The 72,089-nt window shown below is 35.8% G+C and overlaps 3 protein-coding genes across 6 annotated transcripts; 2 read left to right on the plus strand and 1 right to left on the minus strand.

Moving 5' to 3' along the window:
- Positions 1-14,533: 14,533 nt before the first annotated feature.
- On the plus strand, positions 14,534-15,932 carry LOC122014063 (protein indeterminate-domain 7-like). Its single transcript, XM_042570253.1, has 3 exons — positions 14,534-14,735; positions 14,804-15,203; positions 15,278-15,932. The coding sequence occupies exons 1-3, from the start codon at positions 14,579-14,581 to the stop codon at positions 15,930-15,932; spliced, it is 1,212 nt and encodes a 403-aa protein (XP_042426187.1). The 5' UTR covers positions 14,534-14,578.
- A 1,620-nt stretch (positions 15,933-17,552) lies between these two features.
- LOC122015740 (sucrose nonfermenting 4-like protein) lies at positions 17,553-36,885 on the plus strand. 4 transcript variants are annotated; one of them, XR_006120951.1, is made up of 14 exons: positions 17,553-17,771; positions 17,855-18,354; positions 18,839-18,926; positions 19,280-19,465; positions 26,122-26,229; positions 26,317-26,376; positions 26,850-26,939; positions 29,127-29,258; positions 30,274-30,418; positions 30,510-30,683; positions 32,426-32,489; positions 32,630-32,699; positions 36,278-36,406; positions 36,483-36,885. XR_006120951.1 is itself a non-coding variant. In XM_042572757.1 (14 exons), exons 2-14 carry the CDS (start codon positions 18,230-18,232, stop codon positions 36,578-36,580), a joined length of 1,458 nt encoding a protein of 485 aa, XP_042428691.1. In that variant the 5' UTR covers positions 17,553-17,771; positions 17,855-18,229; the 3' UTR covers positions 36,581-36,885. The 4 variants fall into 4 exon arrangements, 3 of the variants coding, with proteins under 3 accessions (XP_042428691.1, XP_042428693.1, XP_042428694.1); XM_042572757.1 differs by having other exon boundaries at positions 36,289-36,406; XM_042572759.1 differs by having other exon boundaries at positions 17,855-18,278; positions 36,289-36,406.
- Positions 36,886-39,082: 2,197 nt separating this feature from the next.
- On the minus strand, positions 39,083-43,995 carry LOC122015742 (zinc finger CCCH domain-containing protein 6-like). The gene is made up of 7 exons (XM_042572762.1): positions 43,716-43,995; positions 43,395-43,540; positions 43,080-43,151; positions 42,814-42,930; positions 42,408-42,695; positions 42,010-42,312; positions 39,083-40,014 (listed from the first exon to the last, which is right to left on the minus strand). The coding sequence occupies exons 1-7, from the start codon at positions 43,780-43,782 to the stop codon at positions 39,637-39,639; spliced, it is 1,371 nt and encodes a 456-aa protein (XP_042428696.1). The 5' UTR covers positions 43,783-43,995; the 3' UTR covers positions 39,083-39,636.
- Positions 43,996-72,089: the final 28,094 nt, after the last annotated feature.

Here is a 72,089-nt window from a genome sequence, read left to right on the forward strand (position 1 = left end):
AAAGGTAGAGTCAACATCAAGTATTACATTGTGCCTGGCTACAAGAAGACCGGGGCCGCAAAATCCAATAAAGACAGGTCAAACATCAAGTAGCATTTTGTAACTTATTCCTCTTAGGTTATATGCTTGGTTAATATATATGCTTAGAACTTGTAAAGACAGGTCAAACATTAATATGCTTGGTTAATATATCCATCTACAGCACTCCCGCTTTTTCCTCTAAATATGATTTTCATTTAGCACAGAACTAATGCTAATTTTTTTATTTTGATGCAGTGTTTAAAGAGCTTGAGTAGAAGTTGGCCCTAAAGAAAACTTGTCAGTTACGATATAAACACACTTACGGTATGAATTACATGTATATATAACATTGACATATTATTTAGTACGAGATTTACATGTATGAAAGTTTTCATACAAAATTTCTTGATTGCCTACAACCCCAGGTGTGCTGATGACAAGTTGAAGAAGATGGCTCTAAGAGTGATAGCTGAAAGCCTTTCAGAAGAAGAGATTGCTGGACTTAAAGAAGCAATTCCATGCGATGGACACCAACAACAGCGGTTAGTCAATGATGAGGTTTTGTAAAACTTGTGTGTAAAGACCACCCTTCTACACTACTACTACTCTCTAAGGATGACCGTTACTTAACTACTAACTCTACTTAACCGGTGTGATTAAAATCACATGGAAACCCTACCGAAAAATTCCGACAGAGTCTCCCCTGTACCGGTGACCATAATCATTAATACATGACATAATATACACACACGGCTGGAACACATATCAATCAACCACGCAGGTTAAATAAGTGTCAAACACACAATTATCTACTTACTAAACCGAACTCATCCTACATGCAATCTAGAATAAATCTCAAATGACATGAACTTAAAATACAACTCAAATGTTTACAATAACTAAAATGCGGAAACTAAAATTAAAACTTCTTTCCTAGTCCCAAGGCTTCCATAGTCCTGGCATCACACATCCATCCGCACCTCCTTGTCGCCTTCCTTTCATATCTTTTCCTTTCCTGTATCTGCAGAGGAAGTGTAGTCTATAAGCAAAATTTGCTTAGTATTATCTAACTCACAAAATCTCGATATGCATGTATATAAGTAAACATGCCAAAACTGAATACTCAAAAGGAAATCTACTCATGCTCATCTACTAGTGAAAGAAACATACTGAAAGGCTAAACATGTAAAGTAAATCTATACAATCATGCTAGCATAAAGGACTAAACTTATTGAATTCTAAACACCTTCTGAATCTTATTTCACTTGCTTAAAGACTTATTCTTTAATACTTTATACTTATGTAAAACTTGCTTTACTTGTTCAAAAACTTATACTTATAATACTTCAAAATAATAATCAACTTCTTCTTGGGCCCAGGCGTAATACCATCTTATGCGCGTTCCCTAATAGGTTGGGGTAGCGAGCCACCAATCCTAAAAGAGCAGACCTCGGTCTACCAGGGCCAAGACCTCGGAATTGGACACTTGGATTTGTTTAACGACAAGCTCTTGGATGTCGGGTACTAGCCTCTTCTTAAAAGTAAAATACTTATAATCTTAATTACTTCTTCTTTAAATGCCTTGGCATTTTAATAGGCACCTTGTGTGCTAAAAAAATCCCTAAAGTCTCGACTTTGGGATCTACTTAAGGCCTCGGCCTTTTCTTTCTTTTCTTTAGCTTTCTTATACTTGTTCAAGTAAAATACTTGTTCTTATTAATACTTCTAATAAAAGATTGCTTCTTACAAAACTGAAATGTAAATACTTAAACAACCTAGAATTGAATGCTTAAACAAACAAAACTGAATCTGTTTAAGGTCACAAGCAACCTAAAAACATAGAACTATCTCATACTAAAAAGAACTAAAACAATAATCCATAAAGCAAATCAAACCAAAAACTGAATTTGCTGGAATATCCATAAACTGATCATGCCCATTAAAGTGACAAGGAAGAACTTAAATCTGTGTTATTAATCAATCCCACATGCATTCAAAACTATAATAAAAGAAAGCTGCCGAAACTTAAAGAAACCACAGCATAACCAATCCTAACACGTCTAAATTTGATGTACTAATCATAAAGGTGAATGAATTCAAATTACATTCTCAAGCTATACCAATCATCTTCTTTCTTCCTTAAATACTTATTTCATTCCATCCTACTTGTGTGTCCTTTACATTACGAAATAGGCCACCTGGAATGTTATCTATACTTAACCCATAGTTCTACATATTATTGGAAGAATTAAAGCATCAAGGAAGTGAAGAACATGCAGTATGGTATATTATATTGGTGTTCCTCTTTCATGTTGCTCCTCTAATTGACAATGCTTAACTAAGTTTCTTTGGATATAAATCTGATACTACATGACAATCTAAAACTGCTTATACAAAAAAAAACTGATCATGAAAGGTCTAAGGCACAAAGGGTAGAGCTCCTCATCCTACAGGAAACCAATGGCACAGAACAATTGAAAACATAAAGCATACTGCAGCAGCAACGCAAAGAGGATATAAAAATTGGTCTCTTTCTATTATAGCTACTCATAATCACCTAAAGGTTAGGATCATGCACAATTTATAAAGGCCAAAACATAATATCACTAGCATGGAAACCAAGCCAAACTTACAAGCTTTAGAAATCCTGGTCTAAACCGCAAAAGAACTAATTCTTAGGCATGCTTCCGCAGAAATAAAAAGAAACAGCAATTAAGCAAATCTGTGCAGCACAATCCGAAAACAGAGAAAGCAAAGGAACTCATGCAAAGCTTCGGAAACAAGGAGGGAATCAAAGATTAAACCTCGGAGCTATCCTACTGCAGGTGAGTAGCAACTTACCTTGGGTTTCTTGGACTTACAACCGAGAAGGAGGCTTCTAGGGCTTTTGGCGAGCTCGAAATCCCGACAACTCCTCTGTCCACGCGCTCTCCTCGCCGAGGGGAGCTCGAAGATTTGAATGAGCCTTTGGCCGGCCACCGGAGATGCCCTAAAGCTCGGCTGCGTTTTCGCCGAGAAAAGTCGCGCCGTCGAACTCGAGAGAAGGGGAGAGGGATCGAGAGAGTAAATTTCCTCTCTTAACTTAACCTCTTTTATAACCTAATACTTCTGTTACAGCTTAAGAATATTTCGCTTCCTTTTTATTACGAAATTCCCGTTGGATCACCTGGTCAGCAGCGTTTGATTAAATCAAACCGTTGCTGGTTCGATTCCCCCGCAGCGCCCTTTCTCGTTTTAATTAATTTTGATTTCCGAACTACGGCTTAAGTATAATTCGACCCTTATTTGATTAAATAACAACTGCTAGCCCAGTTGGTCCGTTGGGCTTTGCTCGAAGCCGCAGGTCTGGGCTTCGATTCCCGTCCGCGCCCTTTTTTCTCCAATTTATTTTAAACGTTCCATCTACTGCATATATACATTTCGCTCCATATAAGGTTAACAAAAATCGTATGGCTCAGCTGGTTAGGCTGGTCTTGCTCGAAGTCCCAGATTGCAGGTTCAAAACCTGGCTTCAACATATTCCTTTTCTCTCTTTTTTTTAAACTTCTTCTTCTTGGTAAAAGTACCAAACGAACTCCAAAAATTGCATAAAAATACTCTAAAAATTCCTAAAAATCTCTAGAATTTTTCTATGACATTTCTAGATTTTAATAAGGTCTTTTGGGACTCCAAATCATGAAATTTGGGGTGTTACAATTCTCCCTACCTTATAAAAAGTTCGTCCTCGAACTTAGACTAATTCTGGATATTTCTTTCTTATACTATCCTTTACTAGTGGTACCTTTTTGTGTCTTAATCTTTTAACTTCTCGGTCCTCTAGTATTCATCTCGCATCGTACCCATTAGTGGTCTTTGGAAGACTTGATATCTTCTCTATCCTTTCTAAACATACTTATATATATGAATATAAGAGAACAAAATTTCTATCTTACTGAAGCACATATAAGCAATTATTCCATACTACAAATAATAAAGAAAGTATAAAAGGAAACTTAAATACTTTCTTACTTGAAGACGGCAAGGCTGGTGCTGATGTGTGATGCTGGAGAATGGGAACTGCTCTGATACCAACTGTAAAGACCACCCTTCTACACTACTACTACTCTCTAAGGATGACCGTTACTTAACTACTAACTCTACTTAACCGGTGTGATTAAAATCACATGGAAACCCTACCGAAAAATTCCGACAGAGTCTCCCCTGTACCGGTGACCATAATCATTAATACATGACATAATATACACAGCCACAAGCGGCTGGAACACATATCAATCAACCACGCAGTTAAATAAGTGTCAAACACACAATTATCTACTTACTAAACTGAACTCATCCTACATGCAATCTAAACAGAATAAATCTCAAATGACATGAACTTAAAATACAACTCAAATGTTTACAATAACTAAAATGCGGAAACTAAAATTAAAACTTCTTTCCTAGTCCCAAGGCTTCCATAGTCCTGGCATCACACATCCATCCGCACCTCCTTGTCGCCTTCCTTTCTATATCTTTTCCTTTCCTGTATCTGCAGTAAGAGGAAGTGTAGTCTATAAGCAAAATTTGCTTAGTAAGCGCTATCTAACTCACAAAAATCTCGATATGCATGTATATATAAGTAAAACATAGCAAAGAACAGGAAATCTACTCATGCTCATCTACTAGTGAAAGAAACATACTGAAAGGCTAAACATGTAAAGTAAATCTATACAATCATGCTAGCATAAAGGACTAAACTTATTGAATTCTAAACACCTTCTGAATCTTATTTCACTTGCTTAAAGACTTATTCTTTAATACTTTATACTTATGTAAAACTTGCTTTACTTGTTCAAAAACTTATACTTATAATACTTCAAAATAATAATCAACTTCTTCTTGGGCCCAGGCGTAGTACCATCTTATGCGCGTTCCCTAATAGGTTGGGGTAGCGAGCCACCAATCCTAAAAGAGCAGACCTCGGTCTACCAGGGCCAAGACCTCGGAATTGGACACTTGGATTTGTTTAACGACAAGCTCTTGGATGTCGGGTACTAGCCTCTTCTTAAAAGTAAAATACTTATAATCTTAATTACTTCTTCTTTAAATGCCTTGGCATTTTAATAGGCACCTTGTGTGCTAAAAATCCCTAAAGTCTCGACTTTGGGATCTACTTAAGGCCTCGGCCTTTTCTTTCTTTTCTTTAGCTTTCTTATACTTGTTCAAGTAAAATACTTGTTCTTATTAATACTTCTAATAAAAGATTGCTTCTTACAAAACTGAAATGTAAATACTTAAACAACCTAGAATTGAATGCTTAAACAAACAAAACTGAATCTGTTTAAGGTCACAAGCAACCTAAAAACATAGAACTATCTCATACTAAAAAGAACTAAAACAATAATCCATAAAGCAAATCAAACCAAAAACTGAATTTGCTGGAATATCCATAAACTGATCATGCCCATTAAAGTGACAAGGAAGAACTTAAATCTGTGTTATTAATCAATCCCACATGCATTCAAAACTATAATAAAAGAAAGCTGCCGAAACTTAAAGAAACCACAGCATAACCAATCCTAACACGTCTAAATTTGGTGTACTAATCATAAAGGTGAATGAATTCAAATTACATTCTCAAGCTATACCAATCATCTTCTTTCTTCCTTAAATACTTATTTCATTCCATCCTACTTGTGTGTCCTTTACATTACGAAATAGGCCACCTGGAATGTTATCTATACTTAACCCATAGTTCTACATATTATTGGAAGAATTAAAGCATCAAGGAAGTGAAGAACATGCAGTATAGTATATTATATTGGTGTTCCCCTTTCATGTTGCTCCTCTAATTGACAATGCTTAACTAAGTTTCTTTGGATATAAATCTGATACTACATGACAATCTAAAACTGCTTATACAAAAAAATTGATCATGAAAGGTCTAAGGCACGAAGGGTAGAGCTCCTCATCCTACAGGAAACCAATGGCACAGAACAATTGAAAACATAAAGCAAACTGCAGCAGCAACGCAAAGAGGATATAAACATTGGTCTCTTTCTATTATAGCTACTCATAATCACCTAAAGGTTAGGATCATGCACAATTTATAAAGGCCAAAACATAATATCACTAGCATGGAAACCAAGCCAAACTTACAAGCTTTAGAAATCCTGGTCTAAACCGCAAAAGAACTAATTCTTAGGCATGCTTCCGCAGAAATAAAAAGAAACAGCAATTAAGCAAATCTGTGCAGCACAATCCGAAAACAGAGAAAGCAAAGGAACTCATGCAAAGCTTCGGAAACAAGGAGGGAATCAAAGATTAAACCTCGGAGCTATCCTACTGCAGGTGAGTAGCAACTTACCTTAGGCTTTTCTTGGACTTACAGCCGGCGAGAACAATTCTAGGGCTTCGGAGAACTCGAGCTTTCGGTCCCTCCTTGTGCTCACGGCTCCTCCTCGACGAGAGGAACGCAAGGAGATGAAGAAGCCTTTGAATGAGCCTTTGGCCGGCCACCGGAGATGCCCTAAAGCTCGGCTGCGTTTTCGCCGAGAAAAGTCGCGCCGTCGAACTCGAGAGAAGGGGAGAGGGATCGAGAGAGTAAATTTCCTCTCTTAACTTAACCTCTTTTATAACCTAATACTTCTGTTACAGCTTAAGAATATTTCGCTTCCTTTTTATTACGAAATTCCCGTTGGATCACCTGGTCAGCAGCGTTTGATTAAATCAAACCGTTGCTGGTTCGATTCCCCCGCAGCGCCCTTTCTCGTTTTAATTAATTTTGATTTCCGAACTACGGCTTAAGTATAATTCGACCCTTATTTGATTAAATAACAACTGCTAGCCCAGTTGGTCCGTTGGGCTTTGCTCGAAGCCGCAGGTCTAGGCTTCGATTCCCGTCCGCGCCCTTTTTTCTCCAATTTATTTTAAACGTTCCATCTACTGCATATATACATTTCGCTCCATATAAGGTTAACAAAAATCGTATGGCTCAACTGGTTAGGCTGGTCTTGCTCGAAGTCCCAGATTGCAGGTTCAAAACCTGGCTTCAACATATTCCTTTTCTCTCTTTTTTTTAAACTTCTTCTTCTTGGTAAAAGTACCAAACGAACTCCAAAAATTGCATAAAAATACTCTAAAAATTCCTAAAAATCTCTAGAATTTTTCTATGACATTTCTAGATTTTAATAAGGTCTTTTGGGACTCCAAATCATGAAATTTGGGGTGTTACATTGTGTGTTTGAAAAATTATTGTCATGAAGTTAAGGATAACTTGTATGATACAAATTTAATTTGTGGATCAATATGTATACATTTTGTTTGTATAATATAAAGTTTTATTTATTTGTTAAATAGTCTTATTATAAAAATGATTGTGGTTGTGGATATTCAATTATATGTAAATTTTGAGTATTTTTTAGAATTTTTGCTATTTAATTAAGAAAAACACTATTTTTTATAAATTTAAAAAGACAACGTTTTTAAGTAATAAAAGACAACGCTTAAAAAACAAGGTCTTTGAGACCAACCACAACGCTTTTAAAGCGTTGTCTTTGATATGTGCATTTTTACAACAGCATCTTTAACAACGCTTTTTAAGAACGAATAGACAACGCTTAAAAAGCGTTGTCTTTGTGACCAACCACAACGCTTTATATGATGCATTTTAAGCATTACAAAAGCAATGCTTTTAAAAAAAGACAACGCTTAAAAAGCGTTGTCTTTGTGACCAACCACAACGCTTTTAAAGCGTTGTCTTTGATATGACTTTCTACAACACCATCTACAACATCACTTTTTAAGTACATACGACAACGCCAAAAAATCGTTGTTGTTTAGCTTTTTTCTTGTAGTATCTTCTCAATAATGTAAAGCTTGAGAAGGGAGATAAGGTATCTACACTTCATGCTAAAATTAAAGAAATTTTAAGTGGACTAACAAGTGTAGGTGAGAAGCTCTCCAACCGAGACATCATAATGAAAGCCATCAATGCCTTCCCAAGAAACTCGACATGGAGCTCCATTGTAGATTCATTCTACATTTCAAAGGATCTAGAGAAGAGCTCTCTAGATGAATTCTTCTCAACAATGGAGCTTCACGAAACAAGGGTTGAAGGATTAGAAGGAGAAGCAAATAGATCAAGAGGAGTAGCCCTTGTGGCAAACAAGGGAAAGGGTAAGAAGAAGAAGTCTTCATCCCCATCATCCTCCGACTCCGAAGAATCAAGTGCCTCAATGGATAGTGATCAAGAGGCATATATGGTAAGAAAAATGATAAAAGCATTTAAATCTTTTTCTTCTAACAAAACACATGCTAGGAGAAGTTCAAGGGGCAAGAGTAGAAGAAGAAAGATCAAATGCTACAATTGTCAAGGAGAGGGACATATGAGAGATGATTGCCCTCTCTTGAAGAAGAAGGAAGGGAAGAAGAAGGAGGAGAAGAAGACAAAAGAAAAGGGGAAGAAGGCTCAAAACCTAAAAGCAACATGGGATGATCCTTCATCATCATCGGAGGAAGAAGAGCACCATGTAGTAAATTTTGCTTTAATGGGAATTGATGATGTAGCCTCCACCTCATCCGAGCAAGAAGAAGGAAGGAGCTCAAGCGAAGATGAAGAGGGGAGCTCAAGTGAAGGGGGAGGTCAAACTTCGGATTCGGACGTCTCGGTAAGTGAGGTACATAATCTTCCTCCTCATGTCTTAATTAAAATTATTTCAAGCACAAATGATGATTTGTTTAAGGCAAAAAGAAAGAACAAATCCTTGAAAAATGACATTTGCATGCTTAAAGAAAAATTAGAATCCATACCTATAGGGATGATGATTTGCATGCTTCCTCTACAAGTTCAAATGATTCATGTTTAGAAGAGGAAAATAGGAAATTAAGGGAAAAGGTAGAATACCTCACCATAGCCCTTAGAAAATTTAAAATTGGCTCAAATACCTTAAACATGATTATTGAGAGCCAAAGGGCAAGTTTTAAGAAAAATGGGCTAGGATACAATGAACTCAATAATGAAAAGACTTATCATTGTCTACTTGCTAGGGGGAAATCAAAGACAAAGACCATAGATAGGAAATGGATCCCTAAGGAGTACTTGGTCAACCCAATTAGAGAGAACTTCTATTGGGTGCCAAAATCAATCCTCAAGGGTTAGAGGATTTTAGGTCAAGTCAACCATAGAAATCATAATTCCAATTTTTTTGGTTGACTTGAGACCTTAAGGGGGAGCACTTAGCCTTGATAGAAATTCATGATAAAAAGGGCTAAGTGGAGATTACCTTTATCTCACAATGACTTGCATTATTTTATAACAATAAATGTGAGATACTAGGATGATACAAATAATTCACATATGCTTATGGCATTTTGATGAGTTATGAAATGTATCAATTTTTAGTGATCATAGACCAACTATGGGGAAAGCAAATGTTTAATTAATGGACATCTTGCTCATAGATCATAGTTGGACATTTCAAATGTTTTGAAAACAATTCTATGATTTATTTACTGTGGTTTAGCTATTTTGAAACATATGATTGCAAAACAAGGTTTCAAATTGATACAAACTTGATTGATTTTTAAAGTGTTTGAGTTTTTATCAAAACTTCAAAAATATGATGAATTTTCATGAAAACATATTTTTCCTTGTTAAATAACATTATAATAAATATGTGTTCAAAATTTCATGATTTTTCGAATTTTATAGAATTTTCTATGCATTTCTGAAGTTGGCTGTAAAATGCTGAAATTCGGGTTGGTTTGTGCCAGTCAACTGTGACAGATAGCAGTCGACTGGTAGCTGTTTTCCAGCACTTTCAAGAGATGGTTTTGGGTATTTTTAAGTCCACATTGATACCATAGTATGTATACATGTTTGGTACAATTTTTTATGGTGTCAAAGGGGGAGAAATGCAAAGGTTTAAGTTAAAAACCTAACTATGTACAAAACTTGAAAATTATGGTTGAGAGCATATGTTAAGGGGGAGCTTGGGTATTATGCTTCATGTTTACATATTGCTTCTAATTTTCATGTTGATATTTATGCCTAACTTAAACATATTGCCACACATCAAAAAGGGGGAGATTGTTGGTGCAATCAACCTAGGTTTTGATCGGTACGATCATAGTTTTGATGTGTGTGTCAAAGAGTTTAAGTTAGGTTCACCCTTGTATCTGATATGTGTATTTGAGTTGTGTAGGTTCGCAAGATACACATGCGACTCAGGTTGATGGCTTCGGGTCCGGTGAAGGATGAAGCATCCGAGGGACTTTGGACAAGGCAGCGAGGACAAGGGCCGAGGGAAGCGATTTCGAGGCATACGTGAAGGATGGCATTGGGGACGAGCCGCAGGCTTGAATGCATCCGAGGGACGAGAGCCAAAGAAAGTATGCTTGAAGGTTCTGTTAAAGCTGCAAAGGAAGCGTCAAAAGAGTCGTAAGGGTGAGGGTACGAGTGCAGGAGAGATTGTACTCGAAGTAAAAGCATAAGTTTTAGGGTTTACTATAGCAGCACTGTAGTAGTACTGTAGCAGTCGACTGCATGTTTTAGCAGTCGACTGGTGCAGTCGACTGCGCAGTCGATTGGGCGCGAACAGAATGGTTCTGTTCGTTCGGTCGGTGTGGATCAGTCGACTGCAAGTTTTAGCAGTCGACTGCACCAGTCGACTGCTAGTTTTAGCAGTCGACTGGTAAATGACCGTTGGTGCTGGAAAGTAGTCGTTGGCTACCTCTAACGGTAACACCAGTCGACTGATGGTTTTGCCAGTCGACTGGTGCCGAGATGAGTTGATATGATGATCAACTCTCTCCTCTTATTTATAGGAAGCTTTGGGGCTTGAAGGAGGTTACTAATTATTGTTGAATCACTCCTTGTCATTGCCCAAAGCTTCCAAGCCTACTCTCTTCCTCCTAAACCTAATTCATCTTGTAAGAGGAAGAGAACCTTGTGAGAGGTTGTACTCCACCGAGAAGGAGTAAGAGCTAGCCGGAGATTGCCGGGGACTGATCCACCGAAGGATCAAGGGCTCGTCCACCTCAAGGACACGCCGTGGAGTAGGAGCAAGCAATCTCCGAACCACGTAAAAGAATCGTGTTAGCGTTTGTGTTCTTACTCATTGCTTTCTTGTTTTAGTTTCATTTCCGCTTGCGCAAACTAACCGTGTAGAGAAGAAATCGAAGTTGGGGGTGACCTAGCTATCAAACCCCCTTCTAGCCGGCCACCGATCCCTTACATTACCTACTTACCAAAATCACCTGACTTGCCGTCTGACCCACCAGGTTTTCCTAGCAAATGTCTCATCTGAACTTCAACTAGTTACCAAGTCCTATAGATCCAATTGGATTTCCTGCCAGATATCATGTTCTCTCTTAACCTATCCGGGCTTCCTACCAACTATCAAGTCCTCCTAACCTAACTAGACTTCAACCTGGTATCAGGTCCTTTAGACACATTAAGTCCTTTAGCATACACACTTGATAAATATATTAGATCACACATAATCTAACTTTAATCTTTTATCATATATCAAAATCTAAGTTTAATTATTGGTGCTAACTACACTAACAAAGTCCTAACTAGAGGTTAGGTAACGGTGAAATATCTATCGAGTGACTAGTTCTAAGTGGAGGTTTGACAAAGAAAGTCCAATGGGAAGGTTGGCAAGAGGAAAATCTAAGTAGGTCAAGGAAGATCAGATACTTGGTGAGAAAGTTCGAGTGGGTTAAAGGTTGACTAGACATTTGATGATTAAAAGTCCAATGGAAAGTTAGCAAAGAAATTTCAAGCGGGTCAAGGAGGATTGGACACTTGGTGAAGAAGCTCTGGCAGGTCAAGGATTACCAAATGCTAGACAATGGGAAGTTCCAATAAGTCACAGATGACTAGATGTTGGGTAGAGGAAGTCCTAGTACATTAATGTCAACCGGATAGTAAGCAAGACATAATTTCAGTAGTGGAAATGTTGAAATTAGAGTTAACAATCGATTGGTAATCAATTGACAAACCCTAAACTCAAGAATTTCAGGTTTATTGCTTGAATTGATTGAAACAATCAATTGAGCAAGTTCTAATTGATTGGTAAAATCAATTGAAGGTTTCTTGAGTGCGAACAAAAGCTTCTTGAATTAATTAGGGCAATCGATTGTCTGTGTTTTTGTGAAGAGAACAAAAGGTTGTTGAATCGATTCAGCAGCTCTAATCGATTGGAGTGTTTTTCGCAAGAATAGAAAGTTTATGAATTGATTGGGTCAATTGATTAGAAGTTGACAATCGATTGGTATAGCTCACTAATCGATTAGATGAGGAAAAAGAGTCGTTTTACAGGTTTTGAATAATCAATCTGACGTTGCAATCGATTGGGGGTAAGACCAATCGATTGGGAGACATTTTTCAGCCTGAGAGAAATCCTAGAAAAGGGGCTTTCACTATGTTTTGAAGTAGCCAGTTCTTGAGAAGTTGGAAGTGAAGTGCTACTACATTTCCAACCGATCAAGAGACATTTCCAGACAATAAAAAATGCTTAAAGAAACATTTATGTAAAATTATTTGTATTCATTGTATTTACTTATATTTCTTGTTGTATTCCTAGTGTTTGAGATTGTATGAGACTTCACCACCTCCAAGGAGGTTTTCATAGTAAAGTTGTGAGTGAGCAATGAACCCTTAGATTAGTCACCTCAAGGAGGTGGAATGCTTTTATTTCTTATTGTATTCCTAGTGTTTGAAATTGTATGAGACTTCTCTGTCTCCGAGAATGAGATTTTCATAGTAAAGTTATGAGTGAGGAATGAATCTTTGGATTAGTCACTTCAAAGAGGTGGTATTCCAAGTAAAATTTAAGTGTTAGTATTGTAAAGATTCTTCGCTTTGAGTTTTCACTACAAATCAAGTTAAAAAAAAGCGAAGTGAACTATCCCCCCCCCCCCCCCCCCCCCGGGCGCCGCTCATTCATGTCCTAACATAAAACTCTATATGAACTTTTTAATAATCTCTAATATGTCATCTCAATATCATATCAAAAATATAAAAATCTATCACTCTCTCCATAATAAAAAAAAATATCCCTATAACTTTCATGTGGACCCTACATTATTAATTTTTTTAATAATCATTAATTACCAATCTCACCTATATTATTAATTTTGAGTAAAAAAAATAACTTAAAATTTCACCACGGCCCTTAAACTAAAAATTTCAAACCTTATATCCATAATGATTAGAGTTTTCTTTAACTTGTTTATTTCCTAAATCTTTTTAAAAACCTCTCGTTGAACATGCCCTAAGAAGAGGCGATAGCACCTCTTAAAACAACTCTAATATAAGATTTTTGAATAGGTTTATGAAATAAAAAAGTTGGAAAAAAAACTTAAATCACTATGAATGTGAGATTTGAGATTTTTATTTCAAAAGCCATAGTGAAATTTTAAAGATTCTATTTTCTCTTAATCTTCTTAATGTCAATAGGATAACAATAATAAATGATTAATTTTTATCTTTACATTTAAAAAAAATATATTAAATAAAAATTATAAGATATTAAATGAAAAATAGTAAATAAAGATGTGTAACTTGATTAATTATATATATATATATATATATATATATACCCTTTACTAACTAACTTTGGTTAAATCTAAAATGAAATTATGTTAATATATTTTTTTTATTTACATCGAAAATAATTTTAAGATTTATTAGTAATTTTTACATACGCATCAATCAGGAATCTAGAGTTCAAGACTATTGAGAATTTTTCTTATTAATCAATTAGGGATCTAGAGTTCGAGACTAAAATGCGTATTATTGGAAATTTTTTTCATTAATTAATCAAGGATCTAGAAATCAAGACTGCATATTATTTAAAATTTTCTCATTAATCAATTAGGAATTTAGAATCTCTTTAATCTCACATCTTAAGATTTACAACATTGTGAATAAAGAAACTTCTATAAATACCTTGGGTCGGTGACATTAAAAAATATATTTTTCTCGATTTTTTACCTAAGATCAAGTATGATATATTAAATTAAATTTTTATAAGGGTGAGTCCGTTATAATAATTTACTATTGGGATTTTCGAAAGCTACCCTTGTATTGCATTATTGTATGTGTCTAACATACCTTTACTTTATTTATGGATGGTCTTTTAGCTAAAATTAAGTTAGTTTATGGACGGTCTTTAGCTAAGATTAAGTTAGTTTATGGACTATCTTTATGTTAGTTTTTGGTTAAGATTAAATTAAATGTAGTGTTTATTTTTATAAATTCTACGTATAATTCATATATTATATTACATACTTAACGTGTGTACAAGCCAACTAAAAGTACGATGCATCTGAGATTTTATCCTTTAAATGTCTGATTAATTATTCGAAAGGCTTAACCGTTGCATTATTAGAATGCACTGAGTTTGTCTTCAGTCTGATCCCTAAACTGAGTAAAATAATTATGATTAGGCGATTAATTAAACAAAGAGCTAGTTCATAGATGCCATTAATATCCCCCTTCTTCTTCCTCCTCCATAAAAGAAATCCTTTCAGGGAAGCGTTGAGGGATATAGAGAAGCGCCTTGCCATGTCGAACGTCACCGGAGACGGTACTGGAAGCTTCTCTTCCGGCGGCAAGTCAGCTGGAGAAGATGGTGTCCACGAGCGAAGCCACGCCGACGTCTCTGCTGCACGGCCGCCGCCGCCGCCGGCAAAGAAGAAGAGGAACCCCCCTGGAACTCCAGGTGATAATTCAAACAACCAGTTTCTCTCTTTGACTGAATAAGAATTAATCGAGTCACTACTGTTGCAGACCCAAATGCTGAGGTGATCGCGCTGTCGCCGAAGACGCTGATGGCGACGAACCGGTTCGTGTGCGAGATCTGCGGGAAGGGGTTCCAGAGGGACCAGAACCTGCAGCTGCACCGGCGGGGGCACAACCTTCCGTGGAAGCTCCGGCAGCGGAGCAGCGACGAGGTGGCGAAGAAGAGGGTGTACGTGTGCCCGGAGCCGACGTGCGTGCACCACAGCCCCGGCCGGGCCCTCGGCGACCTCACCGGAATTAAGAAGCACTTCTGCCGGAAGCACGGGGAGAAGAAGTGGAAGTGCGACAAGTGCGACAAGAAGTACGCGGTGCCATCGGACTGGAAGGCGCACGCCAAGATCTGCGGCACCAGGGAGTACAAGTGCGATTGCGGCACCGTCTTCGCCAGGTGAGGAATCGAATTCGGTTGGCGAATTCTTTGTCCTCTGCTCTCGTTGTTTTGATTTGTGGAATTATTTGCAGGAGAGACAGCTTCGTCACCCACCGGGCCTTCTGCGACGTTTTGGCCAGAGAGACGAGCGACGAGCTGATGAACCAGCCTCTCATGGCCGCCATGGCTTCCGACCTTCGAGCTCAGGGGCCGATCGCCGGATTCAAGGGCCTCCTTGCCGTTGCCGACCACCTCGTTCCCCCATCCCGCGATATGGCCGCCGGCATGCTCTCCAGCTTCATGCCCAACATGCCCCCTGCCCCCTCCTCCTACTGCGGGCTGGACGAGGCCCTGCTGCTGAAGCTTCCGGAAGAGTCCTCGGCCCTCATGTCGGCTACTGCTCTGCTGCAGAAGGCGGCGCAGATCGGCGCGACGGTGGCTGGCGGCGCCAACAGGGGCGCCATGGCCTCGCTGCTCGGCGGCTGTCAGTTCTTCGGTCCGGCCATGAATGAAGTGGGTGCGATCGCCGGCGATGGGTCCACTCTGAATCATGTCGGCCGGTGCGGGAGTGGAGATGTGATGACGGTGGACTTCCTGGGAATCGAGGGAGAGAGGAGGCTACACATGCAGCGGCAGGGGTTGGAGTTCGAAGGGGCGCTGCATCAACGGAGGATGATGGAGACTCTGCATGGGCTGCAGCAGCAGCTGTCCACTGAGATGGAGAACGCCCCTCTATGGTATCTTTGACTCATCCGAGTCAGTCAACGCAGCAACAACTTTGACTTTAGTAAAATAAATTCGACCGAGTTATCAAGAATTGTCGATAATTTACTAAACCAAGGTAACAAACTTTAACAATATCCGAACCATATCGGTAAATTATAAATTACAAATTACGTACTCGATTTCTATTTTGCTCTTTCTTGTCCGTGATGAATCTAAAAATTTAAATATGAAAAGATGATCACGATCTGAACTAAACACGATTAATTTTTATACGAAACAAAGAACGATATTTTTATCTTCATCAATAAAATTTCATAATATCATGAGCTATACTGCAAGTGCAAGTAAAAGAGGATGATCATAGATGCCACTCCATAATTTTAAAAGTTATCTATATGATTTTGAAACTTTAATAACATGATTTAGTAAATTAATCCAAATTATTTCGGTTATAATTTTAAATCATTTCCAAAATATAAAAATATAAAAATTAATTTATTATAAATTGATATTTTGTTATAAAATTATTAAGGAGAATCATTTGCAATTTTGATCCGAAAGACCCTAAATTAAATTTAGGTAAGTTATTTAGTCGTTATATATTTTAATGAATTTATATTATTATTCTTATGATACTCTTATTTTTGTTTTTATTATTCATGATTAAATCTAAATAAAAATTAATATTGGCTATTTTTTTTTATTATCTTCACGTAGATAATACAGCTCAACTTTTAAATAACATCAATTCAAAACTACAAACCAGACATTAGTTAAAACAACTTTTTTTTATATATTTTTCATAAGATTTAGAGAGAGAATGAGTTCATCTTCGTTGATAAAATGAATATAGATTTTTTTTTTAATGAAAGATCAATTTAATAAGACTGAAACTCAGTAAAGATTTTAAGCCAAACAAAATCTTAAGGATGTGTTTTAAAACTTCGTTCTCCGACTTTTCTTTTCATCATTTTTCTTCCTTTGTTAATTTTTATATAAGTGAGGATCAAATCTATCTTTACATTTCATCTTCAACTTCTTCATTAATAATAAAAAAAAGATAATATCAGTTAGTTCGGAAATTTTTTATTGATCACCAGGATAAATCAGGAAGCGCACGCAATGATCTATCGAGGAACCCAATATATTTTAATTACGTCCTCCATTTGAAAAAAAAATTCCTACAAATACATCATAACTGTAGTTAGAATAACAAATACTTAAATGATAACTTGAATATTCTACCACTGTACCATAATCCGACACTTGTTCATTAAAGGTAAGACATCATTATAAGTGTTTTATCAAAGGATTTCTATATGTATTAGAATGATAATATGTCAGTAATTATCATGGCGTAAGATGCAACTTCCCTTGACACGTGAGTTAACCGCTTCCACGTTTCAGTTTCTCATTGGTTCGGTTGATCGAATGTTCCTTAACCCAAAAGTTGACCACTGATATTCTGCCACGTAAGGTGAAAATTATATACGACAGAAAATAACCACGCTGGACGTGATGGGAGATTCAATATCTGCCGTGCGTTTTGATCGTTGCGGTCCAGATCTCTCCGACGTGCTGGCGACTCTTCTGCGGCCGAATAAAATAAATAGCAAATCGGAAATGGAATATAATCTCTTTTTTAAAATTTAAAAAATCAAAACACTCTTCCTCGTTGTACTCTCTCCTACGCTACTTCGCCTCTCCTGGCCGTTTGGTTCCGGCGCCACTCCGAGCGATTGACGAAAGCGTTCATATCAGCTGCCCCCTCGTTGCTCGTGCTCACGGTCTCGATCTGGTGATGGATGATTTATTTTGGGAGTTAAGGTTCTTATGCTGACTGAAATTTAGGGTTTTGAGGTGAGTCCCAATACAAGCTGTGGTTGAATTCATCGTGGGGTTTTAGTTCTTCCTTTTGACAGGAATTTTCTTCACTTTTTTAGGAAATTGCAGGGTCTAGTGTCGGGTTTCACTCCCTACCTGCATATTTGTATTGTTTTTTTTTTTCCTTCTTCTTCTCGAGAGGTATCGTTCAAATTGAGGGATTTTGTCATTTCTTGTTCCCGGAATTTGAAGTGAACAAAACTGCGCATTTGTGGGCGTTTTTGGGCAAACTGGTGGGCAAAAGTTAGCTCCGTGACTCACTGTCCATGTGAGATCGGAGACACCTGTCACAGGAGAAAATAAATTCGAGGTTTTGATTTCGACGGTGTATAAGAGAACCATTGGAGTATATGGCGAGTTTTCTAGGGTGATACTTATTTGAGATTATTGGAGGCATCTTTAGCTCGATAGTGCTTTCTGAAAGATTTAGACGGATGTTTCCTGCTGGAACCGAACGTACACAAGATGCAGGTGGAATTTCAGGTAGCTTGTTAATTCCATGGAACTTTGTCTGGCGTTATGGTGGGAATAGGGTTTTTGTGATTGGCTCATTTACAAGGTCAGATCCTTGCTCCTGGACACTTTTTTTTTGTTGCTAATATTCTTTTTTCTGATTATTTGGGTTGTGGAATTGAAGAAATGCTAAGTCAGAAGTTCTTTGATTGACAAATTTTTTAAAAATTTGCTAAAAATTTCTGAACAATCAGCTTAATCAAGGAGAGATATCTACATCTTTCTCTTAAGTAGTAAACAGAATTCTCTTTTCTTAACATACTAATTTGTGCTCTGTTAAAAAGTCCCTTTGCATATTCTCTGAAACTCAAGTATTGATAGTGAAGTTGATGTCACTAATCATAATGAACTTGAATATACAACCAAGGCAGCTATATTGGTGCACTTATTGCATGGACATTTACATGTGTATATAATTTCAATTTCTTTTGGAATTGTTTTTTTGTATTACAAATGCCAAGTGCGTAATGTTATCATAAATTGTAATTTAAACATTCTTTGTATCTTATTATTATTTATTTTCATCGCAGGTGGACTGAACGTGTAGAAATGGTTCCCTTAGAGGGAGACCCTACTGTATTTCAGGTTATGTGGAGTTTGTCACCTGGCATTCATCAGGTCAGCATGAGTACATTGTTCTTATGACTCACTGATTTGTAATGCATATTTTCTTATGAAGAGTAAGTGTTTCTGTTCTGGTCTCACGTTTGTATGAATTGCATGCACGGATGCACCTTGATAAGAAAAATAAATAGTGTATTTGTCTATTGATTCATTTATGTCGATTAGTCTAAGTGCACTACACACATTGGCAAAAGGTGACTGCGCTCGCCCCCGTAAGTGTATTAAGTTTTATGTTGCTTTGGTTACTTGTGCATGCTCAAGTCTGTATGGATGTTAATTCTTCAAATGTATGATAATCATTCTTTTTATCTGTACATTTAGTTCAAATCTTTATCACTTTTATGCAGTATATGTTCTTTGTGGATGGTGCATGGCGGCATGATGAGCAGCAACCTCATATGATGAGTACTTATGGGATAGTTAACACTCTTATTCTTGACCAAGACGCTAATCATGTACACACTCTTTTAAGTTCTGAGCTACCTGGTAATAGAATGAGCATGGATGTGGACCATGAGAACTTCCGAATTGTGGTAAGTTCGCTATAACATGATGAGTAACCTAATTATCACATCAAGAATCAATTTGTGTACTCATTTGTATGCCCTATTCAATGTAAGCAAGTTGTTGATTAATATGAATTTGTGCATGATGTGGATGTTCTTTCATGTTTAATTTATTCTTATGTATTTCAGTAGATTTGCAGCGAATAAACATGTTTAACCTAGCATTATAAAAGACATGAGGAAGTCTTCAACAGTCAGAAAAGTTTATGGAAATACTAATGCCTTAAGCAAGTTCTATCAATCTTTCGGTGGTCTGGAAGCCCCTCAAGAGAACACGAGAATAGAGAAAAGATGATAATTAATGGCCTTTCTATCACTCATATTATACTCTTATTATTTTTATCACGCTTGATACTTTTGAGGGTAGTATTGGCACAACGGTAAAGTTGCTATGACTTTGTGGTCACACATTCGAGTCGCATAAACTCTTGCAATGCAAGGTAAGGCTGCGTACAATAGATCCAATCTGATCCAACCCCCATAGGCTTAGCTGAGATAGTAAGTGGATGGTAGAATTTGCACTAAGAGCTAAGGGTCGAATCCCAGGGCTAGCAGGGCGTAAATCCTTGCACCCCGACACAACTCACCCTCCCATCCACTTACCTCTCAGTTACTATGATTTACCTCTTGGTTTTGGGGCAGGCTTACGGGGGAACTAGGGGCGAGTGTATTCGTCTTTTGCACTAATGTGGTCCAACCCCTCTCTGGACCTCATATTGGTGGGAACTTCATGCACCGGGCTATCCCTTATGTTCGATACTGTCTATATCAGTGTCTTTCTATTGCCCGTAGTGAGTTTTGTATCGCTAATATCAAACTTCATATTGCCTCCTATTAGGTAAGAAGTGTGACACATGACTATCCAACTCTATGCCTATCTTGAAGGCATCTTGTATTGACATCCCGCTTATCAAGCAATATAAATGGAGACCTTAAAACGATGCTCATACAAGCAATAGATTTAGGAGTTAGTGGAGATGACTACATTCTCTCATATCTTGTGATCATCATGTGTTTCCTAGTCAAATTTCGAATAAGTACCAATCAATAACTAAAGTAACAACAGCAAAGTTATTTATTTTTTCCTTTTTAGTTGATACAAGATTAGAGAATAATATCTACCATGTAAAATAGATTAAAGAGATAATGAAGATGATAGAGTGGCAAATCTTATGCCATTTTCTGTTTAAGAGTGTGTTGGTTTATAAGATTTTAACTGTGTAGTCAAATATTTTGTTTGGTTAATTAGTTAGGCAATACGAGTTGTTTCAAAGTAATAGAAATTTCTTAAATGAAGAACACTTTTTACCATTATTTAAAAATTGTTCCATGCATCTGCTTGTGTACTCATACATATCCAATGCTTCGCTGCTCTATTTTAGTTCTTAATTTGACCTGTGTAGATTAAGCTAGTTTTTTAGTTCATCACAATTTGAGATCTTAGGAACAAAGTTGGCAAGAAGATGATTGCTCTAATTTAGGTTTAGTTTAATCCAGGTATAAAACATCATGGTTGTCAAAGTATGTTTGGTTTAAATATAGGCAATATACTGAGAAATTCTTATGAAACAACTTTTCGCTACTAGAATGAATGATGTCACATGTTGTTTTAGAAGTCTAAGTACAAACTTTTGACTCATATCTATACACAATCTATATAGAATGTGTTTTGGAGTGTATGAAGCTATGTGACTCAATTGTATTCACTATTCATGACAAATTGGATTTACTATTCATGCTACATTTTACAGAACACCAAGAGAATCGATTATCTACAAAGGCTGTAATTCTGACATGCACCAACACACATCTCCCAATAATAAAATTATGAAGGGAAGATGTATGAATGCACAACTTCAGGACATGTCTCATCTAAATTTCCATTGTAGATAAGGCTGATTGGGAGTTTAGGCATACACTACTCTTAAAAAAGGACAGTCCGGTACACGAAGCTCCCGCCATGCGGAGTCCGGGAAAGGATCCATTGTACGCAGCCTTACCCTATTTTTTTACAAGAGGTTGTTTCCAGGATTCGAACTCGTGATCTTTTAGTCACATGGCAACAACTTTACCGTTGCGCCAAGGCTCCCCTTCACATACACTACTCTTACATTTACTAAAATTTGCTTTTGTGCTTAGTTGAAAGTATCATGGCTACTCTGTTAATGGCATTTGTGGTCTTATTTTGAGCACCATAATAATGTTTGATTATGGTGGAGTTGAGACATTTAACCCACAAGCATTTAAATTTTCATTTTGTGCCTTTTAGGTAAAATAATGAAAAAAATATGATAGTATAGTATGACTAGCCATACTTTTTGTGTATATGGTTGGATAGTTAGGGTTTAACACATAAAAAAACATTAGAATGACAAGATGGTTATGTGTGTTCATGAAAAAAAAACAATAAAATGGAAATTACTACTATCCAAATGAAATTAAGTTTATCTTTAACAAAATTATGAAATAAAAAATTATTTGGTATGGGCATATTAATTAATGATCAATAATTTTTTTCCATAATGAGACGAGCTTTTTAACGAAGGTTTAGGTAATCAACTTAACTTGGATAATTTAAGTGGGTCAAATGAGTATAAAAATTTAATTTTTTATCCTAGAATTCAAACTTCAAAAGTAGAACAAGGTTTAAATGTGATACATAATGGAAAAGTCGTTGGACCAGATGATATTCCAGTAGAGGTATGAAAGTGCCCAAAGAAATAAGGTATTGAATAACTTATAAAATTATTTAACATGATATTGAAAATGAAAAAAAAAATATCTGAAATAAGAACAAGGAATAAGTATAAAATTGTGTAACTTTTTGGGGTATTAAATTAATGAGCAATACCATAAAACTTTGAAAGGAGTAAGAGAAAAAAGATTAAGGAAGGAGACTATGGTGACCGAAAATCAATTTGGATTCATGCCTGGAAGGTCGACAATAGAAGTTATACATGTTCTTAGACAACTAATTGAAAAGTATCAAAAGCAAAAACAAGATCTACACCTAGAAAAAATTTATGATAGAGTTCCAAGAGAAATTATATGGATAATTATAGAAAAAAGAGGTGTTAGTGTAGCATATATTGACCTAATTAAGAATATATAGGAGGATGTAATGACAAGAGTGAAGACTTCAAGCCGATTAATCGAAGTGTTTCCTAAATCAAGAATTAGTTCCAAGTCCCTATATGTTTACACTAATCATGAACAAACTCACTAGACACATCAAGACACAATACCACGGTGCATGTTGTTTGCAAATGATATTATTTAGTAGATGAGACACGTGAATGAGTAAATGCTAAATAAAAATCTTGGCGGGAAATACTAGAAGTGAAAGGTTTTAGACTTAGTAGAGTAAAAACAGAATATATATAATTTAAGTTTAACAATTTTAGACGTGACGAGACAATTGTTAAAATAGGAGAGGATAGGGGTGGGGAAAAATACCGAGTTTTCAGTATATCGTACCGGAATATATCGAAATATACCTATATTTCGGTATACTAAAAATTTCGGTACGGTATATACCATACCAATAACAAAGTTTTAAGCTAAACAGTATGAAATTTATACCATACCGAAATTTGGCATTCCAAAATTTCAGTACGGTATATTTATGAATTTTCTTATAGCGAATTTTAATACTGTACCAATTTTTTCTGTATGGTATATCGGTATATCGTACCAAACCACCCTAGGAGCAGGGGCGGATCCAGAAATTTTATCAAGGGAGCAAAGAGTCAGATATCATAAATACACACATAAAAAAAATTATCACATAACCAAAATTAAAATATAATAAAGAAATTTATGTGTAAAATTTTTATTAATTATAATTTATGTGTAAAATTTTTATTAAGTATAATTCATGTGTAAAATTTTTAACATATAAGGGCATTATAATAATTTTATATCTCAAGTTTGCGGTCTCTAACGTGTCAATTCATATTCTTTTTTCTCAAACATAATTTACAAAAACACCCTCAGCCTTTAATTTCTCCACACATTCTACTTTACTTTTGTTGCTCAGGCAACGGTCTACTCTTTTTGTCGCCGCATCTCCTCCACCACCTCGTTCATTGCAAAGTCGGTGCCCTCTCCGTTAGCGCCACATCTCGTAAACACCTTCGCGATGTCGACGGGCGCCATCTCCACCTCCTCCAGTAGCTCCTCCACCTCCAGCATCGCGAGTGTGCCTCCCATGCTTCCAGGTAGTTCTTCGCTAGGATTTGGAACGCTGCCGACCTGCAATACAAGAGGTGGATCTTCCGATCCATCTGCCTAGTCCGAAGCAGCGCCTCGTCAAGCCGCTTTGGGTGGTTCGTGTTGAAGATCATGAGTCACTCTCCAACACACAACAACCCGAGCCCGTCCACGAAGTTAGCACGTCGGAGAGACTCAAGTATAGTAATTTCGTATTAAGGGGGCCAACCTCCCCCCCTTCTCCCGCCACCCCCACGACTGCCCCTGCCTAGGAGATAACGAGTTGTCTGGAATTGAGAGCTTTAGTATTTAGGATTATTTTTACAAAAGTCTTACATAGAATATAATCAGAATGGTTGAAATGGAGGAGAGCGTCGGGTGTTTTATGTGATCATAAAATACCTCTAAAACTTAAATGGAAATTCTATAATACGGCAGTTAGATCTGCGATGTTATATGACGCTAAATGTTGGGCTATGACTCGAGCACATAAGCAGAAGATGAGAGTTACAAAGATAAGGATGTTAAGGTGGATGTGTGGACATACAAGAATAGACAAAATAAGAAAATGAGAATATTTGAGAGAAAGTCGAAGTTGCATCTATTGAAGAAAAACTCCAAGAGACACATTTAAAATGTACGGACATGTACTTAGACGATCAATAAATGGTCCAATTAGACGATGTGAAACTATGAGACAAATACGCACATCCAACGAGAAAAAGGTAGATAAAAAAAGATTTGGTTAGCAATAATAAAATAAAATTTTATTTAAATATAGATGATGATATAGTAGGGATAGAGTCCCATTTCATAAAAGGATCTATATAGCCAATCCCATCTACTGGATAAAGCTTAGTTGTTATTATTGTTGTTGTAGACAAGCTGAATCAATTCGGGTTATAAAGATGTGAGGGGTGGAGTGAAGAAAATGCTTCCTAGCACCATTAGAGTTGACTTTAAAGATTGGATATTTGGTACTGGTAGTGGCATAGCCTTATACAGATTTTATGGCAGGATGACCAATGTACCCGATTCCAAATAGTTGGAGCTCATAGTTTGTTTGTTTGTTTGTTTTTAGGCATGACATACATTTGAGATAGCTGGCATAGGCTGAATATTTTGGTTTTGCTTCATTTAACTTCTCACTAAAGAACACGTTAGTTTGTCTTAACACTCATGGCCAGAAGCATCAGTACTGACTTCAAAGGAATATTTCTTTCATGTATTTTCCTCAAAGGCTCTAGCACCTACTAAATGGTTTATTCAAACATATAAATTGGGTCCTTTGCTAATTGTTAAAGCTTTTGGAATTATGGTAGATCATTCATATCTACAAGGATATATGATTATCATATTGTCACTATTTTTTAACTCACTAGTGAAGTAATCCATTATCCTTGTTAATCACCAACTATAACTTCTTAGGCTAAACAGTCAAAATCAGGCAATCATGTTCTAAAAGTATAAGCGCGTAGATTAGTCACTTTCCTGAAGGTTCAAGTTTTTTTGGATAAATAATCAAGCAAGCACATTTGACCTGGTCATATTTTACATTATGTTTATATTATTAAAAGAACTAGTAAAGACTAGTTAACTTATGTCAATTTGCTTCCATCTACACATTCCCGCTAAGCTTGTACCTATTACAGTATTACTGCCATCTTACATGATACTTCTCTGTCATGTTGTCTATGCTTGCAACGATGTCAAGCACTACCAATTGACTGCTTGCATCTTTTTCTATTAACATTTTGTATGACAATATTAACAGTTAAAATAAACTGTAAAACCAAACAGATATAGCTTTCTCAAATCTTCAACTACTGTTAGGTATACTCATCTTGTCTGACTGACGTACGAATTTGCCACCTCTACACTATCTCAGAGACATTTCCTTTTACCATTATTCTTCTTTTGCAGGATGAATCTAATTTTATGAATGATTATTATCGAAACTTTTCCTTAGTCCTTCGATCTTCCTTACTGTTCACATCTTAGCTAATCATTTTCTGTATGTGTTGATTATGCGTTGCACTGTGCTTAGTAATCTAATATCATATCTCTAAGTATCTGTATATCATTTTGTATGTCATTTCCTTTACTTAATGTTTGTTTCCTATCAATCATGTAAACATCAAGAATTGCTGTGCTGAATTTTAATTGCAATACCCCTTGTGTGTGGCAGCAATACTAGCATGATTTGCCTGTTTTATCAATTTGTTTTAACCTTAAACTGCAGGCACTTTTAACTTTTTTCTTATAAAATTAACATATTGTGTAAGAGCCAAATGAACACTCCATTAGAGGATTCTCTTTCTACTGCTTTAAAATCTGCATATGTTTCAGCTAATGTGACTCAATACCTATCTGTTAGACCAACCATTTCATGTGCAGATGCTTCCCTGCAGGTGTCGAATTTGAGGATTTCAGAGGCTGATATTGGAATATCTCGTGATTGCATTTCTGAATTCTTGTCTACCCATTCTGCTTATGAGTTGCTTCCTGATTCAGGGAAGGTATAACCTGCTGTTTCCTTTTCCAGTGAACAGAACTAGATGTTCCATCTTTTCACTCCTTGATTCAGCAAACATAATGTTCTTCAGGTTATAGCTCTTGAAGTCAGTTTGCCGGTAAAGCAAGCATTCCATATCCTTTATGAGCAGGTAGTATCTATCACCTGTTGGCATGGAAACATTTTCAAGCTGTAGTTTTATTCATGACTGTATATATATTTATATATATATATATATTTCATTTAATTATATTCATGTAGCCAAACAATCATTCAATTAGGACCCATTATCCCCAGTAAATTGGTGGTTGTTATTTTTATTCTTTTTATTTTGCATCCAAATACTATATACTTGGGCGTAAATGCAAGGTGTTTTATATGTTACAAATGATATATCAATTAATCTTATGGTATTTCTCATTCATCTTTTTTTTTCTCCTCTCTCTAATCTCTTTTGATTTCACTCTTTGGAATCCATACTACTAGAAATTTTCTTTTCTGTCCTAGACATGATAACCTCTGATCTAGTTTTTTATGGTGTACAACATAGATCTTTTATGGAATGACTGACATTGCATGTTCAATTATTGAAGTCTGTATTCTCTTCAAACTTCATGTTGTCAGGGTATTCCCGTTGCTCCCTTACTGGATACTTGCAGTGGAGAATTTGTTGGAGTACTCAGTCCATTGGATTTTATATTAATTCTGAAAGAGGTATGAGTTGTATATTGTTTTGTAATTAGGAACTTAGTTTTTTCTGTTACCTAAGTGATGCTACTTTCTTTGGAAGTTAGCTATAGGATCTGTGGAATTTATTTTCTTCCTGCATTTTTCACTTGTTTAGGGGTCATAAATGACACGAGTTCATTTTGGGATATTTGTTAAAACTCTCTGGTTGAATTGGTATGAAAGATTATCTATTTTGTGTAGAATAGTATGGGCTGCTGGATAACTATAGATTGAGTAAAAGAATATGTCTATTATTGGAAAAACATAGATTCTAGTTTGCAATCTCCTGTTGGTTCCTTGAGAACCGAGCTCATCTGGTTCATAGTACATTATAATTGATTTGTTGCTATGCTTTGTTTCGGGTAATGGTAGAATCATCCATTACCTTTTTCTTTCAATTTTTGGTTCCTTGTACCTGTTCTGACATAATTATTTTGTTGTTCACTGATTTTTGATACACAATAAAAATATAGTTCTGACTTTTGCATTGTTGTCCACTTAGTCATAGATTTTTCTCTGTCTCAACACTGGAAATAGAAGGAAAAAGATCATGGATTATTTATTCTAATAAATAAAACGTTGGCATGAGATTCAAATAATCTTCTTCATGAGAAGGAAAAGAAAAGATGTTTCTGTATCTCATTTGTTTGTCATTTCCTGTTTGATTTTGACAGTTGAAGTCTTGGCCCATAGGTCCCAAATGGTACTCTTTTTTGGCCAATGTTGGAGAAGTCTTGCATTCAGGTTCTCCAAATGTAGCCCAGGATTATGATGAATCAAGGATATCCATTCTGTGCAATAAAAGCTATCACCATTATACTGATGAAACAATATGTGAATAGAAGATGAATAGGAGCTAAGGACTCACAGTGGGATAGGATTTACAGTATTTGAGCCTGAGATTCCAATGGACAATTCATTGTGGTACTATCACACCCCAACTGGGTCTCCATGGCACCCACAACGGTTGATCCACTTAATCAACCAACAAATTTAACATCCAATTAGCCCACAGTACTAAAAGCAAAATTGTTACATTAGCTTTTTAAACATCTGATTAAGCCGTAAAAAATCTCCAAATTAACTCTTTTAAATTCTAGTTATTCTTAATCATATTAATTTAAATTAAAATCAATTTTTGAAATATAACAGAACAACGGATATCAGATACAGATACTGTTCCTCGTGGTTTCTTCTTTTAGAGCATCTTATCCTTTCCATATCACCTTTAAGACATTTTTTGGTTTGAATCCTCTTCGACTCAAACACGTTAAATGTTTCTTCTTCTTCTTCTTCTTCTTCTTCTTCGTTTGGCCAAACTTTATGCAGTGGGTTGAACTTTATATGGGTAATTTCTGTTATCATAATTTGTCAATTCACATGCTCACCAATTAATTAATAAATGTTTTCTTTTTGATGTAAATATTTTGGAAGCATACAAGAACAAGGCAATGTGAAAGAATACAGGTGTTGGAGAGCTTTAACATGGCAATTCCAAGTCCATCTAATGCATGCATTTCCTTTTAACAAAGAAATGGAGGATTAAAATATAATACTTAGCTCAATCTAGATTATTTTTATATCTTTATTTATTTAAAATATAATTATTAAGTTGAATTATGATTATTCATATATTGTGCAATGCACAGACCATTGACTTGATTTGCTATAATGACCATGTGCACAAGCTGAGCTGCTTGTATGGGATACTTGTATAATTGTATTGCTACGGAGTGCTAGAAAGATGTTCTCCTAGAATAATTATGAGGCCAGCAGTAGATAGACAATCTTGGAAGGCTCTAAAACCAGGACCAAGCCTTAAAAAGAAATTCTGGACATGATGGTGATTAAGTAAGAAAATATTTCGAAATATGAAATTGGAAAGGCAGAGGTGGAGATTTAAAGACGCAATCTTGCACTAGGAGTCTAGGACTGTCTCTCTACCAAGCATGCTAGGCAACCTTCAACTTACATGGTATGTGGTGTGATGAAACCAATATTGTGTCATGCGAATGATGCGATCACATTCTTATACAAGTTCTGTGTCTACATATCCCACATGTGGGATTCTCACAAATTTAATTCTCAGATGCACTACGGCTTCGAACTTTTAAAATGTATCAGTAAGCATTTGCATTTTGATGTTTTGTTTGCTTCTTTTCCTTTTTGCAGCTTAGCAATCGTGGCTCAAATTTAACAGAAGAAGAACTCGAGACGCATACTATTTCTGCCTGGAAAGAGGCAAAGCAACAGCTATCGAGTCAAATGGTTTTGCATGGACAGTCTCAGAGACAGTTAATCCATGTAACTTTTCTGCTACTGTTTTTCTTTTTTGTCCTTTCTGACATGGTGTGACTATTATTTTTTTTTCAGTTTCTGTGAAGCAGCTTCTTCTGATTGCAACCAATGCTCTCAAAGCAACTAAAAATAGTTCCTCTGTATATCTTTATTCATTTCTGATAGACAAATATTCAATTTTTTAAATTAAGCTCTACAAGCACAATGAGACCATTTTATTTGTATATGGTAAATAGGGCAGAAATCAAAAAGGGTGTCCTTTATTTTCATTATCATCAAAAGAGTGTTCCAGGTTGAAACAATATTAAAAGGGCACCCATCCTATTTTTTCATCCTAAAATATCCTTGTTTCAAACAACATGGAATGGTTTGGGCCAAAGTTGCTCCAAGCAATTTTGATCTAAAGTGCTCCAATTTGGTTAAAATTAGTCTAATATTGTTGTTGCAGTGTTAGCTAAAACTACTACAATTGTTCCATGTTGTAGCAGTTTTGACTAAAACTATTGGATTAGTTGGGTAAAAAGGTAATTTGGAATAAAATTTAGGATGGAGCACTATTTTAATTTTTTTCAACCTAGGGCTTTTTTTTGACGATAACAAAGATAAAGAGTGCTCTTTTGATTTTTGTTCAATAGCATATTTTCATAGTAACATTATCCATGTATAAATAAGATTTATTGTCTATGATAACAGTTTTGCTCTCTTTTTTATTTTCACAAAACACCTAACTTTCATGTTTATGATGCTATTCTTCTGGACTATATTTTCTGTCTTCCATGCTTATATCTGATTTTCAATTCTCTTACCTATTTTGTCAGAGTTGTTCATTTTTTTTTGTTTCACATTTTACTTTTTCTGCTCTGAATTTTAGTCCTCCAAGTTGTTCTTTGCGTTATTTTTGTTTCAATTGATATGTTAATGTATTTATCATTACTTTAGATGTGTTATCAATGTAAGTATAACTGGATTTCACCATTCAAAATTTGAGACCTCCATCAGTGACTATCTTCTCTGGTTATAGGCTGGGCCCTATGATTCATTGAAAGAAGTAGCACTGAAAATATTGCAAAATCGCATCACGACAATTCCAATAGTTCGTTCATTGTTGCAAGAGGATTCTTTCCCACATTTGCTTCATCTTGCATCCCTTTCGGGAATATTAAGATGTAAGTTCTAATGTTTATTAACTACTAATATAGTCAACAATAATGACAAGTAACTGATGCTTTCTCTGCACATTTGGGCTTAAAATTTCAGGTATCTGCAGACATTTTAGGCATTCAACTACTTCAGTGCCCATTTTGCAACAAGCAATATTTACTATTCCCTTGGGCACATGGGTTTCTAGAATTGGTGAATCAAATGGGAATCAGCTGGCAAAGTTGAAACCAAATGAATCACTAAGTCGCGCTCTTACACTCTTGGTGGAAGGTAAGCTCTTTGTCTGGGATTAAGTTTGTAAGTGGCACAAGGGAAACTGAGTATGTTTGTTAGCTCAAGTTGATAGGCAAACAACTACCTTAACTTTTATCTCACTACACGAGTTTCATTTTATCCTCTCTCTCAAGTTGAAGAATATGTATCTTATCTTCCTATCTGTTGCCTCCTGTACCCAAAGTGCTTTAATAAACAATTATACTGATTGGTCATGAGGACCAACATACAAAGTTGAAGAGATAGTCTTAGTCTCCTTGCTCATTACTTCTACACATACAAAGTGAGAATATATTTTAATATGCATGGACACGATAATACTACATTTGCTATATAACAAGTCAGTTTAATACTTTTGTGATCATTTCAATGCCTTTATGATATGGTACCATATCAGTCTGGAAGAACCCCAAAATTGGCCTCAGATAGAAATTATAAATGTTAGCATATCAATTGCAGCAAAAATCATTTAAATCCATTCAGGGCAGTTCTTCTCTGCAGACATAAAAGGTTTAACTGTCTGCAGTTGTACTCATTGAGCCTTTGTGGGATTCGTTACTACTTCATCCTATAGTATCCGTTGCAAGTTTTAGTGGCCATTGTTAGGTCATAGGACATATTGAATTAAGTTTAAAGTTGAGAAAATGTTTGTAACTATCATGTGATTAGATTAATTGCTTCTGCAAGTAGAACTTTTCATGGTCACCATTTTTGTTGTTTTTTAAGCACTTTTGATAGTTCATTTGGATATCAGAAAATATACTCTTTATCCAAATGCGCTCACACCCCAGCTTTTTCATGTGCCTTATATGGAGTAGCATCATATAATTTATGAAACAGATTGACTAGGATGTATACGGAAGGATTACAGTCAAATTGGAAAAATAAAAAATGTTTAGTTTTTGTTGTTTGAAGGGGAGCCCCGGCGCAACTGTAAAGTTGCTGATGTGTGACCTGGAGGTTATTGGTTCGAGTTGCGGAAACAACCTCTTGCAATGAGTAAGGTTGCGTATAATATACCTAATGTGGTCCGATGCTTCCCCGGGACCTCGCATTGGCGGGAGCTTTGTGCACTGGCTTCCCTTTTTAGTTTTTGTTGTTTAACTTTTTCCTCATTTTGTATGCCTTGCTGGAGCTTACTTTATAGCGGTTATTTTAACCTGCATAATGCCATCATCATTCCTTTATGCTATTGGATCAGTTTTCTATTTCCAAGCTGCATTTCTATTCTTGTCATATTCGTAAAGTATAAATTCTTGGAATTTCATTCGTGTATCCTCTCATCACCAAGCAGGGAACGTAGCTAAAATTGGAGTTAGTTGACCTTTCTTGAATTTCATAAACACACTATGTTAAAGAATTAAAACTATGAATTGACTTCATTTCAGTTTGTCTTTTAATTTTAATGGTCTCATTCTTTCAATAAGTTGGTTACTCTTAATTTTGTTTGTAAAATTATATAAACTTGAATTTTATGCCAATGTTAAATAATAGACCCTTATTTGCAAAAAAAATAAATCATAATAACTCATAAATTTGATTTTCATTATATGTTTTTTCATTCATAAATACACCTTATTCTTCTCCTTTTCCATATTTCATCTTGTCTCATTTCAAGAACTTTAAATATTTATTTATATGCAAGTTCTTATCTTTTAGTATTCACCCCACTCGATTAGCTATCTAGCTATGTCATTGTCACCAAGCTATCTTATCTTACATCAATAATCAATATGCAGCTGAAGTTAGTTCGATACCAATAGTTGATGACAATGACCGTTTACTAGACACATATTCTAGAAGGTATTCTGTTCAAACTCAATACAGCTGTACTCTTTTAATTATACGGAAGTTTATGCTTATCCTATAAGTTATTTACATCTTAGGCACCTGTTATCTTCCAGTTGCTTTATCAATAGTTTTATTTTGTGTTCCAATTCCAGTGACATCATATCTTTGGCTAAAGACAAGGTTTATGCACGAATTCACCTGGATGAAACAAGTATTTACCAGGTAAAATGGAAATCTTTTGCATTGATTACCACCTATCCTTGACTGGATTATTAATTTGTTGAGTTCAAACTTCCCTTGCAACGTGAATTTCCATTCCTTGCTCTAACAACTTGTCAGATCATTAGTTGGTTTTATAGTCGGATTTATTTTTTATTGTTAATATTATTATTGTTGAACAAATTTTCTTAGTTTTAGAACAAATATGGTTACGGTATTGTAATGACAGGATTCTATTTCTGATGGTCTATGGTTTTATTGCATTCAAAGAAACCTGTTGCTAGATAATTCATATGAAGCATGTTGGCTGTTCACCTATTATTAATTTGAATTATGAACATTTAGAGACTATAATCATTTTTAAGATGCATGGTAAGTTCTGGTCTGACTAGTTTTTCAAGTGTACAGCAGTTATGAGGTCTAAGTCCTAACTATTTAGGTTGGCTAATATTGATCTTGTTCTGCCATTCGATTCTACTATTATTTACTGTTTGTGAGTAATTATCTTGTCCAATGATACAGTTCAGATTTGCATTTGATTTTGTAGCCCTGTACCTTACTGTCGTATAAGTCATTCTCATGAAGTCATGTTGGTGCCAACTATATTGAGTTGGTATTTTCCCTTCTATTGAACTCTATGCATGTCTCTCTTCTTTTTTTCTTCTTCTAGGCTCCTATTTTTCTCACATTTCTAACTCTGATTTAACTTGTCTAAGTGTGGAATCTTTTTGTTTGAATAAGTTCATATCATTTTAACTTATTTTTCTCTCATTTTTTCTTCAATTGTTGCTATGCCCAATTACTCCAAGTAGTATCATTTAATTACCTATTATATTTAACAACCTCGTATATCCATCTTAGTAGTATTAATAGGGTTGGTAATATTAGATGCAAGGCGATAACCACACTAATGCCTAATGCATGAATCTCCCACCAGTGCAGTCCGGGAAGGATCAGATCACATTGGGTCTATTATACGTAGTCTTACCTTACATTTTTCAAAAGGTTATTTTCGTTATTCGAAACCGTGACTCGAGGTAACATGACAGCAACCTTACAGTTGTGCCTAAGCTCACATTCACCATAAACATAATTAACCTAGAGAGAAATTCTAAAATAACAAGACATCACTGGAGACAAGTGACATAGATTAACCTATTTATTAAGTGAAGTTTAATAAATGTTCATAACTTTTTTTGTATAATTTTTTTTTAGTGAATTTAATCAATAAGTCTTTAGGATATATTAATATTTGTCTAAGTCCTAACGATTTAGGTTGGCTTAAATTAATATTTATTGATATATCTTAGTGAATTACTATGTCTAAATATTAACATGTTGCTAATTTTATTTTCTATTGGAGTTACTTATCTTCGCTACATCTTTTTTTTTTGTGTATATATTGTTTCTATCTATCTCATTCATCAAGGGGATGCAAATGAAGAAAAAAATACTAATATGATTAAAAAAAAAAGTGGGTACTCAAATGGAGATGGACTTTTTGTAGTCTTATGTGATTGCTAAGTGCTCCTAGTCTAAAAAGAAGTTTTATATAATTGGGGTATAACTCACCATACTTAATAGATCATCAAGGTGTTGAGCTATCTGAAGTAACTGTTAAGAACATTAGTATACCAAATGGTCCCTTTCCTAACAGCTTGAATTTTCTTTAGATAAATGGTTAACAAATCAATACTAACATGGTGCATGGTTCAAATCCCACCCATATCAAAAAAAAAAGTCTCATTAATTCATGTGTTGTATTTGGGCTAATTAAGTAAAATGTATACTCATCCAGACATGGAGTGTTAAGGACATTAATATACAAATTGTCCTCATTCCAAACTTTTGGAACAAGTAGCCAATCAATTCTAACTATGTAGACAAGTTATTGTAGAAGAGATGAGTTTACTAATAAGTTGTAAGTATATATGTGTGAATATTGTAATCTATTAGAGTGGAAAGCTAAGTGGTAGTGGTGATCAATGGAAATGATGTTAGTCATAAAATTTATATTCTCAAAATAATTAGGACAAACACAGTCTGATGGTGATTGTCTCTTAATTAACCAACATTTCTATCCATAAAGTAAGATTGGTCATGCCATGATCATATAAAGCTTTTCCTTTTAACCTAAGAAGCATATGATGATCACACTAAACTTGTAGGTTGTTGATACCGGGATCAATTTACTATATTAAATTAAGGGCGTCGAAGATGTATACAAGATATGGGTTTCAGATCTTGTGTTGCACTCAACATTTTTTTTCATTATGATAACCTTTTACGGGAATTGTTACTCATATTGATAATACAATCCTAAATCTCATTAGTATTTACATCCTTTGATTATGGGAAGCCATATAATGATTTGGATTACCCACGGTGGAATTTGTACCAATGTGGTCTAGAGTTATCAATATTAAGATATCAAATCTGAATGATTTATATAATAGTTTTTGGTTAGGGTGGCCCTCGGGCAGGGCTGAGTTGGTTATTGCGGGGTAGAGTTGCTACTATAGGACAAGGGTTCAAATCTCGACAAAGCCGAGGAAAAAAAAGTCCTCCCCACACCGACCAACTATAGCTTTCCGATTTACCTCTTCATAGATGGTCGTGGGGCCGACCGTGTGGACCCGGGGGTGGCGGATTCCACCTTTTGCTACCATTGGTTAGACCTTGGGTGAATTTTGTGAACTAATGTTGCTAATATCATCCACATGTAGGAATTTGTAGAGCTTTGCTGATACTTTTTTTTGATGCAACCAACTTAAGAGTGTTATGTGGAGTAAACCTTGGTGTTGCTCCATAGTTCTTGTATTCAAAATCAAGATGGTTGCCTGGTTAATGCACATATACAGGCTCATCTAAAATCTGGAAGCATGACTACCCTTGATTCATATGCACTACTCTCTCCTCTGCTTCTTTAATTATTGTGTTCTGTCAGTCACATATACAAAGGTAGCATAGTATTGCATCTTAATATCTGATCAAAACGATTGCATTGCTTCTATGATTTATAGCATCACAACAGCTTCTGCCTTTTCTTCTCTTTTTCTGTTTTAGTTATCTTTTCCATTTTCTTGTCCAGGATAAATTCCTGCATTCTTGCAACACTCCTTTCTTCCACTCTTCCATTTTTTTTCTTTTCCTCTTTGGAGCTATGTTTTAATCTCAATTTAATTCTCTTTCCAATATCTCATGTGGTATTTATTTATTCTGATGGTGAACAAAACTTAGTATCTAATACGTACCAAATCCCAGCATCGTATTGCTTGCTTCATTGGATGGTGAGCAAGGGATCACTCATGACTAGTTCATGGTTGATATAACTGACCCACTTTCAACTGGTATCATTTAAATTTTAAACAGCATCCAACAGTTCCGCGATTTATTCTTCTGTTTCTGGATTATCAACTTTGCTCTTCTATTACTTGTTATTAAAGGTGCTGAATTCAAATACGTTAACTTAAGTGTCATGTTGCACAGCCAGTGAACAAGTGTAAAGTTTCACGAGTGTCCAACTTCCCACAGTTTTTACCAAGCTCACTCTGGCAAATAAATTTTACAATCGCTTTTAGTTAAATTTCAGGCATTGCAGCTCAGAAACAATGCAAGTCCATCTCATGGATCTGTAACCGGGCAGCGCTTCCATACATGTCTCCGCTCGGATTCTCTGCTGAAAGTAATGGAACAATTGGCAACTCCTGGTATTTAATCACACTAAAATCTGAATTCTTCATTGTACATTATGAATTGTGTTTTGAGATATTCCCATTGATCCAGGGGTGCGACGTGTGATTATTGTGGAAGCTGCAACTAATCACGTCGAAGGCATAATCTCTCTGAGTGATGTATTCAGATTCCTGTTCAGCATGCCATAAGTGAACAAAATCGTTCATTGGATCATTTAATTCTCTGCCAAAGTTGCTTAGCCCACGGCTTTTAGAAACACTAATGAAATTATTTGTGCAAATGTTCTCCCCCTCTTGTTTTCGGTCTTGATTTCAATAGGCCCCATTGTTTAGATCCTGGCCTCTCCAATTCCATACCAAGATCTGTAGATGAGATGAACTAGTTTTGATTCCTTTCCAATAGTTTAATGCCAATGGTTCACCATATATATCTTGAACACATGAGACTATGGAATACCATTAATGTTATAGCCAAACAGCATTATGTTGATTTACTCATTCTTTTTTAACCTCCTTTTCTTCTGAAGTATCTGTTTCACATCAAACTGAATGTGAATTATTTCGCGTAGAGGATGGGTTTTGGGTGGTTTAGAATGACACAACTAAATCCCTCCTAACAATATTATTATATGGATTGAAATATTAATATGTATCTGTAGACTGAAATATTTTGGTTGGTGTGTTTTATTAGCATTGTACAGCTGAATGGTGGCCTCCATATCTACTGTTTGTTAGTAGACTTATGTTTGTAATATGTGAATCTAATGAAGTATAGTCTTTATTTGGACTCCATAATGAAGTCTAATTTATTTCCTGACACAAACTAAGCACCTTCCATTAACTATACCTCAATATATTTGGGTAAAGATAAATTTTTTTGATTTTTGGTGCTTAAAATTATAGAAATTTCTTTTCTTATAAAATGTCTGTTAAACTGTTTAGTGAAATAATTAGATAAATTAAAAGGTAAATTTCATATTTTCTGTAGTTTGTTGTGTTATGTAATTATAACTATGTATGTATTCTTGGACCTATTAAATAGTTGAACCAATTTTTTCTTCTTCTCTGTTTCACATTCTTGGTAGAGAATACTCAAGTTTGAGAGTGACTGATCTTATGTAGGTGAATTTGGGTTCAATCTTGATTTTTTTAAAATGACTTACTGAATTAGTTGGTCAAAAAAAAAAAAAAAAAAAAAAATACTTCAGCTGATTCAGAACTTAGGGGCGCTTGGCTTGCGGAAGAGAATGAAAATAGGAATGAGATTTATTGAAATAAAGAATAGGAATAGGGAGTTTTAATCTAATTCTCATTTCCTCCATTTTACTTGGTAATGACTCAATTTTATATTTGGGGGTTTGAATCCGTGGAATTTATCATCAATATCCCAAACTAAACATTAACTTTCAATCATATTTTCATTTCTCACTTCCATTCCATCCAATCAAGGTGACAAAACCCTAGCGCCCCTGTCAGCCCGTCTCAGGATCAACACGGAGGAGGTAAATCACGGACGGCTATTAGCCTTTGAAATAGTGATTAGTATATAAGGGAGATATTTATCTTGGTTTTATCGAGATTCGAATCCCAGATCTCATGGTGGCAACACCTCATGCGCTAGCCACTAGACCCATCAGAGAGGACTCCATTCCATCCAATCAAAAAATGATAATTCCAGTTAGTCTCATTGACTATCCCTGGAGTGACCGATCCGGTCTCACGGAAGTTTTTCACCGACCACCAGGGTAAATCGGGAAGTACGCGCGGCAGCCAACCCAGACGCCCAGTATCCTTTGATTGCGTTTCTCATTTGATAAAATTTTTTTATAAATACGTCGTAGTTGAGATCGAACTACAAATTCCATCCAATCAAGCACTCTCTTAGGGTTACAAAGGAATTAAATCTCTTTGTTGTGATTTGAACTGTTCGAAAAATATTCTATTCATATTTTAAATTATTAAATTTGAGTCAAATTTGTACATCTTCGATAATTTTTCGGAGTCAAATTTATAATATTTTTTTTCGATTATTCATATTTTTACATAATTTTAATTTAAATAGATTTAAATAATTCTAATTGAATTTAAATTTAAATTATAGTTTGATTCTACTTTTTGTCAAAATTATTTATATTTTTAAACTTTGAATCGAATTTAAATATCTTATAGATTTTTCCTGCTTAAACTCAAATATTAAAATTTTCAATTCAATTGGTTTGCATAACACTTGATTCGAATGTTTCAAATAGTGGGACTTCTTTATAATTTATATACACAAAGGCAATTCTGTTTAATTTTAAGGATTTATAGATAAAAAGATTGTCCACAGTATGAATTGGTAAACCTTATCCGTAAATCAGAGGATGATCTATTGTATGGATTGGTTGATTTTGATAGAACTTATCTCTTTAATAGATAGGTCCATCAAAATTAATCAATCAAAGAAAATAGATTATTCTCTAGTCCGTAATTCACGGACCAACGATCCCGCCTGATATTTATTTATGATAATATAGATGACTTTCAAAATCACCCGCACAGCCCGTCTTTATTTTCTGAAAAAGAGCGGAAGCAGAGTTGCAGTCCCCAGCAATAAAGAACAATAATGGTTCAACCTTCAACGGCCTACTGTTTAAATCAATGCAAATCGAACACAGACGAGAACATGAAACTTTGGCGACACTGTAAACAGGTAGAAAGTACTCACTTTTTCCTAGATCAGAAGACCAATTTACAAGAGATAAGTGTGTGCTCGCACATAATTTGGATATCAAATTTACATGAGTCCAAGAGTAGTGATGCTCAGAATAGTAATGCAAAATACAAGTTTAGAAGGTCAACTGGGTACCTGCTTCAGAAATAACTTCAACCTGAAAAATCTTGAAGCTAATAAGGTTTTGGAGTAATGTGGGAAATCTGAGCCATGAAACAGGCAGTACTTTTCATGTGAGAAAGATCAATTTCTGTAGAAAATAGCAGCCAATATCATGCCAGACTTGATCTTTTGAAGAGGTATATATGAAAAACAAAATTGTAAGACTTGGAATTTCGCTATTCCATCTTTGAGTCGGCCATAGCTTATTTCATGAAGAGTTTGGTTAGTGAACAAACAAGACGATCAAAGGTAAAATGGCCAGATACCCGATTAGGGGAGAGCCTGTTGTGCCTCCCTGTTTGCCTGGATTAATGAACAGCGAGTTGAAGTTGGAGATTTAGTCAATAACTAAAGTGGCACACTGAATTTCTCAGCTTGAGCTTGATATTTCACTATCATGAGCAATGACGATGCTGCTACTCGATGTGGAGTGATGAGGTTGACCAGGTGAGGGGGAAGGGAAACTCCTGTTTGTATGTATAGAACCAACGGAATCACTGAATGTGTTACTGGATGACATTCTCATAGAGAAAGACTCCTTGCTGGAAAGGAATTGCAGTTCTGAGGATGATAAGGATGGCACCAAAGTTGCAACCGACATGCCGATGGGATATGGAGCAACTGGCATGTCAGAAAGCGAAGATGCAGAAGGACTATAGCTAAGACTTCCCATCGGATGATCAAATTTGCATGTTTTCCCAAACTTGCAAATTCCATTTTGAGCATAGAAACTGCAAATTTGAACACCCTATAACAAGAATTTGATTAGACTTACAAGAGCATCAGGAAACCAAAATGAATAGAAGGAAAGTATTATAAGCAAATTGCAGCATCCAAGAAGAACGTGAGAGCATGCATTAAAATGAAATTTAACAGATGGTATCGAATTATCATCACTGTCAAACCATCTTTGTCGTGACTATATAGGCCAATTATATGAATCTTATTGTCCAATTATTAAAAGTAAGTCTTGCATGTCAATGCGTGGCCAGATGAACTAGAGTGGATTAGCCACTTCAAGCCTAACATATGGACTGACTTTGATAGGGAATGTATTTGATAGTATTCTTCTATTCTGATACTATCATAAACAAGTTGATGGATGGCCCATCCCATGCATTGTGCAACTATTAAAACAATCTATAATTTTAATTTGATAAACTTCAATTTGATTGTTTATTTAATTAATAAATTAATAACTAATTGCACAAATCTATCAAAAGTTCTACCTCAGAATCTTTACCCCTTTACCTTCTAATATTGTTTTTTTCAATGAAGCATGTTAATTTACTGAATGAAAAAACATAAAAATCTGTTTGATTTTTCAAATTCATTCACATGTTGCACTTATATTAGCCACTTAAACTTTCTTTCTACATCAATTATCTATAGTAAAAAGGGGTTCAAGAAGTAAGGGTTTTTTTAATGAAAGAAAAAGAAATATCTTATTTTTTTAGTTACTTAATTGCAATAACCGTCATTATGAAGAATTAGACTAATCATAAAAAATAGGAAGCCAAATGTTTCTTTGATTTTTGGTGTTTGTTAAGGTTACTTTGTTGTATTAATTGTCAATATTTCTTTTTTACTTGATTCTAATTAAAATAGTTATATGCACAATTAGCCTTCATAATTTAGTAGTAGGAATTGGAAAGGTATGATAATAGTGAACCATTGTAAAAATTACGGAGGATGATCACTATGTTAATGAAGCAAGTTACTATGTTAACGATTTGATTCATGCAGATACGACAACACTATATAGTAATTTTTGGATTTTGATAAACAATTAAAATCCATAAATACACATTGCAGTAATAATTTTCATTCATTTAGATACTCAAATGCTCAGTCGGCACCAATATAGAAGGACAAGAGATTGCATATAGGTTTCAATATATAGATATAGGTTTGATTAGGCAACTATGATCCAAAAAAGTTAACTATTACCAAAAGGTCTTTGCCTACACAAGTATTTGTATTCTTAACCATTCTAGACCTAATAATATTAAAACATTTGGTAAATTTAACCATTACAAAAGATCCATTTCTTAGATAATACATTTGTATTCTTAACCGTTTTGGATCTAGTAATATTAAAACATTTGGCATATACTATTACAAATAAATACTGAAATATAAATTGTGCTAAAGTGGAATTCAATAAGTTCGAGGTATAGGTGACAAAACAATAAAAAGGGGTCAATTTCTAAGTTTCTAGTTCACTATTCATATAGCTGGGGATGAACAGCAGATTACATACCAATTGCTGCTATCGTTTTGTGCTAAAGCTTCTTAAACCATTTAAAAATGATTATTATACCAATGAAATAAAGTCTAGATGGTATCCAAAGTAGGAATGTAGCAGAAAGAAAAAAAACTCTCTTAATCAGGTTAAGGATGTAAAGCTACAGTTGCAAGCAGAAATAGAAAAAGGCAATTACTAGATAGTGAATGTACTTCAAACAAAAGGAGAGCTTTGAAAGATAAAATGTAGTCAATCCTTATATCTGTCTCTAATCGATGACTTACACAGGTGTTTATGCAAAGCAAGGTATGAAGTTTGGTGCAATGAGATTTGGCACGTTATTGGAGTAAATTTCTTTAGACAAGCAATATTAAATGGATTCAAAAAAAAAGGAAAGAAAAAGGTTACTATGCATCCAAGGTTATAGAAACCTAAAATGGCATATGGAATCAGACACCTTTCTGCTTAGGATATGAATCAATAGAGAATACCTACCGCACGAAGAGGGAAGCCTAAAGGACTAAGCACACAATTTCTCCTTGGCATGCTCCAATCTGGAGGATGATGATATTTACACGTGGATCCAAATTTACAGTCCCCTGTTCTCATGTAGAACTGGCACTCAGGTTGGCCAGATCTCTCTGGAAACTGATTATCTCTATGAACTGAAGTAGATACTGGCAAATGAGACACATGGTAAGCAGGCATGGTAGGAGTTGCCTGGTTGGCCAACCCATATTCTTGTCCAACTTGAATCGGCCGTTGATTTCCATGAGAAACTGCGGGACTCATAGGAACCTACCACATATATAATAACAAAAAAAATGAATAAATATGGACCACACCAACTTTATTCTATCAAAACATTTAGAAATGACAAACCATGCACAGACCAGATAAGGACTCCAATTCTGAACTGGAACAACTCCAGGAGAGAGCATCATAGGAGCATAAGGACCTGGCATATATGAACCTGGAACAACTGGAGGCCTAGCAACTTGCCAATTAGCCATAGGTGTATATTGGTGAGTCAAGGGAACAGGTGGAGTTGGCACCGGCGTATAAAATGCTGGTGCAGATGAGAGCACTGAGGTCCCAGGATGTTGCGGGTGATGGAATTTACAATTCGAACCAAACTTGCATTGGCCAGTCTTCAGGTAGTAGGAGCATTCTTTCTCTCCCTGCAATTTTATTATTGGACAAAAACACCGAGAATGAGTGTAATTCAAATATGAGAGTGGTGAGAAGTAATTGTTGAACTAATAGAACAAATATGAAGTGACGTGAAGAAATCCATACAGGTCGCAAAGGGTATCCATAGTCATTTAACAACATCGGCTGGACGAATCCACCTTGCCTGGGATGGTAATACTTACAGGCAGCACCAAATTTGCAAGTTCCAGTTTTCATATAGTACTACAAAAGCAATGGGTTACGAAATAGTTAAGAAAATAACTATATAACCCAACTATCCAGATGCAAAATGCTTGCATTTATATAGTTGTTTTACCAATTCAGGAGCCCAGCCTGGTTCAACAAAATACTTAAATAGGTATGCGTTGTACCTCACATACAGGCTGATCCACTCGCTCAAGATACTCCATCGATCCAATCCCTTCAGCTCCAGCACCAATTAACTAAAGACAGTATCCAGATATTAAATTCAACATGACAAAAGCCAGATGCTGGTGAATCCAAAAAACACACATGGATTTCTCATTTAGGAAAATCATAAGATGCAGTCTTAAAAATATAAACTTGGGTCGCCTTAGATTGGCTACACCACATCGCCCAATCAGAACCAGACAATGAATAGCAAGGCGAAAAGAGATAAAGACAAATACGTACAAACCACAAACAAAGTTGTCGAAATTCCTTACGGTTCCACGATCGCGCGGGTGATTGAAACGGCACCTCGGTCCATAGCTGCACGATCCAGTTCGCATGTAGTAGGAGCAGTCCGGCTCACCAGGTCTCTCCGGGTACGGCAAATTTACCCCGCTCAATCCCAACCTCCACATGGATTCTACAAATCATTAATAAAAGCAACACCGTCAAGCAGCTAATTTTCTCACCCGTCGTACATTCCGTACCATAACCCTAACTGAACCGCCACCGACACGGCTCCACATTCAATAGAAATCGATCGCAGAAATCATAAAGAACAAAGTTGGAACTTTCGAGCTCTTCTCCCCCACTACCTTCCAAACCCGTGTCGGGATCAGCGCGAGGGCCTCCGACGGTAAGGCTGTGCTGGTTCACCTCCATCGGGACGACGGCGAGAACTCTGGAAGCTCGAGGTACGGTGGGGGACGGCACGAGTCAGCCGGATTGCGAGGGAGGAGATCGGACAGGGAGTCCAAAAAGATCGATTCCGACCGAGATCTCTCTCTTTTTTGCTCTCCTTTATTTCGGCGCCCTCTCTCTCGGACAGAGACGACGATGAACAGGGAAACGCGTTTCCCTTTGCCCTTTTGTGCCCCCTTTCTGTGTAATTTTATTTATTTATTTATTTATTCATTCATTTTTCCTTTTCGTATTTACCGTTGAATATGCTTTAATTCGAAATAATTTTTTATTATTATATTTAAATTCCGTAATTGCCCTCCTCAAATTCCCAAATTGCAAGGAAGGACCTCGGAAGATCGATCGTTGATCCCGCCGAGCTGCGCCACGGCAACCGGCAAGTGGCCACGTGGAAGAACTCTCGGACGGCGGAGATGGCAAGGATGCAAACGCGTCGAGCAGTGATTGGACTGTTTTGCCAATTCGCCTGTTTTCGAGGTTGCAGCGTATGCCGTGAGAGGAATTGTCGGCCACGAGGGCGTTACGGTAAATCGGCATCGACGAAGGGAGAAGTTATACGAGCGCGGTGAATTTGGGAAATAAAGTCCCGTCACTCGGCCGGGGCCCGCCGGGGCGGCGGAAATTTGACCGAGGAGCGAAACGCGAAACAGGAATGCCGTTCGGCTCAGCCTTGTGGGTGCGTTCCGTGTATCCTGTCTCACCGCGGCAGGAAATCTCCAGTCCGCAGTACGCGTGGGCATGGTGGGAAAGCCGTGATGGCTTATGGGAGCGCGACACGTCAATGATGGAGTGGGCCACGCCACGCGCGCCGCGCAGATCGCGGAAGACGGACGGTCCGGAACGAGGCTCGAAGATTCGACACTGCTGGCGTTTTTTCCAGTTGTCATTCAGTGGGAGGATTAGGGTAGGTGTGGACGTTGCTCCCGGTGGTAGTAATTTCTCGGCTCACTGGTGTCGGTGGGCGATAACTGAGATATATTGAGCTTTAGGTAGCGTTTGATTATTCTTTGATAATAAGAATAGAAACGGAATGAAAATGAAAATTATAATATTATATAATAAGAATAGGTAAGATCACTTTAAAGGACTTGGTATAAAAATAATCTTTTTAATTCAAGTAAAAAAATTATTTAAATCGAAGGATTTACATGTAAGTATTATCGTAGAGTATCAATGAGCGAGGACGATGACGCATTGATGCGATAACGATGATGTTAGATGATGGTTATCGGTGTGGGCGAAGAGTTTAAGAGTGTACAAAAGTAGATTATAAAAGATTAGGACTTAGGGAAATAGAAATAGGAAAAAACTCGTCTATTCTCGTGTGGATTTTTCTCTTTTCTAGGGGCACCTTTATAAAAAAAAATCCATAATATTTTAAAATTTATAATTACATCTTTTAATTTATTAGCTTTTACTTTTATATATATATATAGTTTTGATCTCCTGCGCGTCGTGCACAGTGCGCGACGTGCATAGTGCGCGACTGTGCGCGTCGCGCAGGAGATCAATTAATAGCTTTTTTAAATTTTTTTAATATTTTAAATTAAAAAAATTAACATTTCCTTATATAAATTTTTAATACATTAATATATCCCCTCAACATATTACAATACTCAATAAATACTTAAATTAATTTTATTTTATTTTATTTTTAAAACCAAACACTATAACCTAATTGGGAAGTCTGAACCCTAGAAGTAAAATCTAAAAAAAAAATAGCTTTGATACTATAATCCAAAGCCTGAACCTTAGAGGTAAAATCTAAAAAAAAAAATAGCTTTGATACTATAACTCAAAGCTTGAATCCTAGAGGTAAAATCTAAAAAAAAAATAGTTTTGATACTATAACCCAAAGCATGAACCATAAATAGCTTTAATATTATAACCCAAAGCATGAACCCTAGAGGTAAAATCTAAAAAAAAATATCTTTGATACTATAACCCAAAGCCTGAACCCTAGAAATAAAATTTTTAAAAAATATTTTAATTATTTTTTTAATTCAAAAATAAAAAAAAAACTAAAATCAGTGATATCCTACGCGCGCGCACAATCGCGCACTATGCGGGCGTGCAGGATATCAAAAGTATATATATATATATATATATAAAGGACCTCGCTAGAGGTGGGGCCCTGTGCGCTGGCCCCACCTTGACAGCTCCTAGGTCGGCTCTGGGAATGGATATAAGCATGCTTATCACTCTTAAAAATAATATTTTGTTAGTTGAATATTTTATATCGGAATAAACTAAAATTTACTTTTTTACCCTTAAAGGAAACTAAGAGAAAAAATTAAATGCGAGAGAAAGTTAAATATAAGAGAAAAATATGATGAGACAGATGATAGAGAAAAAGTGATGAGAGATAATGTAATGAAAATTAATGAAGAGAGAAAAATGTGATGAGAAAAAATGAAGAAAAAGAGTATATGATAGGAGAGCATAATGAGAGAGGATGAGAAAAGAGAAAATGTGATAGGAGAAAAAGTGTGATAGGAGACAATGAAGAGAGAGAAAGTGTGATAAGAGAAAAATGAGGAGAGAGGGCATTTGATGAGAGAGATTGAGGAGAAAGAAAGTATGATGAGAGAAAAATTATGATGAAGAAAAATTTTGATGAAGAAAAATTAGGAAAGAAAATGTGATAGGAGAGAAAACATGATGAAAGAGAAAGTGTGATGAGAACAAATGAAAAGAGAGAGTGTGTGATGGGAGATATTGAGGAGAGAGAAAGTGTGATAAGAAAAAAAATGTGATAGGAGGGAAAGCACGAGGAGAGAGAAAGTGTGATGAGTGATAAAGTGTAATGAGAGACAATGAAGAGAAAGAAAATGCGATGAGAGAAAATGAGGAGAGAGAGTGCACGATGAGAGAGACTGAGGAGAGAAAAATTATGATGATAGAATAGAGATAATGAAAGTATGATGAGAGAGAATTACAAAATGATATAAAAGAAAGATTGAACAAATATATTAATGATATTTGTCCAAAACTTAACTCTCATTCTTATTCCCATCAAAACCTAAGAGAGAAGGTGATTTCATCACTACCTAAATTATTGGGATTCATTCAAATATTTAAATTTTATTCTCATCAACCAAACACAAAATTTAGGAATAAATCAATTCCATTATTCCTAAACCCTTAAACTAAACGTCACCTTAGTCAGTATCAGTTTTCTTAAACCGAATTTATTTGAAATTTTATATTTTATATAATAAAAATATTTATATCAATTATGCTATTTATTCTTTAAATTTAAATATCATAAATAATATTTTTTCTAAATTTAGAAAATATTTTTTATTTTTAAAATATTAAAATATCATTTAATTTGAGGAAAAAAATAAAGATAATTAATACATGGGAGAGAGAAAAAATTTTAAAAAAGTTTTTTTAAAAAAATAAAAAATATATATATAATGGAAATTTTAGGTGGTGTTTGGGTTAGAAGTTTGGAAATGAGGGAATGGATTCATTCCCAAATTTTATGTTTGGTTGATGGGAATGGAATCAAGATTTTGGAATGAAATCCAAAAATTTGGGTATGGATGAAACTCACCCCCTCCCTTGGGTTTTGATGGAATGGAAATAAAAATTAAATTTTGAACGAAAATATCCTTAGTATATTTATTCATTTTTTCTTTCATTTCTCTCTCTCTCCTTATTCTCTCTCATCATACTTTTTCTCTCAACATACTTTCTCTCTCCACATTCTCTCTGATTATACATTCACTACCATTTGCCCCCACGGGCTAGATCAGCTGGAATGGTGCATGACGCTTGCAACACATTCACTACCATTTTCTCTCTATACTCTCTCTCATCACACACTCTCTCTCGTTATTTTCTCTCTCTTCATTCTCTCCCCACTTCTTTCATCCTACTTTCTCTCTCCTTAATCTCTCTTACCATATTCTCTCTCCATATTTTATCTCATCATGCTTTCTCTCTCTTCAGTCTCTTTCATCACACACTCTCTCTCATCATACATTTTCTACCATTTTCTCTCTATATTCTCTCTCATCACACACTCTCTCTCATTATTTTCTCTCTCTTCATTCTCTTCTCATTTTCTCATCATTTTTTTCTCTCATCATACTTTCGCTCTCCTCATTCTCTCTTACCATACTTTCTCTCCATAATTTATCTCATCATACTTTCTCTCTCTTCATTCTCTTTCATCACACACTCTCTCTCTCCTCATTCTCTCTCATCATACCTTCTCTCTCTATATATTCTCTCTCATCACACACTCTCTCTCTCTTCATTCTCTCATCATTTTTTCATCATACTTTTTCTCTCATCATACTGTTGGGACCGAAAATGGAACTAGAGGGGGGGGGGAGAATAGCTCGGCGCGATCTCGTGCTCGTCGTTGCTTGTTTCTTCAAAGATATGCAGCGGAAAATACAAAGAAACAAACACACAACGCTAATTCTAGGATTTACTTGGTATCCACCTCAACAAGAGGTGACTAATCCAAGGATCCACACACTCACACCCCCTCCACTATGAAAACACTCCTTTACGATAACTACCGAAGGCGGAGAAGCCTTACAACACTCTCAATACAAGAAGTAAGGAAAGGGAAAACTAAATACAAGCAAAAACTTACAAGATATGCACTGAAAACCCTAACCCTAACTTCTTGTTGTAGCCCGCCTCTTGATCTTGGATCACCAGCAAACCTTGCTCCAAGAACCCCTCAAGAACTGGCAGTAGAGTGGAGAAGAAGCTGTGTAGAGCTGCTGTGTCGCTGGAGAAGAATCGAAGAAGAAGTTCTACTGTGGGAAACGCTCGCCAACAGCTATATCCTGCGCCAACGGTCAAATCCCAATCGATCGGATTGCTCCCAATCGATTGGGGAGGCTTTGGATCGATCGGCCGATCGATCCAGAGCGCCTCCGTACTCCTGGGAATTGCCTGGATCGATCGGTTGATCGATCCCAGGTTTATCGCGCAAAATCGCAGCTCCCAATCGATCAACCGATCGATTGGAGGCTCCCAATCGATCGGCTGATCGATTGGGAGGCTTTCTGTGCGCGCGGCGATTCTCCCCAATCGATCGCCTAATCGATTGGGAAAGCCTTTGTCGCGGGGACTCACCTAATCGATCAACCGATCGATCAGGCATTAGCCAATCGATCGGCTGATCGATCCAGCTCCTTGTTTTTGCCCAAGACCAAGTCCAAAGTCCCCTAAACCAACATCCGGTCAGCCATGACCTGTTGGTACATCATGCCTAGCATCTGGCCACCCTTAACCTGCTAGGACTCTCTCACCAAGTGTTCGGTCAATCCATGACCTACTTGGACTTTCACCAGATGTCTGGTCAACCTTGACCCATCTAGATTTCCTTGTGTCTGGCTTCACTCACCAGGACTTCCCTTCTGCCTAGCTTCACTCATTAGGACTTCTCATCTGCCTAGCTTCACTCACCAGGATTTTCCTTCTGCCTAGCTTCACTCACTAGGTCTTTCACCTGGCTTCACTCATCAGAAGTTTCACCTGGCTTCACTCACCAGGAGTTTTGTTAGAGTGTATACTAAAAGCCTAGCTTTTGGTATAAATATTTATCTAGAAATAAGAATCACATTGGTCAAATGTCTACATTTATGATAAATGTAGTTGTTCAATTAATTTATATTGTAGATAACATGGTGTGTGGTGTCACACACAGAGGATCATGTTATCAATACCTTATAAATTATAAACAGTAGCTCACGACCATAATGGAAAGGAACAAACCATTGAAAGGTCGTAGTGTAATTAGGTATTAGTTTATCTTAACTATATAATTACACTAGTACACTTAGAGTGTATTGAGTAGGACCATTAGAGGTCATTTCTTTTATACTGACTTTATAAAGAAACAAAGATCTCAGTTATTATGGAAGTGTGTGCTCTTAATCCTAATATAATAACAAGCACATATATTTGATATTTATTTCTTTAATTTATCAATGGGTGAGATTTAGTTCGATGAATCAATAAGCCCGATAAGTTGGGAAATGATATCACTTATAGTGTGTGTTGTTGATTATAGAAGGAAATTGTGTCCTAGTGATCTAGGTTGAGAATGTCCCCAAGAGGAGCTCATAAGGATTGTCATGTTAAACCCTGCAGGTGGACTTAGTCCGACATGACGATGAAGTTGAGTGGTACTACTCTTGGAGCTAGATATTAATTAAGTGAGTTGTCAGTAACTTACTTAATTAGTGGACATTTGTTATCTTAAACACAGGGAGACTAACACACTCATAATGAGAAGGAGCCCAAAATGTAATTTGGGATTGGTGCGGTAGTTCAATAATAGTTCTCTAGTGGAATGAATTATTATTGATAAAATTAAGTTGTGTGTTCGGGGCGAACACGGGATGCTTAATTTTATCGGGAGACCAAAATCAATTCCTCCTCTCGGTCCCTATCGTAGCCTCTAGTATATAGAGATTTATACCCACCGCATACCCACCTTCTTACCCATCCAATGGGGCCGGCCAAGCTAGCTTGGAACCCAAGCTAGGGCCGGCCAAGACCAAGTGGATGAGCCATGAAGGTGGCCGGCCAAAAGCTTGGGTCCCAAGCTTAGGTGGCCGGCCACTAGAATATTAAAAAGGATTTTTATTAAAATTATTTCTTATGTGGATATCATAATTTTAAAAGAGAGTTAAAAAAAATTAAAATTTCCTTTTATAACTTTCTACAAAAGATTAAGAGAAGAGATTAATCTCTTTCCTTATTTGTAGTTTAAAAGGATGGTTTTAATTTTTGGTAAAAACTTTCCTTATTTGTAAATCATCTACATGTTTAAAAGAGAGTTTAAAATTTGAAATCTTTCCTTATTTGTTGATTAAAGGAGGATTTTAAATTTTAAGAAAACTTTCCTTTTAAACATGTTCATGATTTAAAAGAGAGTTTAAAATTAAATATTCTCTTTTATAAGTTTCTACAAAAGATTAAGAAAAGATTTGATATCTTTCCTTATTTGTAGATTGAAAGAGATTTTAATTTTTAGAGATAACTTTATTTTTATCCACATGTTTAAAAGAAAGATTTTAATTTATTAAATTTCCTTTTTATAAACCAATCATGAAGGGATAAAATTATTGGAGAAATTTTTATAAATTTCCGGAAACAAATTAGGAAGTTTTAATTCTTGTTAAAACTCTCCTTGATTTGAGGAAATAAGTGGCCGGCCATGTTTTAGTGAGAAGAAAAATTATTTTAATTAAAATAAATTTTTCCTTTTCATGGCAAAAGAATTAAGGAAGTTTTTATTAAAATTTCCTTATTTGCCAAGACCAAGGATTATAAAAGAGAAGGTAGAGGAGCCTTCATGTGTGAACAACCTCTATTATTTTCTCCCTCTTTTCTTCCTTGGTGTGGCCGGCCTCCTTCCTTTCTCTTCTCTCCATCTTGTGGCCGGACCTCTCTTCCTCCTTGAAGATCAAGTGGTGGCCGGATTTTAGCTTGGAGAAGAAGGAGAGAAAGCTTACATCCCTTGGAGCTTGATTGGTGGAAAAAGATCTTCATCTCTTGGAAGCATAGTGCTTGGCCGAAACTTGAAGAAAGGAGAAGAAGGTGCTTTGGTGGTTTCTCATCTCGGAAGATCGTTGCCCACACAACGTCCGAGGTTAGAAGAGGAATACGGTAGAAGATCAAGAGGTCTTTCTAAAAGGTATAACTAGTAATTTTTCTTTCCGCATCATACTAGTTATTTTTGGAAATAATACCAAATACAAGAGGCTTACGATTCTAGTATTTCGAATATGTTTTTCGAAGTTGTGTTCTTTTGTTTTATTTTTTTCTTGTGATTTGATTGTTCTTTTCGGTTAACCTAAAGTTATTTTAGGAAATTAAATATTAGATTTCTATAAAAGGTTTTGTCTAGTCGGTGGTGGTTGCTCCCATATCCAAGAAGGTCATGTGCCTCGCCACGTCAGTACTGGGAACTAATTATGGAAATTAATATTTAATGGAATTAATAACTTAAGGTGATTTGGGTCGAACGTGTTAAGTTCCGCAGGAGACCCAAGTCAAAACCTAAAAGAACGAATAGATTAAGTTTTGGATCAAAAGTGTTAAGTTCCGCAGGCGATCCAAAATTTAATTTAAAAGAACACATGGTAGCTAGGAAAAGGTTCAGACCTTTGTACAAAATTTTTGTACAGTGGAACCTCTAGGCTTTCCGAGTAGCAACCAACAAGTTTCACCTGGCTTCACTCACCAGGATTTTCCTTCTGTCTAGCTTCACTCACTAGGTCTTTCACCTGGCTTCACTCACCAGGATTTTCACCTGGCTTCACTCACCAGGATTTTCCTTCTGCCTAACTTCATTCACTAGGACTTTCCACAACTGTCTGGCTTCACTCACCAGGACTTCCACCTGGCTTCACTCACCAGGATTTTCCAATCAAGTATCCAGTCAACCTTGACCTACTTGACTCTCCTTCACAATCTCCCCACATGAACAATCGCACCTGCAATCTCCATGTGTTGTCTACATGTATTGTCAAACATCGAAACCGAAACATCAAGACTCGAGCTTGAGCCAATTCAAGCTCAGTCAAATAGGTCAACCTTGACCTTGGGAATATTGCACCAACACATACTTTCTCTTTCCTCAATCTCTCTTACCATACTCTCTCTTCATATTTTCTCTTATTACACTTTCTCTCTCTTCATTCTCTTCCATCACACACTCTCTCCTCATTTTCTCTCATTACACTTTCCCTCTCTTCATTTTTTCTCATCATACTTTCTCTCTCATCACACTTTCTCTCCTCAATCTCTCATTTTCTCTCATCACACTTTCTCTCTCTTCATTTTTTCCCATCACTCTTTCTCTCTCATCATACTTTTATCTTCTCAATCTCCTATCACGCTCTCTCTCCTCATTTTCTCTCATCACACTTTCCCTCTCTTCATTTTTTTTTCCTATCACATCTTTTCTTTTTCACAGATTCTCTCTCATCATATATTTTTCTCACATTCAACTTTCTCTTCCATCTAATTTTTTCTCTTATTTTCCTCTAAAGATAAAATAGGAAATTTAGGTTCATTCTGATTGAAAATATTCAACTAACCAAATATTATTTTTAAGAATGATACTCAAGCTAATATTCATTCCTATTCCATAATACTATGATAACCATTTTCATTTCGATTCCTAGGAGAGAACCAAACGCCACCTTAAGGTATGTAGTGAAAAATAATTATCTAAATTTAATAAAATGGATAGTTTACCTTAAATTTTTGAAATATTATAAAAAAAACTAATATATATACTCTTACTGTCGGTGCATCAAAATAACTGGTCAATTTATCAAAGATAGACACTAGACACTTGTTCCTAAATAGTCTCATAGTAAATTCCGCTTCAAATGAAGGGAAATCAAAGAATCTCACGAGAGGCACATTTTAGAATTTACATATATTTAAGTCCTAAGGTAATGAGTTCGGATCCTATCTCCCAAACTCCTGCCTCCTCTCTGTCTCACTCATCGATTGGATGAATCAAATCATATCTCAAAAATGTTTTGTACATCACGAAGAATCTTATACATATCTTAAGGATATCACGATCGTCTGATCGATAATAGGGCATGGAGATATGGGAGTTCGAGATAGAGGATCTGAGCTCCTAGGTAATGGTACAATTACATCTCTCATTAATAAGCAGGTATATTATAATAGATTTTTTTTTCTCTAACGAGAGACGTTGATCATTTGGATAAATCTATTAGTGATTTTTAATTTATCCTAATAATAAAAAATTTAGTGAGATTAGATTCATGCCTCTTAAATATATAATTTGCCCTCGTTTTTCAAAAAATAACTTTACTGTAAATATTGTTATAGCAATTAAGACGGATTCTTATATATTATAGCAACTAGAGTGATTATTATAACATATAATAATTAACACAACACTATTATAGTATTACAGTAGTTATTTTATTACCCCGAAGTTATGATATAAAAGGACGTTCAGTTATTATCTAGATATATTCGTGGATTAATCCTCAATTATAATATATTTACAGGGATTGTTTCTCTAAATGAATCACTTAATTATAAGATGTTTGACTTTTGGATTACCCATAATAAGTGTTTTCTAATTTACCTTAATAGTTGGTGAAAAATTTTCATAAGTTGAATTGATCATCCCAAATTCAATATTACCTATTTCATTAATTTTTTATATTAGTTATTTAATTATCTCTATAATTGTATCAACTATTTAAGTAGTTTCTATATAATTATTTTTTTTTAAAAAAAAATAAATTTTAAATAATTTTGATCAAATTGATAATAAGTATTTTGATATATTAGTATTAGAGATTTAGTATTTGGAGTTTGGAATTCATAATTTATAATTTATTTAGAGTTTATATATAATTTTGTGATAGCTATTTTTTAGTTTTTACCGTTATATATCAGTTATTTAGTAATTTCTACACCAATTTTAAATTAACTTTGATCCATTTAAAGATATTTTGATAAATTTTAAATAATTTTGACTAATGATAAAAAAATATTTTGAGATAATAGTGATTATTATAACAACTAGAGTTATAAATGAGGCGCGTAACTATAAGATGTTAAACTTTTGGACAGTCCACATCAAGTGTTTTCTAATTTATCTTAGTATTACCTATTTCATTAATTTTTTATAGTAGTTATTTAATTACCTCTATAATTGTATGAACTATTTAGTAGCTTCTATATAAGTAAATTTTAAAAAATTAATAAAATTTAAATAATTTTGATAAATTGATAATAAATATTTTGATATATTAGTATAGATTTAGTATTCGGAGTTTAGAATTTAGAATTTATAATTTATAATTTAGAGTTTACATATAATTTTGTGATAGCTATTTTTTTTTAGTTTTTACAACTATATATCAGTTATTTAGTAATTTCTGCACCGATTTTAAATTAACTTTGATCCATTTAAAGATATTTTGATAAGTTTTAAATAATTTTGACTAATGATAAAAAATATTTTGATATAATAGTATCTAGAAGTTTAGAATCTAAAATTTAAAATTTTAAAATTTAGATTCTAGAGTTTAAGATTGAGCTTAATAACCTCTACAATAGTATAACAATTAGTACTTTTACAATTATTTTAAAGTGGTTGACTAACTTTTTTTTTTATAAAGTTTAAATAATTTTAATTAAGTTGATAAAGAGAATTTTAATATAATGATATTTTATGTATAATAATTTTGATTAAAATAAATTATTAATTTTTCATATTGTAACAATCCGATAGCTATTACAATACGAGGAAGTATTTTTTTTCTACAAAACTTTCTTTAAGAATCATTTGTTATATGATTTGCATACTTTAAAATATGTTTTAATTTTTGTCCAAAAATATATGAACTCCATATATGATGCGGGGTAATTGACGGATTATTTTTCCCAAACAAGGATGCGTTTATTCGGGATTATTCTTGATAATCTTGGTTATCCATTAAAGGTTATCAACGAAAACCTTGTTTGATTATGTAATCGATGATTTCCGAATAATGTTTTATGCCCGACACATCAGTAAATGGGACATGCAACCCGAAATCAGAAAACCTCACAAAACTGAAGTTTTCTTTTATTCTGGGGTTAATAAAATTTTTTTATCCAAAATATCTTTGAATAAGAGAAAAATATTGTAAAAAAGAAAAATGTAAAGAAAAAATAAAACAAATAATAAAATAAAATAAAAAACTTTTTAAAAAAATTTAAAATGTAAAAAAAACATAATTTTTTTTTAAAAAATAGAAAAACATAAAAATAATTTAAAAAGGAAAAAAAATGTAAAAAAATTTTAAAAATAAAAAATGTAAAAATAATAAAAAATATATAAAAATAGGAAAAAATTAAAAAAACATAAAAAAACTTTAATTTTTTTTTTTAAAAATGGAAAAAATGAAAAGAAATAAAAAAATACTTAAAAATAAAGAAAAACGTGAAAAAAAAATAAAAAAAATGTAGAGTTTAAATAATAATAATAATAATAATAATAATATATGATTAGTTTTGTAACTAAGGGTAATATAGTAAAATATTAAACTAGGTTATTTATTAAAACTTTCAAACAAACAAATTTTTGTTGCATTACCTAAGTTGAACCAAACAACATTTGGTTATATTTTATTCCCTATAACTTTGGTTATGTGATTACTTGGTAATCACATAACCAAGGTTATACATCATAACTTGAACCAAACGCACCCTCAGAGTTTAAAACCTATGCAGCGCATGCATGCCATGTTTAAACAACTAGTGACGCTGGTGTAAATACCTCGAATTAGTTTTGATGTTAATTAACGGAGTTAAGTTAGGTCATGTATGTTTTAATATCTTGGGTCTTAGTATACAGGAACTTAGGAACACAGTAAGTTGGGCGGAAAGACGCAGCGAACAAGAAGGATGACATGGGAAGGGAGTCGATGGACTCGGTGCATTCGAGGGACGAAAAGTCGCAAACGAGTACATCAATAAAACGAGAAGGACTCATGCGGTGCATCCGAGAGACTAAAAGTTGGGGAGGAAACTTGCTTGATGAGAAAACCAGAGTTGGGTTTGGGTGAACTCAACTCTGGATGCCTGAAGCATCACCCAAGTAAGCGGAACGAAGAATAGTCAATGCTAAAATTGACCATTTAAAGCACCTCCAATGAATACTATTCAAGGCGCCTCATATGTGACTAGATGCACCTCGAATGAACAGTAGTTGAGCGACTTCTGATCAGTTGGAGGCATCTTCAATGAAGCAGAACCATTGCGAAGTGGATAAGCATTGGAATCTAGCTTAGCAACATCTAAGAGGCACCTCCAATGAACTGAGAGTCCTCCATTTAGCTAGATCAGCTGAATGTTGGCAAATTCCATCCATTGGAGGCGCCCTAGTCAACCAAGGTGTCCCGAGTTATCACGCCAATAAAATAGTCATTTCAACCAGTGCACTATAATAGTGTCTTAGAGCTAGGAGTTTAAAACACACTCAATATTCATTTTATGTACTTCATTTTTAGGTTCCAACTGTTATAAAGGACTTCTCCACCTTTGACATTGTCGAAGGAGTTTTCTACCAATGCTTTTAATTGTTTTGGATTAGTAACTACCTAAGTTGTGAACAAGTAATAACTTTGTCCCCTTATTTCTTTTTATGTTATTTTTTATCTAATTAATTAGTGTATCCTTGCTAAGTAAGAAAGAAAAAAAAATTAAATTTTAATTGCAAGTCATCTATTCACCCCCCCTCTAGCCGGTCCACCCAATCTAACAAATGGTATCAGATTCCAACCGCTTTAGAAAAACTAACCGTTAACTAAAGCAACAAAAAGATGGCTAGATCTAGCATCTAAAGTTCAAGGGGGAGTTCGTGCTTTGGAAACATGTATAGAGGTATTTTTCAAAACTAACTTTAATATTCTTTTAACAATTAGATATGATTTTGAAGTACCAAAGGATGAGAATGGAGAAGAAAAGGAAGGGCATCTGTGGAACACGAAGCAACAGACCGACTCAGTGGCCAACGAAAAACCTAATTCCACCTTTTGAGTGTACTACCACCTCAAGAAGTCAACCGGATCGGTTCCTACAACTCCGCGAAAACACTCTAGGAAAAGTTCTTAGAGTTTCACGAAAGAACCTTGGAAACTAAGTTGGCTAAAATAGATGTGCTAAGGAACAAACTTAGCAACCTCCGATTGGAAAATGGAGAGTCAGTTGCTCAACTGCACTCAAAACTCAAGGAGTTGATCACCAGATTCATTAACCTCGGAGAAACGATGTCAAATTGGGATTCTCTCTGATATGCATTAAATGTATTTTCAAGAACCTCGAATTGGACATCGATAATAGACTCTTACTACATTTCTAAAGATATTGAGGTAAATTTCTTAGAAAGTTTATTTTCAACTTTAGAATTACATGAATTTCGATGTACAAGACTGAGGAAAGAAAAGAAGCCGAATCAGAACTTGGTACTGTAAGCCAAAAAGAATGAACCGGATTCAGAGTCTTCTCTAGATGAAGACAAAGAAGCATTTATGGTAAGAAATTTTTTAAATTTTTTTAAATCTAACAACTTTGATAAGAAAAAGTAACAAAGCTATTTCAGCGGAAGAGAACACTAAGGTGTTATAACTACCAAGAAGAAGGGTATCAAAGATAACTATCCAAGATTAAAAATCAAAGGGTTAAGAAAGTCCAAACACAATAACCTCAAAGCGATGTGGAGTGAATCGTAGTCATCTATGTCCGAGAAAGAAGAATACATCGGACTAGCATTGATGGCTACTCACCAAAAATCAGATGATGAAGACACCTTAACGGATAACATCAATGAAGGGAGAACATCCACTTATGAGTCTGACACAGTAAGTGAGGTACGACTCTTACCTTCCAACCAATTATATGATGTTATTAAAATGTTGTCTAGAAGTCTATGTAAAATTAGGACTAAATACATAAATTCAAAGAAAGATTATGCATGCTTATTAGAACAATTTGATAAAATTTAAACTGAAAATACAAAATTAAAAGAACAAATGGAAAATTAAAATAAAAAAAATTGTATATTCAAATTCATATACCCGAGAAGATAATTTTTGACTTTTTACTGAACCACATAGGTAAGTTTCTAAAATTACCAAATCACGTAGGGTGGTTTTAAAATTACCAAATCACGTATCCATTTTCCATTTTATCCTCATCAATTGATTGATTTTTTGGATCAGTCAAATCAATTCCGTTTTGTACAAAATCATCAAAATTTTGAGTAAATCAGTCGACTAATTTACTTTTTTCCTTTTTTTTTTCAAAATTAATTTTAGATAAAATTGGTTGATAGACCAAATAATCTCATATTGACATGAAACTAGTTCCTATGTATTCAACTATCTCTCCTGATTATATCCATATCCTCAAACGTCAATTTGACATTTGCTACATCAGTTAATTTTGTCCAAAATTAGCTATTGGACCAATGACCTCAGATTGACATGAAATTAGTTTTTATGTGTTCGTTTAACTTTTTTGATTATATTCATGCTCTCAAATATCAATTTAACTTAATATATTAAGAGCGATGATTTTTTTAACATGAAAATATTTCAAAAATTCAATTCGTGTTAAAAAAATTGACTGATCGATCAAATGATCTTCGATTGACATAAAACTAGTTTCTATGTATTCGTCTATTTCTCCTGATCATATACATGCCCTTAAACATCACTTTGGCCCAATATATTAGGAGCAATGATTTTTTAAACATGAAATATTTGAAAATTTCAATTCATTTTCAAAAAATTCGACAGATGGACCAAACGACCTCAGATTGATATAAAATCAGTTCTTATATGTTTGTCTACCTCTCTTGATTATTTTTATATCCTCAAACATCAATTTAACTCAGTATATTGAGAGTAATGATTTTGAATATGAATTAAATTTTTTAAATATTTTTATATTCAAAAAATCATTACTCTCAATATATTGAGTCAAATTGACATTTGAGGGTATGAAAATAATTAGGAGATAGACAAATACATAAAAATTAGTTCATGTCAATCCAAGGTCGTCTGATCAATCAGCTAATGAATGGGTAAAACTGGCTGATGGATCAAATGACCTCAGATTGACATGATGTAGGACCGTAAATATGCTAGAAGGGGTGAATAGCATTTTTTGAAAATCGAGAGTCAAAACGAATTATGTAGCAAAAAAGAACAGAGACGAAAAGCAAATGCTAACACAGATGGTTTTACTTGGTTCGGAGCCTGTGACGACTCCTACTCCAAGGTCCACACTCGTCGAGTGCTTTCATTGGGCAATCCACTAATAGTTTGAAAAGATACAATAATAAAGTACAAGGACTATATTTGAAAGATTACTGACAACAAAGAAAACTAAGTAAAGCTTGATGTCCGGTTGTCGGTGGAGCGTTACAACATCGTCGGAGCCTTTTTGAAGCAGCGCTCAGGAAGGAAAGTCATAGCAGATGATGTCCTGAAGCTGCTGGTTGCAGGCCCTCATATAGGCCCATTCCAAGCGCCTAGAACCCCTCTGAGCGCCTGGACCATTGACGTGGGTTCGACCAATCGTCGCGCTCTAACTCAGCTTCAGGATAACTTTTCTAGTTCGGGCACTTGGACCAACCCTAGGCACCTAGACTGTCCGGGTGCCTAGCAGGCTACCTGGGCGAAGCTAGTTTGGGCACCCGGACTACCTCCGGGCACTCGGACTACCCTTTTTCTCACTTCTCCTTCCTGCAAAAAAGAGTTAGTCTAGATAAATTAAAATATATTTATTTTTTAAAATAAAGTTAACATAACTCACCAGGATAGTAGTAATAATTAGATTTTACCTCCTCGAGACCGGGATCTAGTTAAGGTCTCAACTTAGGTTTCCCAAATTAACCTAAGTTGGGCCGACGCCTACAGTTCTCTTAACCGGGAATGCGTCCTCACTGGATCTCTCCTCCAGTTACTTACCTCCACTTACCAACTACAGTCGCTTGACTTTCCTTTGACCCACCAAGTCTTCTTGCCAGTTGTCAAGTCACGCGAACCCAACTGGACTTCGGACGATTGTCAAGTCTCGCCGACCCAACCGGACTTTCCGCCAGATATTGGGTTCCACAGACCTATATGAACTTCACGCCAGCTATCGGGTCTTGCGGACCTAGCTAGATTTTAGTCTGGTGTAAGGTCCTCCAGACTCATCAACTCCTGTACACTTAGTAGAAAGGTTAGACACGCGCTACATCTAACTTTAACATATTTATCATATATCAAAACTAGATTATGTAAGGGATCGGTGGCTGACTATAAGGGGGGTTGGATAGCTAGGTCACCCCCAATTTCGATTTCTTCTCTACAAGACGTTAATTTACACAAGCGGAAATATAGAAACTAACAATGAAAGTAATGAGTAAGAACACAAATGCTAACACGATCGTTTACGTGGTTCGGAGATTACTTGCTCCTACTCCGCGGCATGTCCTTGAGGTGGACGAACCCTTGATCCTTCGGTGGATCAGTCCCTAACAATCTCCAGCTAGCTCTTACTCCTTCTTGGTGGAGCAAACCTCTCACAAGGCTCTCTTCCTTTTTACAATGATGAAGTTTAGGTTTTGGGAGGAAGAGAATGACTTGGAAGCTTTGGGCAAAGGCTAGGAATTTTTCAACAAGCATGAGTAACCTCCTTCAAGCCCCAAAGCTTCCTATAAATAAGATAAGAGAGTTAATCATCATATCAACTCATCTCGGCACCAGTCGACTGGCAAAACCATCAGTCGACTGGTGCTACCGTTAAAGGTAGCCAACGACCACTTTGCAGCACCAACGGTCTGCCAACGATCTTTTACCAGTCGACTGTTAAATCTAGCAGTCGATTGGTAGCTGTTGGCTGAGCGAACAGAATATTTCTGTTCGTAGCCAGTCGATTGCTAAAACTAACAGTCGACTGCTAAAACTGGACATACACACTTATCCTCTCCGGAGTCGACCTTGAAGTCCTCTTCCTCGACCTTCATCCCTCAGATGCACCCGAGCCCGTGGCTCCTCTCCATGTCATCCTTTACGTTGCCTTGAAGTCCACTTCCCTCGGATCCACTCCGTTGCTCCTCGTCCGGCGGTCCCTCGGATGCCTTCCACACCATCCTTCACCGACTCAAGGATTCGAGCCCTAGGATGAGCTTCCGAAGCTTAGCTGCACCAAGCTCCTCATGTGTGTTTCACCAAGTCCTGCAAGACTCAAACACACATATCAAACACATATGAAAGCCTAACTTAAATTCTTGGACACACACATCAAAACCATGATCGTACCGATCAAACTTGGATCGATTGCACCAACAATCTCTCCCTTTTTGATGTGTGGCAATATATTTAAGTTAGGCATAAATAATAACATTGAAAATTAAAAGCAATATGTAAACATGAAGGATAAAGCCTAAGCTCCCCCTTAACATATGCTCTCATCCTTAATTTTCAAGTTTTACACATAATAACTTAAACTTTCCCATTTCTCACCCTTTGACACCATCAAAAATCGTACCAAACAAGTACATATACTAAGGTATCAAAGTGGACATAAAAATACCCAAAACCAACTCTCGATAGTGCTGGAAAATAGGTACCATTCAACTGCTAACTGTTGCAGTCGACTGACACAAACCCAATCCGAATTTCAACATTCTGAATCCAACTTCAGAAATACATAAAAAAATTCTAGAAAATTCAAAAAATCATGAAATTTTGAACACATATTTCATATAATGTTCTTTAACAAGGAAAAATATATTTCCATGAAAATGCATCATATTTTTGAAGTTTTGAGAAAAACTTAAACACCTTGAAAATCACTTAAGTTTGTATCAATTTGAAACCTTGCTTTGAATTTATATGTTTCAAAATAACTATACTACATTAAATAAAACATAGAATTGTTTTCAAAACATTTGAAATGTCCAACTATGATCTATGGACAAGTTGTCCATTAATTAAACATTTGTTTTCCCTATAGTTGGCCTATGATCACTAAGAATTTATACATTTCATAACTCATCAAAATGCCATAAGCATAAGTGAATTGTTTGTATCATCCTATCATCTCACATCTATGTTTAGAAAATAATGAAAGTCATTGTCAGATGAAATAAGGTAACCTCTACTTAGCCCTCTTGATCATGAATTTCTATCAAGGCTAACCAAATATTCTCCCCCTTAAGGTCTCAAGTCAACCTTTTTTTTTTTTCAAGGATTCGAATTATGATTTCCATGATTGACTTGACCTAATATCCTCTAATCCTTGAGCATTGATTTTGACACCCAATAGAAATTCTTTCTAATTGGATTAACCAAATATTCCTTGGGGATCCATTTTCTATCTATAGTTTTGGTTTTTGATTGCCCCCTAGCAAGTAGACAATGATAGGTCTTTCATTGTTGGGTTCATTGTATCCTAACTCATTTTTCTTAAAACTTGCCCTTTGGCTCCCAATAATCATATTTAGAGTTTTAGAGCCAATTTCAAATTTTCTAAGGGTATTTGTAAGATATTCTACCTTTTTTCTTAAGGCCTTATTTTCTTCTAATAAACATGAATCATTTGAAATTATAGAAGAAACATGCATATCATTGTCCTTAGAACACATGGATTCTAATTTTTCCTTAAGCATGCAAATATTATTTTTCAAAGGTTTGTTCTTTCTTTTTGCCTTAAACAAATCATCATTTGTACTTGAGATAATTTTAATTAAAACATGGGGAGGAAGATTATGTGCCTCACTTACCGAGAAGTTCGAATCCGATGTTTGACCTCCCCCTTCACTTGAGCTCCCTTCTTCATCTTCACTTGAGCTCCTTCCATCTTCTTGTTCAGATGAGGTGGAGGCTACATCATCAATTCCCATTAGAGCAAAATGGGACACATGATGCTCTTCTTCCTCCGATGACGATGGATCATCCCATGTTGCTTTTAGATTGTGAGCCTTCTTCCCTTTTTCTTTTGTCTTCTTCTCCTCCTTCTTCTTTCCTTCCTTCTTCTTCAAGAGAGGGCAATCATCTCTTATGTGTCCTTCTCTTTGACAATTGTAGCAAATGATCTTCCTTGTCTTACTTTTACTTCTTGAACTTTTCCTAGCATGTGATTTGTTAGATGAAAATTTTTTAAATGTTCTTCTCATTTTTCTTACCATATACACCTCTTGGTCGCTATCCATTGAGGCGCTTGATTCTTCGGAGTCGGAGGATGGTGGGGATGAAGACTTCTTCTTCTTACCTTTTCCCTTGTTTTCCACAAGGGCTACTCCTCTTGATCTATTGGCTTCTCCATCTAGCCCTTCAATCTGAGTCTTATGGAGTTCCATTGTTGAGAAGAATTCATCTAGAGAAGATTTCTCTAGATCCTTTGAGATGTAGAATGAGTCTACAATTGAGCTCCATGTTGAGGTTCTTGGGAAAGCATTGATGGCTTTCATTATGATGCATGTCTCGGTTTGTAAGTGTCTCACCTACACTTGTTAGGCCATTTAAAATTTCCTTAATTCTAGAATGTAAAATTGATACCTTTTCTCCTTTTTCAAGCTTGATATTGGTGAGTTGAGTTCGAAGGAGGTCTCTTCTTGCTAATTTCACTTCCGATGTCCCTTCATGAAGCTCTACTAGCTTTTCCCATAGTTCTTTAGCGCTTCAGTAGTTTCCAACCCTTGTTACTTCTTATTGGGGAAGGACATTTAGTAGATGATGTATTACTTTTGAATTTGCTAAATGTTCTTCCCTTTGCTTCTTGCTCCACCTTGTTTTCTCGAGTATCTCATTGTTGTGATCTCTAGGCACTTCGAAACCATTTTCCATGATTAGCATAATGTCAAAATCGGTATCGAAAAATACCTCCATTCTCTTTTTCCACCAAGAAAATTCTTCTTCGAACTTGGGTGGATGAATGCTTGAGCCGACCATTTTATGATGTTGCTCTTCTTGGCGATTAGTCCGTTGAAGAGCTTCCTTGCTCTGATACCACTTGTAAGTGTTGGTGCGGTTAGTACTAACGGTCTAACTCAGGTTTTGATGAATGACAAATCAGGTTAAGTTAGGTTTGTTGTGATCTAACGCTCTGACCGAGTGTGCAGACGAAGTCCAAACACGTCGACGGGCTGACCGAATGTCTGGCACGAAGTCCAAGCGGGTCGACGGACTGACCGGACGCTTGGCGAGAAGTCCAGCTAGGTCGACGGGCTGACCAGATAGCTGGCGAGAAGTCCAGACGGGTCGAAGGGCTGACCGGACGTTTGGCAGGTAAGTAAAGGTAAGTCATTGGAAGGGAGTGACTGTGAGGACGCGTTCCCGGGAAGGGAACATTAGGCGTCGATCCGACTTAGATCCATTTCAGATCTCTATGTCGAGATCGTGACTAGATTCCGGTCTCGGAAAAACCAAATCTAAGTCATACTTTTTATGTCAAACTTATAAACTGTACTAACACTCTGTTTTGCAGGATATACATTATTTATTTGTCTCAAACTAACCTTATCTTGTAGGAAAGCAAGTTTCTGGAGAAAGGTGGTCCGGGCGCCCGGAAGGGATCCGGGCGCTCGGGAGGCAATTTTTATCCAGATCGCGCGTCGCCACGTAGAGCTCGTTGGTTGGACCTGCCACGTCTCACTAGGGTGCCCGGAAGGGATCCGGGGCGCCCTCGAGCCTCATATAAAAGGAGGATCAGGGGGGAGCTTCAAACACAACTGGAAAAGAGAGATCTTCTACTGCTTGCTCTGCTGCTCTGCGCTCCTGCGACGCTAACAAAGCTCCGACAACGCACTCTTTCTTCTTTGGTTAATTTTCTTGTCAGTATCGCTTTAATTTTCATTAGCATTTCAACACTTAGTTTGTAATAGTTTTTCGAACTGCTAGTGATTGCCCACCGAAAGCACCCTTGTGTGCGAGCCTTGGAGTAGGAGTCGACATAGGCTCCGAACCAAGTAACACTGGTTTGTGTTAGTGTTGTTTTTCTATTTCCGCTGTGCATAACTCTTTTCGAACGAATTCTTTAATCGATATTCACCCCCCCCCTCTATCGAAACTTCACGATCCAACAAGTGGTATCAGAGCCAGGTTCCGCTCTGATTTGGTGCAACCACCAATCAGACAAGGGGGGGGGAATTCTCGTTTGTTTTTTTTTCTTTTCGCTTTCAGTTTTACATTTAATTTCAAACTGATACTATTATCTTTTTGGAAGGTTTTCTCATTGCAATTAAATCTAAATTAGTGCAAACACCAATTTAGTTCCTTTATTATCTTTTAGTTCCTCCCGCACTGCTAATCCAAGACCAAGTCTTGGGAATTTGCCTATCTATTTTTTATTGTGTGCAGGAATTAAAATGTCTCAGCTTGAAGGCTTCAGCACAGTACGACATCCCCTTTTCAACGGGGACGACTTCCCATACTGGAAGAAGAGAATGGAAGTGTATCTCAAGAAGGACTTCGACCAGTGGATGAGCGTCACCAGACCCTACAAAATACCAGTAGACAGTTCCGCGAATTTACTAGATCCAGAAGATTGGACATCAGACCTAAAAAAGAAGGCATCAACAGAGAACAAGGCAATCAACACCTTACAGTGCGGATTGACTAGAGAAGAACTAAATTGGGTCGGACCACATAAGAACGCCAAAGAGCTGTGGGACAAACTGATCGAGCTGCACGAAGGAACCAGCGATGCTAAGGTAACAAAAAGGGATCTACTCTTAAATAAAATATTTAATATAAAAATACAGGAAGGGGAAACTGCAAGTCAGCTGCACGCGAGAATCAAGAACATCCTCAACGGGCTCCACGCAATAGGCCACCAAATGGAGAACCGGGACTTAATAAGGTATGCACTGAATGCGTTTCCACGTAATAGTTTGTGGGCATCTATTGTGGCTGCCTACAAAATTTCTAAAAATTTATCTAAACTTAAATTAGACGAGTTATTTTGTGAATTAGAACTACACAAACAAACTAACGCCGGGGCCGAGAAGGGTGTAGCTTTGTTTACAGGTTACTCCAAGGAGAAGATAAAGAACAAGTCTGAACCTGAAGAAGACTCCGATCAGAACTCTGAAGATGAAGAGCACCTGGTGAACTTGGTAAGGAAAATGTTCACCAGGAGGAAAAGGAGCTTCAGCAAAAAGGACCTTCAAAGGATCAATTCTCCAACCGACACGAGGAGCGTGACATGCTTTGGATGCAACAAAAAGGGCCACTACAAGAACGAGTGTCCGAAATTGAAAAACGAGAAACCAAGGACGACCAAAAAGAAGGCTCTTAAAGCAACGTGGGACGACACTTCCTCGGATGAATCGGAAGCCGAAGAACAGAAGAACAAGAGTTACCTCGCGCTGATGGCCCGCGAAGAAGAATCGGAAGACGGGTCCGAACCCGAATCGAGCCACGAGTCCATACTCGTTTCCGAAGGTTCCGAAGAGGTATACCAAAATTTAAATAAGAAATTTTTTAAAATTATTTCTTGCTTAAACAATAAATTAGTTAAAATACAAAAAGAATATGAGTTGCTCTTTGAAGAAAATCAAAATCTCAAGGAACAAATAAAAAATTCAAATCCAACTCAAGATCTAACACTTGAGGAGGAGAACTTATCACAAAAAAATGAAATTAATAATTTAAAAGAAATGTTAGAAAAATTCACAACAAGATCCAAAAACTTAGATTTAATATTAAATAATCAAAAATAAATTTATAATAAAATCGGACTTGGCTATAAGTCAAGCTCAAATAAAACATTCAAGTCATTAATAACCCAACACAAACCAACAAAACAAGCTTGGGTTCCAAAAGCGTGTTTAATCATGCAAGTAAGACTTAATCAATACTACATACCTAAAGAAAAAATATTTTATATAAACTCAAACAAATCAAGTCAAAGACCAAAATACAAACCTAAACAAAAAAATTTAAATTCTAAAAATAGTAAAACTCAACAAAATATAAACTATCATCAAGTAAAATATAATTACAAAAGAAATAGACATAAATCAATAACAAAATTAAATTAAATGACCATTAATTCAGGGGGAGGCTCCAGAATAGCTGGCACCTCCAAAACTAATCTACCCGGCAGGGTAACCCTAATCAACTTACCCTATAGGGTAATTAGGATTAATTAAAAAGGGTTCAAGTTTAACTTGAAAAATGGTACTAGTGAAATATTGGATAATAGTACATTAGGGAAGCTTAGTCTATGCATGTCTAGGGAGATATGGCTTCGACCTGGTGCATATGGCTAAGTGGAACTGACCGAAGCTACCCTTTATGAATCCTAACCAGTTAGACTAAGGTTTTGTACTAAGTTCAGTGGATAGGACTATTTGGAAAACCTCGAAGGCATAATTAATTTAATGATGTCCGAGTGACTCACTATAGCCCAGAAGTTTATCCAGAGAACGCCTATTTGTTGAACCCAAAGCCAAACATGAATCTAACACAAATTAAAAACAAACTCTAAAATTGAATCTAGTTCATCTCACAAAATCATAGGATTCCTTGATTGAAAACATAGATCGGGTGAGATGACTAAGGAAATTAAAACTAAATTAAATTAAACTAAATTTAAATTAAATTAAATTAAATTAAATTAAATTAAATTAAATTAAAATTAAATTAAATTAAATTAAAATTAGATTAGATAAACTAAATTTCTTTTAAAATTAAAACCTTCTCTAACTTAAATATTATTTTAAAAATTAAAACTTAAATTTTTTTTTTAACTTAAAAATTATTTTAAACTTAACGTAATTCTTTTAAGTCCACCAGTTAGACTAACCCCAATTCCTATCTATTATAGGAAACTAAGTGGATTTTGGATAGTGGTTGCTCCAAACATATGACTGGAGATCACACAAAATTCACTCATCTCACCTACAAAAGCCTAGGAACAGTTGTCTTTGGGAACAACGGCAAACTCAAGGTAATTGGTATAGGTAACATCAAACTAAAAATTGACTTTATAATTACAAATGTTTTACTTGTTGAAAATTTCAAGTATAATCTCTTGAGTATTAGTCAACTGTGTGATACTAGGTATAAGGTTAGGTTTTTATCTACAGAATGCTTAATCAAACACATAGACAATCCTATCATAAGCCTAAAAGGGTTTAGGAAAGACAACATCTATGCGATTAACATAACCACTTCTTCAATTAAGTGTTATCTAACACAAAAAGAAGAAACCTGGTTATGGCATAGAAGAATGTCACATACAAACTTCAGAAATATAAGTAGACTAAATGGACTAGTTAGAGGACTACCAAAATTACCTAACCTTGACTCAACCATATGTAATGCTTGTCAACAGGGTAAGCAAACAAAATCTACCCACAAACCAACTAATGAATCACAAAACCACTCCCTGAAAGTGAATTAGCAATCTGCGTAGAAAACTAGGAATGTGTTTAATAGACTAGGATTTTCAAAATTCAAAACTGTTTTAAAATTGACTGTTTTAAATTCTAGGTTAAACTTTTTAAAAACCTTTCCACTTTTAGAATTGCAAAATAATTTTAGCCTTAGACTAGAAAAATCCCCTTAGAAATCATGTACCCCCAGGACTAGTATTTAAGCATCTCACCAACACACTAGGATTACTTTGCTTGTGTTTGACAAACATAGAAAGGGGTGAGATGTATAGGCCGATTGCCTGGACTTAAGATGCTTATATCAGTGCATCGACATAGGTCTGGGCGTTAAATACAAAACATACATTGATCAAGCTAAGTTACTCAGTTAAGTCAACCACTAACTGATTACAATGAACTTAGCTTGACTAACCAAGTGAAAGCTACTATCTTCTGATAGTCAATAAGTACCTAATTGGTTAGACAGATATTTTAGATGTCAGTTTTAGGGGGAGGATTAAAACAACACTTAACACCAACATTATTTTCTCCACCTTAAACATAAGCCGTGAAAAGAAGAGTTTTTCAAACTTAGTTTTTGAAATCTTATTTTTCAAATATTTTTCTTAAAAGTAGCTCTTTTTTCTTCAATTAGATTTTATAAACTCAGATTCTTTTTCAAACTTAGTTTCAATCAGTTGTGAAAAGTATATCTTTTAAAACTTAATTTTGAAATTTTTTCAAATTTGAAAAATGTTGTTTGGGAAATCTAACCTTGAAAACTCAGCCTCAAATTTTGATTGTCAAAACTTATGTTTAAAAAATCCTTCAAAATTGGGACTAGATTTGGGACTAGCTATCTCGGGTCTAGTTAGGGATGCGCGCATAGCAATTACAGTTGTCGGGCCCATCAGCAGCATGATTATTATTATTTTTTATCTATTATGAAAAATAGTTTTCAAAACTTCAAAATTCAGTTATGTGAATACAATTCAGATTTAGCATTAGCCTAGTATTAGTTTAGCTTAGTTTATGTATCCGTTCAGTTTTTCTTATTGACACAATAAGATAGTTTTATGATCAGTATTTGATTGGCATGACTCATATATCAGTATGCCATGTTTTAGCATTTTCAGTATAACTATCAGCATGCATTTCCAATAGCATCTTTTAAAAGCATGATTTCATCGAATACATGTTTTGTGAGGTGGATGGTTCTTACTAAGCTCCCAAGCTTATAGTTTCCTTTTCCTTATATTGCAGATAAAGGTAAAGGGAAGATGGATTAGCGGAGGCTGGAGGGCAATGTGTCAAGATGTGTGTGAGAAGGAACTTGGAATAAAGACTCTCGGGGACTAGCAAGTTTAAAGAATTAGAATTTCTCATATTCTTATTACTCCACGCATTTAGAATGTTAAAATATCATGAATTGTGAAAGTATGCACCATGCTATGCCTAGACCATTGGTTATCTTAATGTTAGTTAATAAACCACGAATAATGACAGTAATGACATGCCTAGGAATCTTATGATGTTTTTAAGTTGATACATTTGCATTGTATATGGATTAGTGGTGGAATGCAGCAGAAATCAGAGCTCCAATCGATCAGTCGATCGATTGGGAAGTGATTTTCCGCGTACAGAGAGCTGATGAATCGATCAGCTGATCGATTGGCCATGGATCGATCAGCCGATCAATCGTAAAGTAATTTTCGCGAACAGAGAGCTGCTGAATCGATCAGCTGATCGATTGGCCCAGGCTGGATCAATCATCCGATCGATTCAGAAAGGATTCCGTGCACAGAAGCACGTTGGATCGATCAATGGATTGATTGAAGCCCTTTCAATCGATCGAGTCCCAGCTTCAATCGATTGGGAAGTCTAATTTCAGCTGGAAACGTCTGATTTCAGTTCCTTGATCAAATGGGATGTTTGGGTGCTGCTAGCGGCATGTTTAGTTTGTATAAATGCTTAGTTTTAGTATGAGTATTGATACAAAACTCATGGTTCCACTCACATGCTTAGTAAATGCCCAAGCATGCTAAATTTGATAGAAACATATATTAAATAGCTTAGAATGGTAGCTAGCATAGAATGGAGTTCTTTTGTATGGTATAGCATGGAAAGTTTAGATTCCCTTCTTTAGCATATGTATAACAATGAAAGTGTATTTTGAACATAAATTCCAGTTTTAATAGCAATTAGCAGAGTTTTAATTAGTTCAGCTTTCCGCACATTATACTTCAGTGATAGTCACAGAATAGTTTAGCAACCGTAACCCCCGACCTTACAGTTTAGTCAGTAGAAGGCGGGGCGTTACAATGCACATGGTGCATCCTAGGGACGAGAAGCCGGATAGGAAACCTATTTAAGGAGAAGGTCAGAGTTGAATTTGGGTGAACTCAACTCTAGATGATCGAAGCATCACCTAAACAAGCGGAACGAAGAATGGTCAATGTTGAAATTGACTATTCAAGAAATCTCATATCAGACTCGAAACTCCTCAGATGGGATTGAAGGTGTAAGTATCTCAGGTTACTTTTGATGTGATCAATCAAGTCAAGTTAGGTCCTGTTTATATTTGATCCTTGTGGATAAGTGTGCAGGAGCTTAGGAACACAATAAGTCGAGAGGAAGACGCAGCTAGCGAGAAGGATGGTACGGGATGTAAGTGTTGGGGATCTTGTGGTCGGCTAGAAGGGGGGTTGAATAGGCTAAGTTACCCCAAATCTGATTACTTCTCTACAAGAAGGGTAGTGCGTAGCAGAATATACTAAAACAATGAAAACAATAAATAAAGAATGCAAACGCTAACAAGCTTGATGTAACATGGTTCAGAGATTGCTTGCTCCTACTCCACGGCTTGTCCTTGAGGTTGACGATTCCTTAATCCTTCAGTGGATTAGTCCCCAGCAATCTCCGGCTAGAGCTTTCTCCTTCTTGGTGGAGCAAACCTCTCATAATGCTCTCTTCCTCTTTACAAAATCAAGTTTAGGTTGAGGAGGAAGAGAGGAGGCTTTGGAAGCTTGGAGGCAAATTAAGAGAGTTTCAATCAAATCAATAACCTCCTTCAATGCCCCAAGCTTCCTATAAATAAGAGGAGAGAGTTGAACAATAAATCAATTCATCTCAACACCAGTCGACTAGTCCATGCACCAGTTGACTGGTGTAGCCGTTGGACACAACTAATGGCACTCTATAGAATCTACGATCCTGCTAACGACTATCTACCAGTCGACTGGTGTCATCACCAGTCGACTGGTCTTCACAACCATCGAGCACAGAACCATACTATGCTTTCGTGAATTTGGACCAGTCGACTAGTCCAAGTACCAGTCGACTGGTACCTTAT

Source organism: Zingiber officinale, chromosome 8B (assembly GCF_018446385.1).
Source record: "Zingiber officinale cultivar Zhangliang chromosome 8B, Zo_v1.1, whole genome shotgun sequence".
In the NCBI taxonomy this organism is placed as follows: Eukaryota; Viridiplantae; Streptophyta; class Magnoliopsida; order Zingiberales; family Zingiberaceae; genus Zingiber; species Zingiber officinale.

Excerpts from the sequence above, each read along its gene's own strand:
- LOC122015742 (XM_042572762.1), bottom strand. The coding sequence starts at position 43,782 with ATGGAGGTGAACCAGCACAGCCTTACCGTCGGAGGCCCTCGCGCTGAT. Across the intron at positions 42,931-43,079 it reads TGGATCAGCCTGTATGTGAG|TACTATATGAAAACTGGAAC; the intron begins GTACAACGCATA and ends TTGCTTTTGTAG. Across the intron at positions 42,313-42,407 it reads AGAATTGGAGTCCTTATCTG|GTTCCTATGAGTCCCGCAGT; the intron begins GTCTGTGCATGG and ends TATATGTGGTAG.
- LOC122014063 (XM_042570253.1), top strand. The coding sequence starts at position 14,579 with ATGTCGAACGTCACCGGAGACGGTACTGGAAGCTTCTCTTCCGGCGGC. Across the intron at positions 14,736-14,803 it reads GAACCCCCCTGGAACTCCAG|ACCCAAATGCTGAGGTGATC; the intron begins GTGATAATTCAA and ends CTACTGTTGCAG. Across the intron at positions 15,204-15,277 it reads TGCGGCACCGTCTTCGCCAG|GAGAGACAGCTTCGTCACCC; the intron begins GTGAGGAATCGA and ends AATTATTTGCAG.
- LOC122015740 (XM_042572757.1), top strand. The coding sequence starts at position 18,230 with ATGTTTCCTGCTGGAACCGAACGTACACAAGATGCAGGTGGAATTTCA. Across the intron at positions 18,927-19,279 it reads TGTCACCTGGCATTCATCAG|TATATGTTCTTTGTGGATGG; the intron begins GTCAGCATGAGT and ends ACTTTTATGCAG. Across the intron at positions 36,407-36,482 it reads GGAACAATTGGCAACTCCTG|GGGTGCGACGTGTGATTATT; the intron begins GTATTTAATCAC and ends CCATTGATCCAG.